Source organism: Tigriopus californicus, chromosome 6 (genome assembly GCF_007210705.1).
Source record: "Tigriopus californicus strain San Diego chromosome 6, Tcal_SD_v2.1, whole genome shotgun sequence".
In the NCBI taxonomy this organism is placed as follows: domain Eukaryota; kingdom Metazoa; phylum Arthropoda; class Copepoda; order Harpacticoida; family Harpacticidae; genus Tigriopus; species Tigriopus californicus.
In genome coordinates, this window is record NC_081445.1 from 7,988,072 (window position 1) to 8,051,716 (window position 63,645).

Here is a 63,645-nt window from a genome sequence, read left to right on the forward strand (position 1 = left end):
TGAAAGGTAATAAATAGACGAATTATAATCTTTCATTTTAATAGTACTGGGGATTACATTCCCTGTAGCGGTTAGAAAAGCCCGTGAAAAACTAAACCAAAAAAAAATCGCCAGGCAGATCGCGTTTGGACCAATAACAGTGGAGACCTCCCAATAACACCAACTGTCAAGTTTCCATTGAAAATTCAAGTTTGGGCCGTTATCAGCCATTGGGCGGTTTCCGAACTACATTTTATGTACAAAAAACAGTCTGTGATTGCAGAGTATTATGTTGATTAAATATTGTCCAAGTCATTATTGTCACCTTTGTCAAGCACTTGGTAAAATGGTTCCATTCTTGAACGAAAACTGTTGCTTGATCCTTCAAGAGGGATTTTCCAACAAGACGCCCCTCTAGCGCACACTTCGGGGAAGGCCCAAAACTGGACCTTGAAAATGACGATTTTCGGTCAGTTTGAATTTCCCTTTGTACTTTGACAGTTATTGCTCTGATTGCTCCCTCGACTTTGCTTAGCAATTTCAACCAATGACAAACCTTGTTTACATTTTGCTCCATTTTTGTGACGTAAGGCCACTGAATCCCAATTCAAGCGTAGGGTTGAAATCGTTGAAATGCATCAAGTGTGATGTCTTCATCTGCCTGTACCACTTTGAAACCTACCATAGGACGGGATGGGTGATACTGCTGCCACCAAGTTGATAAACATTGTGATTGATAATGTATCTCTTGTTATATTGATCGCTCTTAAGTAGAGTATAGATTTTTGAATCATATGTTCCGTTTCGCTTTCGACCCAATTACTTTATTCATAAGGTTTTTATTACTATTTTAGCCCGTAGCCATTGAGAAATATCTGATTTACTCTATTTCTAGAGGGATTGAGAGATAGTGAAGACATAAATGCAAACATACTTGGCAATTACGCTAATCATTGTTATTGCAAATCCAACTTATATCACCAAGCTTCAGGTGGTCCATTTCTTTTGAAACACGCAACGTTTAAAAAAAATCTATGGATTTGTGATTGAGTGTATTCCATCTTGATATTCTTGGAGATGCGATTGTAATTGAATCAAATTTTCTTGTCTTGAGGTTGTAATTGTAAATAATTGAATTTGTATCGAAGAAGTGACCCGTTTCTGGCAGCATGATATTACATTTAAACAACTGTTGGCTAGTCCTTTCCAATTGTCATGTTAAGCGAAGGACACTTGAATTCGAAAGATAAGTTTACAAAAAGATCCATGTGAAAGGATCTTAAACGGACTTCAAGCACTTCAAATGACAAATTGCTAGGAGGCGGAGATATGAAGAGGCTAGCCGCTCAATTCTCTTGATAAACTTGCTTTAAGTTTCACTAGAAGATTCCAGGAATGACATTTGTTCACATCTTCACGGTTCATAAAAGCATTTAGCAACCAGTCAAAATTTTGCAAACTTCACATTGCAAATTTTTCGCCAAAACCAACCTTAATGTCCTTGGCCCGAAATCCCTTCAAAGTATTAGTGCCACGCATCTTTGTCCACTGATATCACGTTTTAGTGAACCATTTTCTGCCTCTGTCCATTTTTACCACTCATTCTTTTACCTTTTTGTTTCTGATTATACAGTCTCGTTGATACGGTTTACGCATTGCCTTGGCCAAGAGTTGCAGTAAAAATGATCATAACACTGCATTTTAATTTACTCAAGCCAAAAACTCAAAATATGCATTAAAAATATGCAATATATGCGGATAACTCCGTTTTATGACATAAAATGGATAATGCATATTTTGACCGTCTCTAGTCATCACAGTACAAGGTCATGGCTATTTCTTAACTGATTTAGACCCGGTTGCTGTCGAGTCCGGAATCGCTTGGAAAAAGACTCGAATCCGTCCAATTTCTCTTCTAGGCGAAAACAAGGGTCTTTTTGGCTGGACTTGAGTCCACCATAGGACTCTCGGCTTTAGCGGGACTAAGTCGGGATTCATCATCATAAATTTCCATTGGATTTCTTGAGACCACGAGCGTTACTCTAACATGAACTGACCGTCTAAGAAACCAGCATTTGCCAGTTTAACCTTTTTTAGTTCAGCGAGAACAAAAATGTGTTTTTTTGCTGGACTTGAGCTCTTTAAAGGACTCGTGCTTGCCTCGGCAAATCCGGCACTCGATATAAAAAATGGAGGACTAGTAATATTTTCCCGGCTCAGATTGATCCCGGTGTACGCTAGAGGACTCGCCTAATTCCTTTCTACGCAGAGAATGAAAATCTCCCATCGCTTGAGGTTTCACAGCGCCCTCTACCAAGTTTCGTAACTTTGACAACATATACATGAAATCATTGATTCTCGAGACATCTCGCCATGACCGTGACCAATGTCGCCAGCCGATCGGACAATGGATGCCAATCTCGTGTCCGGCTTTCATATCGCCAACATGTCAGTCGGCTATTTCAATTAAAAGCCGAGCAAGAGCCTTCGTCGTCATCTTCCACTCTGCCCAAGGTCTTGGTAGGCGGGGGTACCGGCTTTGTAGGCGGAGTTCTTTGTCAAAGCCTCAGACAAAAAGGCTATTCAGTCACAGTGATATCGAGGTATAATTTAGATAAAAGATCCTTTAAGAATTTAGTTGATCGGTTCCGGCTTTGGTTCCAGATCTGAAGGAGCATCCCGATTGACTTGGGATGAATTGAAGGCCCAAGGACTGCCTGAGAATACCAAGGCTGTCGTGAATCTGGCCGGACAGAACATTTTGGCCACTTTCACCTTCTGGACGGAATCATTTCAACGATTGGTAAGGCACTGTCTCAGATGATAGGGAGAGAATTTTGGTGGAGTGTTTTGGAGCGACACTGATTGAACCCGCGAAATATGGATGAGCATGATGAAATGAAGTCTTATGCTTACAATTTCACCAATAGAGGGATCTATAACAAGGGCAACGCTGGCAAAAACAATTTTGAATTTGTTTGACTTTCATGTATTTCGAGTTCTCTTGCAAGAAAACAGCAAATTAATTTGCAACAACATATGGCCATAAGTAAAAGACGCGGAGACACTTATCTGAGAGGGCGCACAAATATGAATTCTACTCGAATAACTAATTGCCAAGGCAGATTTGATTTGTCGTTTTGATCTAGACTAAACAACGTTACATACACAGAGATACCCCAAGCATTGAAAACATATGTATGGGTTGGTAAAAAGAGTACTATTGGTCAGTAATGGAAACTAAAGAAAAATCTTTGTCCAAATATTCATGATACGCATTCAAGCAGAAGATTCCAAATTTAAGGAAGCTTTCGATCTCATTCTAACCTATTTGAGAAAAAAGTCCTGTAGCCTAATTGTTTTTGGAGTGCTTTACCTAGCTTCATCGCAAAATAGTATAAATATTATTCATCAATGCGTGCACTACAAAAAGCCCTGTTGCTTTCTTGTTTTCGGAGCGTCGACACTAAAAAGCATTGATCCTGTTTATCGATAAGTGCATCTACATCAATGCTCTCTCGACCCATGAATCTGACCCTTTGATGAGTAAAACCAATCTCTATTTCATAGGTCAGAGACAGTCGGATTCAAACTTCCTTGGCTATTGCCGAGGCCATCCAAAAATCTCCCAAACACAAACGCCCGGACGTCTTTGTCCAAATCACAGGAGTGGGTTACTATCAATTCGGCACCACCGAGGCTCAAGATGAATACACCCCGGGTGTTAATAAGGATTTCTTTGCCCGATTGGTCGCAGATTGGGAAGCTGCTGCCAAGGTGAGTGCATTTTAGATAGGAGAACTAAAAAGATGGCGGAATGCCGATGTTGCCAATGGCGATTTGCAGTTTGCACTTTTGAAGCCCTTCCTAGCGATTATGGTTATGACGTTCGTTTGCCAACGATATTTTCCCTTTCGGCGAAAGCAGTTTTGCACTTCAGTTTTTGCACGGAAATGCAACCTGAATAAACTATCATCCCTTGTATTTTCCGGATTCTGATTCCATGACCAGCTTCCATCGGATTGTGATGATGTCCGACAAGTATACATTCGATCTGGAGTGGTTCTTGGACGTCAAGGTGGGATGGTTCAGCAACTGTTTTGGCCTTTCTTCTTCGGGGTTGGAGGCCGAACTGGAAGTGGAGATCAGGTCTTTCCATGGATTCACGTCAAGGACTTAGTTGGAGTCATCGAACACTGCATCGAAAATCCCAAAGTCAAAGGAGTCCTGAATGGTGAGTGATTTGAGATACTGGGATTTTGCAAAAAAGCTGGTTTTGTGATAGTTTGATGAAGCATGTTATTTTCCATCTTTTTTATCGCAGATACTACTTCAAATATATTAATAACCACGAGAGTGTCGGAGCTAGATCTATCTCGACCCTATTCTCTTTGCAAACAATATTCATCAAGTTTTAAAAGCCGGAAGTTTTTTGTGCACGAATTATTACCTCTTTAAAAAATCTTAAGGACCACATGGATAACAAAATTTGTTCTTTCCTAAAATCGCTGAATGCTCAAGGTTTCTTAACTAGTACGTGTAGTACGTGTCTGTGATTCATCCAAAGGCTGTTTGTCGAAAGAGTTCTAATAAGATGTTATTGAAGAAGTCCCATGCTGAGGATTCGTCTTTTCAATTGATTGGCCCTTTTGGGGCCAAACTTTGGTAGTCTCTAGCACATACCCTACAACCAACCATCCATCCCCTACTAACTACCTAGAACGAACCAGGGGTTTCAGATTGGAAGACACACCCGTAGCGAATCAATACATAACGGTTTAAAGCCAATCTTATCCACATTTTGCATCGATTGATCCAAATTCCTTTCCCCTGAGATTCCTGCCAGTTTCTAAGAAGCAATCAGTCAACACATGAACATGGCTTTTTTTTCTATACAAGATACCATTTAATCGAAGCAATGCTGCATTTGTTAATGTACAAGTCTATTGCAGTATCCAAGTATTCCATCTGGATGGTATAGATTAATAATATTTATTATTTTTCAAAGAACCACTCAAGGCAGCAGATGGGAGTGTAGGAATTTTGGTAGGAGTGAGATGGATAAAGCAGACTATTATGAGATATTGTAAAATATGTTTTTTACTTTATATTTAAAAAGTTACGAATGGTTTTTGAGAAGGGATATATGGGTACATATAAACAGAATGAATATTAATGTATTATTGGGAGCGAGTGGGAGTGAGATGAGGCGAGCATGATTGAATCATTATATAGGCAAACAACAGCCCATTTTTGGCGGATGCTCGGGGTAGCTCATTCCAATATTTGACGGAATAGAAAAATGAGTTTAGACCCAGATTTGAAGGGATGAAAGGAAATCTGAGAAGACCCACAATCAACCCCACGCGACGAACGTTAGACCCTGTCCTTGGCATACTTCAACCTTGAGGTTTTCGGTCTAAGCTCCTTCCATCCACAAAATTATTCATGAGTGACAATCAAGGCTAGCTTTTTCCTGCTATTATATTCTGCCAGAGAAACCAGACTCAGGGATGTTAGGCGCCTTTGGTAGTTCGCCGTACTATTCGAAAGTATTGGGCGAGTGAAACCACGTTGTTTTGACTCATTCTTTATAGAGGCTTCATAAACGTTTTCGAATGATGGCTCACATGAGTCTTGTAACGCTTTGTCATTATCTCGTGTTTTCTGGTTTTGAAATGTCACTGTCTAAATCATCCCCATCATACTACTGGACTTTGCCGTACATGTAGCACTGTGAGCTACAAATGACAGTTTTATACCAATGGACTGGCCCACCAAACTCATTTCCTTGAAACTTAGTAGTGAAACTTAGCTTAGTAGTGTTGATGAGGAAGCCTTGCTAAAATCAAGATATGTAGATCTTGGGGTTCCATTTTTTCTTGCATTCTAGTTCATTTCATTTAGATTATCTGTATAAACACTATAAACGATCGGACCGATTCCTATTTTACTGCAATAAACCTTAACACTGTCACGAAAGGAGTGAAAACAATGACCATATGTTGTTTATTCTATGGTTAAGAAGGGGTAAACTCTATCTTCGTTGCAAATTTATAGAACAAATGTAACCAAATCTGAATAGTGCTCTCAATTTTTTCCTTAGTTATTTGGAGGTCTTCGTATTTTTTTACGGCTTTGTCTATTAAGAAAATTCCTGGATGGAGGAAAGATTCCCCCTGAAGGGAAAACAAAAACTTGAGTTTGCAATTTGCAATTTGCTTCCTTTGTAAGACTCTTCCCAAAATAACTCGGTTTGTTTACTTTGTTTCAGGTGTGGCTCCAGAGGTGATCACGAACCTGGACTTTGCTCAGGCTTTTGCTGGGGCCTTGAATCGTCCGTGTTTCTTTCCCACCCCTGGATTTCTTATGAAAATGGTATTCGGATCAGAAAGAGCCTCCATGATCCTCGGAAGTATGAAGGTGGTGCCCACACGCACGATTGAAACCGGTTACGTGTTCAAGTACGGAACCATCCGAGAAGCAGCCAAAGAGTTCAGCGTTGTTTCCCATTCCGGATGAGGAGTTTTTTACTGTCCATGTTGAGCTATGGAGTACATATGTTGTAGGGAATCATCAGACAAATAATACCAATATGCACACCACCTGGTTTCTTTTGGAGATTGTTGAAAAGTCTCAAAAAAGTTGGTCTTTATTCTTGTCGCCTTCCCTTGTTCCCCTGAAGGTGAAATACCGGGTGTGGCCAAAGTTTTGCTCGGAAAGACTAAAACACCAAAGCCCATGCATACTCTCTAAGATTTGGGGTTGTATAGATTTGCGCAATATTTTTTACTGCAACAGGATGCATGGTTAAGAATATGGATCATGTTCCATCAACTTCCAGGCATAACCAGGCTGTGTCAAAATGAAATAAAACACTTTCTGATTCATCATGAGTCCTAAACTATTGGTTTGAACGTGACTCTCAGAGTTTCAGTAAGACCCTGCATTATCCTGATTGGCGGACTTCTAGAGATATGGACTTCAAACGGAAGAGAAGACTTCGAACCATCCAAACCATTCATTTTATTCAAGTATACTTTTGATATAATCACAAGATCTGGCAAATGATTTCATTTCTGACTTAGGTCACTCACAAGAGGTAGTTAGTATTATGTAGCAATAACCCCCTTACGATGCACGAAATATGTTTCACGTTCTGCACTTCAGAGGGCGCTTTGTCATTCAGCCTCTACCAAATAAAAGGCCGATTGGGCCAATTCCTTTTTATTGAATTATAACGCGTTTGTGTTGTTTTTGGTTAATTCTATCAAAATCTTATTTACAATTAGCGCTCCGGGTCACATTATGTCCGGAAAAGAAATTGCGTTCAAGGCAAGGCAAGAGCAGTTTATTTAGCAATCTGCCGTGCCTCTTCCCGTTGTCTTTGGGTCGTGTGACGCTACAAATAGGGCCCCCTTATGAATGAATAAAATTTGAATCTTCGCCGTTCTCAGTCAGCTACTTAAGGTTTTAAAGGTGCACCTTTGACGCAATCAACTTCACAGTGAAATGCTTTGATAGTGACTTGCCTCTAATTGAAACGATCTAGATTCCTTCCTTTATAAATATACCATGATATCATGAAGAGAGACTCAGGCTTAATCTGACCCGAAGCAAGCCAATTTGGTCTAGAAACTACTGATGGGATCAAACAAATAATCACCGGAGGTGGCATGTGGCATTACTGGATGAATATCACAAACCTCTAAGTTAGTCATGAAAAGTAACACTGAATTTTCTTCCATCAAACCAGGGTTACCTTTTTGGTCAAACCTGACCTTTTAGAGTACGTTGGAAGCGGCTGGTGCCTTGCATTTTCGGAGCTTCCGGGCGATTCTGATTTTGAAAATTATTTCATCTCATTAGTAATGATGGGTTTCGATCCGGAAAATCAGCTATTTAGCTTGAAGAACCTCTGGTAGCGCTCCCATTCCAACAAAACAGTGCAGAGAAATGAAGACCCAAGATCAGGAACGAGTTTTAAAACAGCCCTGGTTCCGAGACTTAGAACGACAGGGTCGTGTTTTGCCACTCATTTAAGGAGTGTTTATTTTGACATTGTACTCTCTTTAGCTTGCGATGGGAGCCCTAAGTGAGGTCCTTTAAGCTAAAAAGTTGACCTTCCGGATCGAAAGACTTCACTACCCATCACTACTAGAGACCCGTTCAGTTATTATGTATAATACTCCATAGAAAGAAAAGAGGTCCGTCTCAGTTCTTAATCAAACTTGTTTGAGCAGGAATTTATTTAAGAGGATGTCGTATGAAAAAGGATTGTGAGACGTTTTCTGACAAAACAAGCGAGAATGTGTGCAAATTGGATGAGCCTCCTCATCCATGGCTCACTTCCCCCGTAATGGTCATCGAAGTCCGGGGTTGCTGGTACCACGAAGGTTTGGCTCGCAACTCGTCCACCTGATGGAGGTTGATATGGCGATATTCCAAGCGATTTGAGCTCTCGGTTTCGAGTTTGCCTTCGCCCACCTGAAATGAAGGCAGAGAAAAACGTGTTTGCTTCAAGAGGAGTGAGTGCCATTTGTTATTCCCTCACATGATATACGACATGAATGGTACATGTGTATCATTACACATGATAATATGTTTTGCGTTTGTTTCGTGTATACCTTATCCCGACTTTGTTGTTTGCAAAGGGGGGTTTGGGGAATCTTAAGTACTTTTTGCAATGTCGAACTAATAGGGTCTGGTCAAATCCATATAAATAGAGGTGCACCTAACCTTAGAAGACTTAGTCAATAATGAATTATAGCTACCCCTAATCTCAAGCATACTTGTTCTCTAAGGGGAACTGCTTAGAACATTCGTTTTGCATCCTTACCCTCTCTTTCTTGACTCTTTGATATTCAATATTCCTAGAAAAGCATGTATAGAAAAGGTAGTTTGGGAATTATCCCGATACAGAAAAGAAGCAGGGGAAAAGTCTAGTAATGAATTTAAAATGTAAACTCTCGTGTTGTTGTAAGTCAAGTTGGCCGAGCGGTCTAAGGCGCCAGATTTAAGCTCTGGTACACGTAAGTGTGCGTGGGTTCGAACCCCACACTTGACATGTGTAATTTTTGTCGGTAAGTCGCAGTGATTGAATTGCACGCATGATAGACACAAGATTGATTTCAAATTAATCTGATATTAAAGATCCAGTGAGTTTATGATCTCCGGTTAAGGGCCTGCTCAAATATCTAGACATTTCATTACATTTGTCTCTGTCACATCAACAAAATATAGAACGTTTTTGTAACAACACAAAGTAGCTCAGATAAGTATGTAAAATAACTTACAGTACATTAAAACGTATCACGGTCAAAAAGTAATTTTACTACTACTTGTATGAATCGACATGAAATTTCGGCAGATACTTAATCATTACACTTTTTGAATTTTTGAATTGCATGACACACTTAAGGAGTGTTTTACTTTTTTCAAGTTATTGCCAAGACATAGGGCTTGTCAAGTGAGAGTCAAATCAAAGACAACATGCCCAGCCAAACCGCACTGTGTATGCATTGAATTTTGACATTTTTTTCATTTTTCCTGTTTGTCTAAGCAAATATTAAAGCGGTATTGAGCCAATTTGATAGTGCGGTCACCGATTACACCAACTATGTTCATTTTGTTGGGTTTTGTCGCACAGCTCCCTCAATATCACTTGATTATTAAAAAATCAATGGGCGGATGGTATGAGTCGACTGTGACGTTTGTCTTAGTTATCCCCCCCCCAAAAAAAAATCAAGGTGCCGGAACACATTTTTTCTTGAATTTCCTTTACCAGACCTCCCTTCAAAAGAAATGATGCTAAGATTTGAAGCACCCATCAAATTGATGATAGTCTCTAGTTTCTAAAACACTTTAGAACGAGTTACTTGGCTTTTGGAATTCGCTAGTTTTGAACGTTTTAATTATAAAACAAGCATTTGAATTACACCAAAATTTGCTTTGTCCGAGTTAAAGTGTCTCCCAGAGATGTACATCAAAACAGCAAAGGTAATTTGGGGCAAGACCAGGCAAGGCCGCTGTCGAAACCGAGAGTTCAGTCTATCTATGATACTCAATATATCTAACGAAACCGTCGCAATCTATGAAAAGAATCCCAAACCAACCAATCACAGATCTCTCTTCCTATGCAATTGCACGCTATTCGAAGTAAAGACAACTTCCGTTTCCAGTTAGGCATTCGGGAGAGGAATCTTACCAAGCGTACACGCAAGTTATTTCTCTCCGGTAATTATACTCTATCTTAGATCATCTGAAGGTATTAGGTACACTGATAGAATAGGGGTAATCGTCACAACCGCCTTAGGAACATGCCTTCGAAATCTGATCTAAAGATTCCTCTGGGCATGATTTGTGGAAACGAATATTGTATGCCTCGAAATAAGGTCACCCGCAATTTAGATATCCAGTGTCCTGTAGGTTATTGTTTCTATTTCTTCCATAACAAACATTCCAATCATTGCTTTGGGAAGGTGGTAGAAATTTAGATGGGTAATTTAAGTTTGAACATAAATTGATTACTCCACCAACAAAATAACTCCTAGACGGTATTTTATAACTCAGCTATGATTTAGTGTGGAGATCACATCTCTTCAGTTTGGATTAGGTCCCTATTTTGAGAGTTGCGTGAGGGCTGTGTGTTTGTGTTTTGGTTCTAGTTCTAATTTTGAAAACAATCCGTTAAGAGTTTCAACTGTTTACCCAAATGCTTGCTTGATGTTTTTGTCGGAGAGACTGTGCAACAATATTGGAATACTCTATTTACAACATCCTTGGGAACACTGGTCCATTTTAGATGCACTCTTTTTTTTGGCGATTTTTGATATACGCACATCATTCGCAGAATCACTGAAGAAACGCCCTAAAGAATATCAGGCAAGGCTCGAAATTCGTCGTTCAACGGCTCTTTGAAAGGCCCGTATGAGCGCCAGATTCACATTTGTTCAAAACCCAATATGACAGACAAAAGCAATATCACTAGCATGCTCTCCTATAAAAACTGATTTGCGGCTGTTTGTGTGAAGTTGTCTTCGCCATTCGTTTAAATAAGGCGCGCATTCTGGCACCAAGGGAGTCGTGTTGATTCCTCCTGCTCTTGACTATGCTTGACAAGTGCTAAGCTAAATTTTATCCTCATAAAAATAATAATAACTTTGTTGGACAAGGCTCAATTTTAGTGGAATGTAGCTAAATTATAGGAATTGGTTTGGCATTTTCAGGACACCTTCGTAGCCTCTCATGGTATGAAAATGCTTGAGCTTTCCACTCCAAATCATTAAGCACTCTATGGCTTGACAATGGCACGTTCATCTCAGAAAGCAAACGTAGAGTTGAGCACACTATATATGTATTCAGGGCATTAGTAACGAACTTACGGTAATTCGTTCCTTTTTTTCGAAAAAGGAAGTATAATGCCACTATACTTTAAAACTGTGTATTTGTAACGACCCGAAAACTAAAAGAATTACTCGTTATTCGTTCCTTTTTCAGCTTCCTGCAGAATAGCCGTCAATTTTTCGTTTATCTCGTAACGGCTGAGGAACCATTAGGCTCAGCAGAAATTGCCATTTTTTACTATTTCCATCAACCATATTATGAACAATGAGAGTCAGGGTTGAACTTGATGAAAGATGATTTTTCAATCATGTTTTTCGCGACATTGTTGCAAACCTTCAACAATCATTACCCCATCTAGGGTCCCAATCTTGACTCCTCAAAGCATTATGATCCAATTACATTTTGAACAATTGTGTCAAGATTAAATGCCAATGCTCATTATTGAAAAATGTTGGCACGAAATCTTCCAATGATACAAGTTAGGACTGCTTGAGGCAATAAGCGCAATTTATTGAGAGGGGGCAAAAACCATAAAATGTTGGTCGTCTATGTTTTAGAAAAAGTAACGAGTAACTCCAATTCTTTTTTTCAAGTAAAGGTTGTGTAACGAATTACTATTTTTTACCAAAGTTATTGTAACTGTAATTCGTTCCTTTTTTTGAGGAACAACTAATGCCCTGCATGTAGTGAATGATTGTCTATAATGGTCCTCGTTGTCTGTAAGGTATCTGTTGGCGTTATTCAATGTAAAGTGCAGACTTAGCCTAATTTTTTCTCGAATGAGGTTCACAGCCTTGTACTTTTGATGTTTCAAGCATTTGATAGTAAGTTTAAACACTCCTAATGTTTTTGCATCTCTTTGTAAATTTTGGTGAAAAGTTCAAAAGTTGGTTATTTAAATCAGCGTAAAAAAGCCAAGTGACAAGTTCTAAAGTGCAAAAACTAAGGTCTAACATCCTTTTGATGGGTGTTTCAACTCTTAGCATCATATCTTTTGAACGGCGGTCTTGTATTTCCAAATTGTGCAGAGCACTGTTGGTTTGAGTCAAGCTTTTGAGGCCCGGTTCCACAACTGAAGCAAAGTTGTGGACTATAGATGCTCTAGGCATAGATACGCGAGGTTGAGTATAAGTCATCAAATTCGACCGATCTGATTGGCTGCCAAATGTCAACGAACATGGGCTTTCTTTGGAAACCTTCCCGACAGGGAATCAGTTGCTTCTAAAAAGAGGTCGCGCGTTTGCATAGCATAAAAGGGCAAAGCTTTGAATGATTTATGACAAATCTGATCCACCATGGATTTAACCAACTCATTCCACAGGGTTAAGAGTGTCTTTTGTCACGACAATGGTATTAGTGTGGTATTTTTCAATAAAATGTAGTTGACATACTGATCTTTTGCATGCTGCCAGTCTCAAGTTGGACTAGGGGGCCTAAAGCACTTGAAAAAGGAAAGTGCAACCATATTTAACAAAGTACATCCATACTAGTTTCTTGATAGACTCAGGAAGCTCATATACTATAATGTTGATCTGAATAATCTAATAAAATATTATAGCCATCTAATTTTATGAAAAAAAGGTTTAGAAAGGATATATAGAATGTAACAAAATAGTAGTAACAATCTAACATGCCATATCCATGAATCAGCGTGTCTTCAATTAAAACTTTGTAGTGTCCTTAAAGAAAATATTCAATGATCCTTGTCATGATAGAACTCTTTCTTATACAGCGCATCAGTGGAAAATCTGTTTGGAATTTTTTTGTTCTACTGATCGTTTACATTTTTGAAGTGGAACCACTTGTCAAACCTTGCGCGTCTCTGAATCCAGGGTCCCTATTCTGGACTAGAAAGTGGCGTCATTTTAACAAAACCTTACTTCTTATGATCGTCCCCAAAGTCACTACGACCCCTAAAGCCACAAGTAATTCGGGCACGGACCAACCTTCATGTTATCCCGGTGCATCGAGGTCCTGACCCGTTCTGGTTTAACCCCCGTTGAATTGGCCACATGGTTGTCCCGCTTTCGGTTTCCAAAATCTTGTTTCCCATCGCCTAGCGACAAATTATCCCGGTAGCCTTGTACCCTTTTGGGCCTTGCCGATTGCGTGAAAGCCACCAGATCATTTTTGGACGAATGCTTGGCATGGGCCAAAGACTTGTCCAACTGAATTTGGCCTTGCGGCCCTTGGGCTCTTGCTGTTCGAGTATATTTGAAGCGCTGTTGATCGTCCTGAGTGGATTTCCTTTGAAAATCACCCTCCAATTTGAGGTGGTCCGAGGGTTTGGCAATGCCTTCTCTTGCGAATGTTTGATGAGTTAACTGGTTGATATTGTTCACTCGATTCAACTCCATATCACCTTCTAAGGCCAAGAGGCCTTGGGGACCCCGTTGCCGGGCTTGGCGTTGATATGTGTAGCTTTGGTGATGAATTTCATTGGACGGTGTCATTTCTTGGGTTCCCCCCAAGACAATGGTGTCCCTAGGTCGGAATTGATGTCTCCTGGGCACGATCTGCGCCGAGCTTGGCCCGGGATTGAGGCCTTGCTGGCGGTCCATCTCCATTTCGCCGAAACTAACGCCATCGCCTAAAATAATGCAAAGATAGTGAAACGGAATCTTAAGTTGAGCTTGATTCCTTTCAATGCCACAAAGTCCCTACAAATGAGCAAAAGAGTAGTGGTACTCAAATCAAATCCTTCAAAGTCTCGCCGTGCACGGGACAAAGCAAAGGCTTGCTGGGGTACCGTATTGGAAGAGCAGCCGCCTTCAAAGCTGCGCATTCTGGTTCGATCCCAGGGAAGCCGAGTTCAAGCTTCTTTGTGGTAATTGATTACAGCATGACTTGCTGCTTAAACAGCTTAAATGGGCGAACCTGCGGTCATTCCACAGGGTGAGGTAATAATTATTGTTGGCTCTGATGATGAAGCGGGAATATCCCCCATTGGGACATTCATCGTTCAGATGGCAGGTCGAGTAAGAGAGCTGCCATCTGTGTAACAAACAAAACAAAACAACAACAAACGGGACAAAGCAAGAACGTTATATAATATTAAAAATCCATGTAAATGAGGAACTGAGATACGGTTTTGAGCTCTTTCCAAGGGATCATTAATTTCAAAATCCACTATTCAAAGGTCTGGTGTCTAAGAAGCAAACCCTTTTATCAAGGCACGGTTTCATTTGCTTTTGCATTATACCTCCCCCGGTTAGAACAGTAGTTATTCAATGGAGAAAAAAAGTTAAAATACGATTGATTAAATCCTTGGGCTTCTCAACTATAAATAGTTAAAGACCAAAGAACCATAGCGATGTGCTGAGCTCCCAGAGATCATATAAGTAAGCTCCTTTGTAAATCTGTTTAGTTTTGGACATTTTTCTAAACCTGCTTTGGTAAAGCAGTGCTCAATTAAAATCTACAGGGCATGTGAAGCAAAGGAAATTCAACACTGATTTTCAGCATTTTGAGGAGGGAGAAATAAGACAAACATTGTAGCCAACCTGTACTGGCACTCGCTCTTGAATCAATTGAATGTTCAATTATCCAGTGAGTTGTGTTACAAAACTCAAAAATGTGTCTTTTTTGTGCAGTTCAGTCATTGCGCTAAACTCTTGGTTATGGTACAATTATACGAGACAAAATTTATCACATAAATTCGACGAAGAAGCTATTCACAGCTCACAGCCCAACCCTCTTGTCGTTTACACTGTCCAAGCAGTTTTAATAGAAATTTATTTTTGTTCTCAATGAAGTGTTTAGTGTCTCTAAACACTGGCAAAAGAAAAGAAAGGAGTGCAAGAACTAGTGAAAAATGACTTTGTGCTAGAATAAAGTAATGATTTTAATCAACAGCAATGATTTTAATCAAAAGTAATATATTGCATTCGTTGTCACCTTATGGATTTGAATTGTACCAATTAGATGAGTTGAGTGGGCCTTGGATCGGTGGAAACAATGATCCAATACAAATTAGCATTTAAGAAGGTATGAACCTAATTCAAAATCGAGTCGAGTCGAAATAAATACCATATATTTGATATTAGATCACTGCAGGTGAGTCATTACCTCCCTTTTTCGAACGGTTCAATTTGACGGAAATAACGCGAAAAATGGATCTCATACCTATGTGGAGTCAGTTTTCGCTCCTCGCCTATCAGGGCGAACAAAATTTGGCTTTTTACAATTCTTCTTGATGAATTCATCGTTTTCATTTGGTGCTGAAATTCCCATTTCAGTTTTCTAATCGAACTGTATTTTGTTTTTAAGTAGTTGATTGACAAATCTGACCACAAAGAAAAGAGCTAACTTGCTCTGTTACTCATTGAAATTTCCTCGGTTTGGTACGCTCGATTTTGCTTGGAGCCATTCTTCCGACGAAGCGACAAAGTCTCTTACAGATCGCAGAAAACTGTAAGACTGTGAGGCTCGAATTGTGCTGTTAGCCGCAGCTTTATCGACTCATTGCGTGAAAATCTGTGTTGAGTAACTGAAGCATTCTGTAGCACAATACTGTTTGCTTCAATAAACCGGGAAACTGAATTAAATGACAAATTCTGTCTATGCCAGGCACACGTTGGCTGTAATGTTTGTCTACCTCATAATGCTCAATATCAGGGTTGCCGCACTACATTTTTCTTGGATTTCCTTTGCTTCACATGCCCTCTTGACTTGTCAAACTCCAGTTTGCTCAAGAATTTCGTAATTCCTTGAACTCTGTCTCACAGAACCATGTTCCGACGAATTCTTTTTCTCGTACTTTTACTGTGTCGAACATTCACCCATTCTCCTTCACAACTTACAGAGGTTTCGTGAGGCGTTAGCCATCATACTGTGAAATTCTTGAGCAACCCAAAACTCGACAGGTCAATATGCTTGACTGGAATGCTTCTGTAACAACACTGAGTGTTGCCTTTAAATGGTAATTAACTTGATGAATCAAAGTTTGGAGAGACTTTATGAGTTTTAACCATCGTAATTTTTGGAGCCATTATGGCGCAGCCTTGCCTGCTATTGACTATTATATTCCAGGTACGTAATTTACATGTTCATCTCGCTATAGTGATGCTACATAGATTTTGCTTCTAAAATAGTTCTTTGATAGTTGATTTCTATTCGACTAAGACCTGACTGTGATTTAATAGAACTTTGGAGTCTCATAATAACCCTAGTTGATCAAAAATGAGGGTAAAATTTGGGTTGAAATAATAAATAGTTCGATTTTGTGTGTTAAATGGCTTAGATTTTGCATAAACAGCATGGAGAAAGCTAACAGTGCTACTTGTTATTGATTTTGAGATTCCATTTAGCTAACTACATTCAGATAATCGTGAGGTAATCCTTCAATAAAAGCACGTAGCGCCATCTAGCACATTAAGAGTCTGGTGTTCTCTAACAATTGGTCAAGAAACCAAAACTCCACACCAATTCTGACAGACTGAGTAAGCTGTTGTTTCATGGCAAAGTTTGGATGAGAAACCAATCAGTTGCAAAGGAAATTGTTCACACTTATCCAACATACAGAGTTACTGCATAGCCCTATTCACATTCACACATCACCTACATAACTATGTAGAATTTCCGATTTTTGCCAACTTTGGATGCTTAGCACTCTTTCAATTGGGTAGTTGGTAGGGTACTGGCAGCGACAGGAACAAGTCAGGGATTATTTGGCCGTCAGAGGTCGCCTAGGTAGAGAGTACCTAAAAACCCAGAATGACCCAATGATCAGCTTACAAAAATTCCGGACTTGGGAATTGTTTAAAAAAAACAGTTTTAGTTTGAGGTACAAGAAGCTAGATTACCAATTCAAAAACCCTGGGTCTTAAACAGGCTACAACGGGCGCAAGAAGGCAAGTTAGTTTGGAAATTTTGCTTCTAAAACTTGCCAAATCTAAGGGTCTTATTCCCTTAAACTGGTCAACCTGAAAAAACCGCTAACAAATAGATTTAAGTTATTAATGTGCTCGTGAAGTTTCCATCAATATCAGGTCTTGGAGAGCTTCAATGCAATGCAAGAGAAGGAGAGTAAGACATGTTTAGGTGCCCGTTCTAACCCAAACTCCTTTTCTACGCCATGCAGCATTGTGCTTTGTTGGAAAATCTCTTCCCTGGCTCACCCTGGTGTCAAACTTCAGAACGTGATCTCGACTTCTGCCTTCTCTTCTTACATCCCAAAATGGTGTGATTACAAGAGTTGTAAACACCGAAAATTATTTCTTTCTAGTTTTTTTTTCTGGTAATTCAAGGAAATTTGGAGCTTAGGGGCAATTTTGGCAGATATTCCCAAATGTCAAAACATTACAATGACTTAAAATTTGAATGGGTATTTTGTTATAATATATTCTGAATAGGGAAGGTCAGGACTAACATTTTTGTTACTTCATAGTTTACATCTCCTCAATTACATGCAGTTTGCCTAAAAGACCTGACTCACGGCGAAGCTGTTAAGCTATTGGTTGGCTAGTACTCTCCCTTTGAATTGAGTACGTGGCAACAAATTTCTCAACAATCCACTTAATGGTTTCGACCCTAACTTTTGCCAATTGAGAGCACAGTGATTCTCTGCCCTTGATACGTAGGACAAATATATCCATAAAAACCACGCACACCCTCGGAAAGCCCTGAGATTCAGCTTTCCAATGGTATAAATTGCAAAATCGTGCAACATATGTACATATAGATAATTTTTCCAAAAACCGATAGGTGGAAGAAATTCGGACAGTTTTTTCCCCTATTTTTGGATCAAAAACTTTTTTAAAATTCACTCATACCAACTTAGCCATCGGAAATAAAAGCTTTCAATATGTGATAAATCATGTGACGACTGGAACTCAAAAAGATGCCTGAATTAAGTAAATATTTTTAATAAAGTAAAGGCTTTTCAAAGCCATCTGTTCTTATTTCAAGGTAATGCAAAAGTTGCCCTGAATCATCTGATTGAACTCTCTTGGCGTATCAAAACATTCACAATAGAGCTTCGAATTATATAAGAGGCTGCCACCTTGCGGGAAATATGTTCAAAATAGCAGATTATGCTCTGCAGTAAAAGGCCAGCTCTAGTACTGTTTTCGACTGGCTACCATACTTTACTTGAGCTTCAAAATGGTTTGGAAATAGTTACACATTGAAGATGTTTATCCATACATCGAATGTCAACTTGAAACCACTTCACAAAGAGCTCTCATATTGAAGTTTGGACAAAATTAAAATGCAGACTTCATGATCTAAGATATCACACCCTGGCCTGTAAATGATGGAAAAGAGAATGTGTGTCTGTGATCTACTTGCGAGGCAGAATTTGCTTTGGGCCCATCTAGCCAGAGAGGTGAAATCTCTTCAACATGACAAGAAGAATGCGTGCGGGGGTGGGTGGGGGCTGTCCTTTAGGAACACCGTACTAGTGTGATCAATCTGCCCGTGACGCCAGTTTTCAAACCAGTGCTGCCAAGTTTCATCCCAGTTTGACTCTTTCAGGTAGAGTGAAGTCGCATTTTCTGACACCAAAAATCAATCTGAGATCAGTGTTGGCAGTGTTGGTATGAAGGTTTGCAGAGTAGGCAGATAGGGAGATTGATTTAGGTGTGACTTTCTTAGACTTTTGATGGTTATTCACGAGCATTCGGTCAAGTCAGGTAAAAAAGAATGTTGCAGGCAGCTGAAAGTAAAGTCAATGAACCACTTCCGACTGCCATCTCAAGACTAAACTAACCCAGATAACGGGGGAGACAACGTGGTGCCCGTGCTGCCTCTCTGTCTCAGCCTACCCAATCCATCAAACAGCCTGATAGTGCTGGTTAAAGTGGCTTGGTCCCCTTGCTAGATCCAGAGCTGGGGTGCTGGGTTGCCCTGGGTGACCATTTTAAGACAAGTACAAATCGGCATGGATGAAAGCTCAAGGACAATGGACTTTTTGGCCTTTTATAGCAACATCTGCTGTTTTGAGGTCTAGACCCGCTAGATGACGATTTAGAAAGTCAATACACGTTAAGCATGGGAGCAATGTATATCAAAGAAGGTGCGGCCCTAAAATGGAGCCATGGAGACCAAAACACCTGGTTTGACATCATGTGTGTGTCCCTAAGGGATCCTTCAACCTTAACGTATTGCCTCCTACCACAAATGAAACTTTTTACCCCATTTGAAAACCTTGCCTTTGATCCCAATCTCGTTGAGCCTCTTCAAAAAGGCCAAGATATAGTTTAGAAAAAGCCTTTACTCTACAAAGATCCCAGAAACTTAAAGTACCCTATAAGGAAAACCTTTCAGTAATATACCGGGTCCAATTCTCTTCCTGTAAATTGAAGAAGTAATGAGAATTAGCTTAATTAGATAACGAAATTTTTTAAGCTTACAGCATTTCCCTATTCCTTGACACCTTCAAATGTATTGATTTGCCAAGAGAGCTCAACCATGTAATTCAGGGATACTATTCACATTTACTTGAAATCAGAACATAAGGCTTTAAAAAGCTCAAATAAACTTCATTTCAATAGGGTATTTTTTTAGTTGCAGTTTGCCCATGATTTTTAAAAACACGTTGTCAAGATATCTCGGTTAAACAATGTTACTAAAAGGTGTTTTTTTTTTTTTGCTTACCGAGTTCTTGCTGATTAAAAGTTGGGATTACTTGTTCATTCTCATCGTCCTCATCCTGGAGAGGGAAACGTCAAAAAGTAATGCCTCGAATGGGAATTACAATGATTGCAATCTGACGAGGATTTCTCACCTCCCCGGGGTTTGTCAATCCCAGATTTCGGATGAACTGGCTCTGATCTTCGTACTTGTAATTGGACAAGGATGAGTGGGATCTGCGCGGTTGAGTTCCCTCATTTTCCCCACTTTCATAAAGGAATACATCTGCTGATGTAGAGGTACCATACGTATCCAAGTCCAAAGGCATCGTTGGAATATCTGGAGGTTGTCCACCCAATCCTGAAGTTGGGAAATGGGTGGAAACGAGGTTCTCAGACATGAAAGTGATTGACTTGGATCGGAAAGAGAGTAACCGTGTACAATGTCTCGTATATAATATTCCGTGGAAGTACGGCAAAGCCAATGTTTTTGCGTACTACAGTAAGCGAGGGTTAACGAACATTGCCATACTTAGACTCCTTTCTCTGCTTGCTATCTATCCTTTACCAGATTTTTCCCACAAAACAAAATTTTCCACACACCAAGGCCTTATTGGCAAACGCACACAAAATGGCCTCTCTCAAGGAGGCCCCCAAGTCTGCAAAATCAAGGCTTAATGGAACCTAGAATGGATCAATCCAAACAAGTGTTTGAACCATCGAAGTTTGATGTTCCAGACTTGACGCTAAGAATCTGAAAATATTGGCCATCTCCAAATCGTACTGATTGAAAATATTGACATTGTTTGTCGCGATGGATATTCCTCGCTAAAATGTTTCATGTCGAGTGAGATACTGTTTGTGTTCTCAAATATGCATTGGCAAGGTTATTTTGAGACAGTCGTTCGACTACTTGAGGATCAAATAAGAGCTTACCGTAAGGAAGTACATTTGGAACAACAGCTTTTTGCTAAGTGGAGTACACACTATTGTCTAGAGCCTAAATTAGAATCCAATTATGAACGAAGAATTACCATGAATCTCCCTGAAAGATTTATTTTTTTGTTTTTTTTCGTGATCAAGTTGTTAAAAGGGAACTGGGCTTTGGAAATGTACTCCATATTTGGGAATTCCTTGCCGATGGTTAGAAGGCCATTCAACATTATCATTCATCTGCGAGAATTCTCGAGGGTTTCTTTACAATTTTGTACGTTCTTTTCTTATACCTATATGCTCAAAACAAAATCTCAACAGGGTTGGTTGAAGTGTTTTTTTTCGTGACTAGATAGCCAATTGAGACCAAGGAGCATACCTTCAGAACTGTAATAATGGCATGGTCTCTAGATGGCCTTGGATTACAAGATCGCTTTACTTCTTCTAAGGCCTTGAAAGTAGGGTTCACAGTCTATTAACTATTGACACATATTATTCTTGTAACCCTTGAAGGTTAATAGCAACCTTTTGGATGCCAATTTAAAGTTTGGTGGTCATCCATTTCTGCTCTTTAGTCATCTTGGGACTGGCAAAACGTGGAAAGACATGAAAGATAATACAAAAAGTTATTGAAATGTCTGAATATCTACTTTTACGAAAATGGCCATCTGCCCACTTACTGAGACTCACTGAGTCTCAAGACTAGATTAATAGAAAGTTCCAGAACCTTTTTAAGCTTCAGCTTTCCTCACCAAGCAATACTGGTGTACTAAAAGATACCAGAGTAAATTCAGTATCGGAAAGACGAGCTTGTACCTTTGAGGATTTGATCTTATCGAAAATGAGAAAGGCAAACAATTAGCATCGAATACATTACTATGCATTGTTCGTTGTGTTCTAAGTATTTGTTCCAAGTGTGCTTCCTAACGATAACCTTTCCTGAAAATTTCAGTTTTCTCTTAGAACTCCAGGATTGCCGACTTTTAAGCCGGAATAAAGAGTGGCATTCGCCAAAAACTTGCAATTTCACAATATGTTTAATATATATCAATTTTGAAAAAGCAAAAGAATATATGATATGGGAGCGCCTATGTGGAACATAAATCTATAGATTATATTTCACTAGCTTTGGATTTGCCTAAAAAATGATGTTTAAAGATCAACAATTTTTCAACCATTCCAATAAAAAGTCGGAGAGTTGATTACTGTACAACACATTTCAAAATGAAACATCACTCACTTTGCTTGATAACGTCTGCAAATCTTATTAAACATTTAATTATCGTAAAGCACTCTTAATTTGCCTGCGAAATGTTGTGCAAGTTTCAGATTTTCCTTATTACGAACTCCATTTCGTCCGCCATCAATGCTAGAACACCAACGATAATGATAATGACGTCTAATTTGAAGCAAATAAACGAATAATAAGAATCCAAAACATCCCTTGAAATCTTCTCAAGTATGAAATAGCCAATACGTATATAGGGTTTTGCTTCGTCCCAGCTCTAAACCGCGTACTATAGAACCCAAATTCCAAAGCTATAAATGTATCCGTAATCCTCCACCCCACTCACAAAAAATCATGACTAATGAGCCTTGCTCTTCTGGATCAAGACCAGATGAATGGACTTACCAAAATCTTCCGGTCTCTCGGTATATCCATCAAATTGGGTGTCAATCCCGGTCGAGTTCCATTCAAGCGGAACATACTCATCTTGGTTCCCCGTGCTTGCTCTTCGCCTTTCCACTGACTGACCTCCAAAGGTGGAATGAGGCCTTGACGAGTACGTGGTCTTGTAGTTGGGTTCATCGGCCCCATCATCCCAATGTATTGACTGAGAGTGTGATCTACCAGACATGGTCTTTTTTGTACCCTGAGCCTTCCTTCGCACTTTGTTTTGACGTTTCGATCCGTTTTGAGTTGACCACTTATCTAAGGCTCGCATAGGCACTAGCGAAGGCTTTCTCACTAGTAAGGCGTAGGTAATTATTGGTTTTTGGTTGCCATGAGAATGTGGCTTTCTACTTCGGGTCTCATTCTCAAGTCATTGGTTTTGGGACTTTATTAAGCTACTCGAGTCTGCACAGGAAGTCTGGTTCATCAAGGTTTTCAGGGGGTTTTCATATAACTGTGCGAACAAAGTAGGGCATTCGTCTACTCATGGACCACTGGAATATGGACTGGGATGCTTGAATCAAGAATTGGCATTTCGGAATCGTGTCAACGTATCGCGTTCTTTTTCATATGAGACTGGTCCCAGGCTGTTACTACAACTTCCTTCAATTTTCACCTCAATCACACGACTGGATCGAAAGTTATAGCCTCTCAAAGGTCATTACCACGGCTCAAGAAAAAAATATTTTTGAGGGACAAATAATCACTAAAGATTTCTTTTTTGAAAGCGCCAAATAATTTATTTTCACAGGAAAAACATCCCACAAACGCAAAGATATGAGCCTGTTTAAAGGCAAAAAAGCCACATAAAAGACAACATGAAACCAATTTTGCAAAAGTATAAAGCAGTGAAATATAATTCATCATTTCAAAATCTTTGAAATCAAAAGGCCTTGAAGTTGTCTCCAAATTAATATCCTAAACCATGCAGGTCTTTAGATCAAATTTCGTTCCTCTGGGTGCTATATATTTCAGACCTTGGCTGAAATGTAAATACTTTTATATATGCTCTTTTGGATGCAAAGTATTGGGATTCTAGTTACATTTTTTTAGGAAAAGCTTGAGCATTTGCCAAAAAGGTCAGCAGGAAAAATGTGAGAATTAGAGAACTACTACAGTACTTTATTGTGACCAACCAAGAAGATTGGGACAATGCTGAATTCAAAGAAGGTGCAAAACGTATGTTATACAATACATCTACAAAAGTATTCATGAGCTTTTTCCTCAACAGGTTTTAGAGTCAACAGAAGTGAATGTGAAGGTTTACAGTTTTGAGCCCTCCAAAAAAGAATCCAGGCTAGTCAAAACAATCAAGTATTTGCTTCTCTTGTGGGATCTTTCAATGTTCCATTTGCCCCCCGCCCCCTTTGCAATGGTTTTTAGTCAAAATTTGATGTTCCGTGAACAATTTTTGGCCCGATAAAAACATCCAAAAAGTATAATTTTAAATTGAAATTTATTTTTTTTCCTCCAAGCCCTGGTCATTACATAACTCTTCACAGAATGAATAGGCTAGCCCTCTCCTGGTCATTGATTACCAACAAGGAGCTAAATCATTCTATCTATGTCTTCTTATTTACTGTGCTGTGAGAGGTAAAATTTTTTGATCCAGTCATTCGATTGACATGAAATTGGAGCGAACTGAGACCCCTTTGATTTAAAGAGAAATGCAATTCGTTCACTTGGTTCCAATACAGTATATTAATTCTAAGCTCTAGCATCCCAATCCACATTTCAGTGGTTCATAGCCAACTTAATCCATTTCAGCACTTAGTATAGAAAATGTGGATATTTGGCCTCCCCACGCTTTAGACCAAGTCAACTTCAGCCTATTAATCAATCAAACCGGAAAATTCCGGTTACTATGAATGCGATTGGACGAAACATGAAGGAAAATATGAAGGGAGAAAGTGGTGTAGGTAAGTAGCACGACTTTTTATTGAATGAGTAACGTTATTATAGGATTGAGGACCATTGTTGCTCTTAAAACTATCTGGAAATGAAAAGGCATACCTTGGTAAACCAGAATTAGTTGCTGAAGATTTTGGGTCCTCTTTTGCTTTGTTTACGACTCAGTACGAAAAGATTAATTTTTGTTTGTTTTTTTGGACAAATGAGGGGGCTAGCCAGGCATTAAAATATGTCAATTTTAATCAACAATTTTAATTTTTGCATTTGCATTTTTGCATTTTTGCATTTTGCATTTTGCATTTTAATCAACAACTCATCACAAGGATTCAAATTCCTCATCAAATTTCTACTGCAACACCCAAACACTATTTGACATTTTGTTCAGTTCACAAGTTCTTGTAGAAGAACTTTGACCTTATTGTTTGAATGGGTCTAGCCCAGAATAAAAGCTTATATGCGCAAAGAAATGCAAAGAATGAAATTTGTTCGAAACATCATCTTGATGAAAGTTTGAATTATACTTTGTTAGTCGTTGTTATGGAATCGTTTAGATAAAAGAGTCATTTATCAATCTGGAATTAGGAGACTTAGCTCAGTTTTTAATGAAAAAATAAGGCCATAAGGTGAAGCCGAACGCTAAGCAATTGTTTTTGTCCCTTGGCAGCTTCGGATGGGCTTCTACAATCTCATCTTGCAACCTAAGAATAGGAATGAATCTCAATTTTGATATTTGTGGTTAGGGATCATTGCTAATAGGCAGTTTGTGGAAATGCAACAGTACAAGCGTACATACTTTACTCGTATCGTAAGGTTCAAGAGACTACGTAAATAGTTTCAAATGTCAAGTGGATCTTGGCATTGTTTTTGAGGTTTCTCGCTCGAATTCAAGAGTTGTGCCCACCACGATGAGCAAGACTTCCTCTCTAATGGCGTACAAACTACTGACAAAGAGATTCACTAATTGGATTTTAAAAAAACCCTTCAAGGTCTCTCAAATCCCAGAATGATAATCAACTCTTTTAAGTGAACCAGCATAAGCCCACTATGCTCCTACAAAATGAGACATGTCGGACTCTTAATAAACCATATACGTAGGTGTACACCCTATAAAGTTCCAAAACAATTGATTTCCATAACGTGATAGTAGTGATAGGGGCCCATATGTCTAACATCAGACAGCGCAAACGAAATGGGGAAGAGGTATGGTAGATTGGTAAATAAGATACTCATAACAGGGCTGGGAGAATTATTTTTAAATTTTAAGATAATTCTAAATTTTTTGGAGGTTTTGTCAGCAAATTTCTTTTTCTCGGAACCTTTAATTTTGATGAAAAAATGCATGTGTGTGTGAGGGTGGGGTGGCAGTAGGTGGGGTGGGTTTGAATGGATTGGAGGGCTCAAAAGGGTAAACCTTGACATTCACTACAATTGATTCTGAATTCTGGTTGAGGAAAAAGCTCATGGACACTTCTGAAGATGCATTTTAAAAGAACCCTTTCAACAAAGACGTGGCAAACTTCGCAAAGTCCCTGCCTATTTAATCAACAAAAGTGTAAATTATGCTTATACTGAAATACATACATACCTCTCGCACCTCCTTTAAATACTGCATAAGAATAACTTTAGAAACTTTTTAGCCCAGGTCTTTTCACCCTGAGAGATAGCTAAAATAAAGCATCCAGAGAAACTAAAATCACTAACAATTTTTCCGACCCGTACTAATTACACATAAGATTTTGATTGAATTATCCAACAACAACTTGAATACATGATTATTCGGTAAAGAGAAATTGGCCCAATATTATGCCCAAAATATGGGCAAACGCAAATCATTTTTCGTGTAGCATAGGAAACTTATCAGAAATTTTTCTTACTAACTCGTCAAATCAATTCAGCACTTCGCACGAATGAGATGAATAGAGAAACATTTACCATATATACTCTAAGAACGTTTCTACACATGAGGATGGGAAAGCCTTGGAGCGATTAGGGCCTTTCTCACTTCCCTTGGGTCGTGACTCTGTACGTTTGATTCCAGGTCTTGTAGCATTTACGTACGTGATGACACTTTTTTATAGTTGTGCTCAAGATCGGCAATCAGACGTGACGTTTTGAAAAATATAGCTATGGGAGGGTAACACAAGTTTTTATTATCACTATATTAGCCACTGGTCACTCCATTGAGCCCATTGACAAAAGAGCAATTGGGAAGGACTCGAAATGGAACTTTTCCAGACATATCCCCCCCCTCAACAGACGAGAGGAAACCCTCAATATGCTCAAATACTTGATATGATGCTCGAGTAAACGTTTTTCATTACTGTCTTCAAACTGAACGCTGAATTTTCCGTCATTTTCCTCCCAAACAGTGCCAAAACGTGGAAGCATAAATAATCTCGAAATTAGTTTTTGTTGTTGTTGAAGTCCTAAATTTAACGTCTTCTTTACTCTCAGCTAACGAAAGTTAAAGAATCCTGTTACAAAGGGGCGAGTTGTGGAAACATGTTCATGTAAACCTGAGTCAAATACGTTGTAAATGTACCAATTAATCGCAATTGCGATTGCATTGGTTTGATACACTCAATTACAACTCAATCATTGTTTTCTTTTCAATTTTGTTCAATTGCAATTACTAATTAATCACGCTATGACCTTTCAGTTTAGAAGTACTGGGGATTACATTCCTTGCCGCGGAAAAAAAAACAAAAAAAAAGATTCAGTTACTTTTAATTACATAGTTTATTTTTTTTTTCTCGCCACATGTCATTAGTGACTGCTTTATGAAAAATGGAAATTTTATGAGGCTTTGGCGACGCTCCATGTATAGCTAAAAAGGATTTCCTTATACTTGCGTGGTAAGCAAATTGTCTATATCTAGCTTTATTAGAAGGTCCATTGCTATACATCATGCACATTGAATTTAGCAAGTACTTCAAAAATTTGGGCGCCAAAAGACGAACCATAGAATATCTCATTTGCATTATGAAAAACATTAATTACAAATTGCATGAAAATGTCATCATAACAACAATTACATCACAGGTCTACTTCTGGAACACGTGAGGTCGTGAAACATATTTCACTTTCGTAAAAGGACGCTGCACTTCAGTTGAGTCAGATGGGAAAGTGTTTTTGCATTGGCCTTCCTAGTTTGACATTTAGATTTCTGAAAGGCCAATGTTTTGGCTCGTATGAGAGCTGTGAGTTCCAGTATTTGAAATGAGCTCCTCTCCTACCTTCCTGCTTAGTCCTGTAGAATCGATCAATTTATATATTGCTTCAATTTGACATTTGAAAGATTCAGGGGCTTGATCATCACCTACGGACACGAGCCCCTCATCCCAATAAATGGTTTAGATAAACCTTAATTTTGATCACGAACATCAAGCATTAGACTTGCACATCAACAAACAAAACCAAAATACAAGGGAAATCAGTGTTCACATGAAATTCAGAAAAAAAGAGTAAAATTTTGTCTATTTTGTGAACATATAAAAAAAACAGGAAATCTTCATTTTGTATTGAAAGATATCTGTGTTAAAAATGCCCTTTTCAGTCACCTCCAAATTGACTTACGCGTTCCTCAGTATATTTGACTTACTGAAGAGTATGTTATATTTCAAATTTATCTATCGTTAATATGGTAAGCCACGCTCTCTTGTTTTTAGACATGCTAAGATTCACTTGATTTGAAGAAAGAAGACTCTTTCCAAGGCTCTGCAGGCTGGATTTGGAATCGTCTCACATTCCACGGTTGACTCCTTCGCTATTGGTCCACTTCGAAATGGAACGACTCCCGGTCTGGTTCTCCCTTAATAGCTCGATTAGCATCTTCCAATTGCGTGCGGAATGATTCTATAATAGGATCTCCATCTCGTCCATTTGACTCTCTAGCATCGTGGCCTTCGAAAGATCCAGCGTCAAAATCTATAGAAAGATAAGGGACAGTTTTAGTGCGGAATGGCCCTGGTCTTGTCTTTCATGGCAAATTTCGATTGCGAAGAAGTTTATATTGAAATTACATGTTATGGCATCTTTATTTCCGTACTCAAAAAACATTTGATTATCCTTCTTTTGGATTTCTTTATTTGTTCTTGGAATAATAGAAGTCCCAGCAATTCAAGATGGAAAATTGCCGATTACCATTGAACTCTAAACCACAGTCAAATTAAAGCTAGCGGACCTGGACAGCCTTTCAATAGATGGTTGAAATGGAATTGGCCTTGAACAATTTTGTAAGTTGGTCTGAAAACCTGAAACTTGATCAATGCCTAGGCCTACCTATTTCCGACGGAAATTGAGTAACTCTGGCCGACACCTGAGCATACGATCTAAAAGATGCGTTGGGCTCATGGCGTCCAGAGGATAGGGTGGGGCTACAAAGGTTTGATAGGAGAGAAAGGGTAACAAAGTGATGTCTCGTCCTCCGTGTGCTTCTGAGATGTTTCTTTTTGCATCTAAATTTGCCTCACTGATCTTTTAAACATCAATGGATTGATACATCTACCCCTTGTTTTGGAGTAATATTTCGCATTGATTTTGTGGGTGAGCCACAACCTTTCCCAGCCTTTTTGTATCTGCGTCGTTGATGAACATCGCAAATCTTGAGAGCATTATTAAAGTCAAATAATGGCTGGATGTGACCCACCCAAGCTACCAATGCTTCCATGGTTATAGGGATATTGAAGGAGCAGCTGCATGACGATGTAAGCACACATTTTGGGTCAATGGGACAATTTTCAAAACAGATGAGATACTAAAAAAAAATCAAGACACAAATCTCAATATTAGGCAAAAATAGTTCTAAGATTAAAAAAAAAACCTATTATAAAAGTAGAACATTTTAAAATAGGAAAAAAATGTTTTTCCTATCTTGAAATTATGAATTTTAAGTCCAGAAATAGCTTTTTCGGCTTAAGAGCATTTTTAAGCATTTTAATGAGTAAAACTGTGACATTTCATTAAATTGAAAAGCTATATGACCCATGACATTAATGAATGAATGAATTGAAACTGTAATTTAATCCCTTGACAAAGAACTATAAAGCCACAAATGTACATGTGACCTCTCAATATTTGGTGATGACGTCATCTTCCTTTCTTGCTTCAGTGTCCTAATTGAAAGGAGGAATATTTGAAAAGTAGGAATCAAACATAGTAATATCCTGATGAAAAAATGAAATATGGAGAAACTGTTCAACTCGGAACCTTCCATCACTTGGTATAAGAGTATCTTTCCATGGCAACCTGAGGAATAATAACTGACCTACCAACAATTGAATCAAGTGTAGGGATATAAAAGCTCGTACAGAAGGATACAAAAGCCCACAAATTCTTGAAATTCCGATTATTTTAGAATATTGTCGAGTTCAATGGTATTCTTGAACTTTCACCAAAAGATGGCCCCTTATGAAGGAGAAACTTTGGTTAAAAACTAGAGCGTTCTGAATTTGCTTTCAGGTACATGCTTTTATAATTGAACAACTATTTCTCATTTGATGCCAAAAATTGGGCTGTAAAATTGAGCCAGTCACTAGAATGGTATGAAAAAAGGCAAAAAGGCCACTTAGAAGTGACAAAATGATTACAGTACCTTAACTGATTGTACAGTAGTGTCATCTAACTGGTGAAAGGTCTTGTGTTCTAATACAAGCACGACATTCCATTCGACTTTGACGTATATGTCTTTCTTAACTTTTCATACTTTTCCAACTGAACAGAGGGTCCTACAGCACATTTTATTTTCCTCTTGGAGTTAGCAGCATTGGATGAGAAGGTCTTTGGATTCTTCCGTAACTCTTGGACCACTCTCTTCTCCTTCTTCAAGTGATCAATTCAATAGAGGGCTTAATTTCGTCTTTGAACAAATCCATTAAATCGTATTCTAGAAATTTCATGAATAGATGGAGCCATAACAAGGGCAAACATTCACAAGAAGAGAGCGTTAATTATTTTGAATTTGACCTCACAACGACACTTTGATCGGTTGGTTTGTGACCAGAACGGAGGAAAGCTGCAATGGTTTCACGCCAAACACTCACGGCTGCAGTTTTGGTGTTATGAACCATTTTGAAATCCGAGCTTTCGAAACAGGCACTCTAGTGTCATCTTCCTAACCTCACTCAGACACGCACATACGGAACCCTGTGGCGGAAAATTGCATGATACCGAAAGCTCGTTTTTAAGAATCCGATCAATCTTACTGGGACACCCGGTACATATTTTGCTAGATTTGCCGTTAAGTGTGTTTTAGGTGGCCTTGTATCACTGTTTTGATCGAGAGCTGACTTTTTTCATTTTTTACTGATTTCGAAAAGTCTTGAGAGCATGCTTGAAAGTTACCTAACAGAATTTTAAGCAACGTGCCTCAGTTCCATTCTAACTTGCTGTAAATCAAAATGCGCTCCCAAATAGGCCAAACAGCTTTTCAAGGCCACTTACATTTTCAACAATAGGATTAAATTCAGCAAATAGCGTTTGAACTCTTGGTATAATTTTGGGGAAGCTTCGAGCCCTACTTCAAAATCAAGTGGATGATTTCAATTTGAAGAAACAAAAAACTTTTCCCCCATTCTTTTCCTAAGTCAGCGTTAAGGGAGCTCAGATAAAATCTACTGCATGTTTATCTGGCATTTTCATATCTACGCACAGTTGCATAGAATTTCAATTAAAGGCCTAAATCGAGCTCTTAAATGTTTTTGCCAATGCAAGAAGATACAACAAGGACAAGCGTTATTGAAATTAGAGGATATTAATTGGAACTCGATGTGTACCATGGGCTAATTTGCAGTCCCATTTAACATGACTTGAACCATTTAAAATTTCAATGAGTTTGGGAGTTAAAAATTCACACTGATTGAACACATACTAGGGCTTAATGATTCCTTAGAGTGATTCACGCCATTTTTCACCGCTAGGGGCTGCTCAAGCGCTCGGATTTACTATAAAGCTGACAACCAAAGAAAAGTCAAGACAGGAATGGTCAAGGTTGGATTTCAATTAAATTGGAACCAATTTACCAAAGCTGTGCTACAGACGGTTAGTTAGATTTTGAAAACAGCCACTGGAGATTCTTACAATTTAGTTTGCACATCTTGGATTAGAATCTTTTCATTGAAGGACCTGATTTGAACAAATTAACTCTACAAATTTAAGCGTAAAGTTGAGTTTTTGTCCAGGTCTTTAGTGAATCTCGTCCAATTTTTCGTTCTTTTCTTATTGGTTTTTCAATGATCAGACCAGTAAAACCATTAGTTTTCTGGAATCCACAAAAGTATTGGAAGGTAATTAGAAGGAGCCGATTGAGAGTGCTCTAGTATATCGTGTTCTCAGTAGAATTGCCAACGAGAAACCTCCTTACGTATCCATCAAGCCATTTCTAAGATCAAAATAAGTGTTGGCACCGTTATAGGAACTTTTTAAAATCAAGATTCTAAGTGGATGAATTCTTTTTTCGGCAGGCTTCTATTTTGAGATCAAGTAACATCCAGACGCATCTTAATACCTCTAGCATGATGTAACTTAACAAGTGATAAAAAATGATTTTTGCGTTCAAAAACAATAGGCTCCAGTCATAAGGTATAAATATCATAAATATATTCAAAACATTTTCACCTTAACAATAAGTGGCTGTTTTTCTGAACCCCCTTGGTATCCTGATTTAAAAAAGTGCTCACATGTGTGCCAAAATCTATTTTTAACCAAGTAATAGTTGTCAAGACACGCGTTCACTTAACGTATGACGTTTAGTTAAACTCGAGTGCATTTGAACCCAATTTCAAGTACCATTTTGTTGTGGTTGCTCTTCGTTGATTTGACCATCTTCTTCTAGGTTCTCATCGTCATGGTTCCCGAAGCCAAAATCCGAGTTGAAGTTGGAGTTGGACTCCAATGAGTGGTCCTCTTGAGCTTCATTGGGCCTAGATGGTTCACTCAGATCCTGGTCTTGTTCTAGGGAATGGGAGTCCGATTGGACCATATGCACGCACAAAGTGGAACACAACGTGAAGGCCAGAAGGCACGATGGGAAAAACGAGAACATTCTGAACTCGAGGCTAAAGATTCACTAAGACAAAGCTCGATGAGAACGGCTTCTTTCCCATCATAGTTTCAAGAAATCATACGTTTTGGAGGAAATCTAAGACGGTTCTGAGAGTTATGGCCCTCTAGATTATCTCAGGGATCATCTTTCTTAGGTCCAAGGACATTCAAAGATTGCCTTCCTGCCATTAGCTGCCGACTAAGAATTTTCATTGCTCTTGATGACACGTGAGATTAGAATCTTAAAGACTCTTTTCATGTGAATGGATCGATTGGGTGGTACGACACATTTGATATGAAATTTGGATAAACGTTATTCTCCACCGATTAGTTGGCGGTGCTCATTTTTTAATTTGTGGCAAAATGTTAAAAGGTTTAGATAGAGACTTTAAGGTTTATCAATATCGTGTTAGTTTAGGTTGGTTTCTGTTAGGTAAGGTTAGTTTAGGTAAAGTTCAAAAAAGTAGCACCACCAACCAATCAGTGGGGAATAACGTTTACCTGAAATTTGCCCATATTTGAAGTCACATGTTCACTGCAGTTGACAAATTATAGTGTGGCTCATAAAAGCGCCAAATGTACTTTAAAACACATTTGTATGGGTGGGTACACTTATCAAAGTTTGTTCCTCTTTTATGCCTTCGATTTTTGTTGATTTTTTCAACTATTTTTTCGATAGGGCAAACTGCCCTACAATTCAAAGAAGATTGAACCTAGCCTTTATTAGTGATAGTAGTTCAAAGTTATACAACTTGCTTACTGATCTCGATACCTCAAATTACTGTTAAAAACAACATCATAAGTGCGTTATTTCGTCACAAAACAGGATATTGAAAGAATTCGGAAAGCAAAGATGTGCCAAAAAGCTGTCTCTTCCCTTTTTGTGTTCGTTTCTTTTTTATGTTAACGATGTGCTATTAAACATTTGCCATTTTCAGACGAAATGTCAGCGAAAAGTGATTCTGATTCTAATTGTACGACACGGCGTATTCTTTTTCCGATTTCATTTTGATTTTATCCATTTCTGTAAATTGTAGTCAAATTCCCAATTCAATTGCTCTTTTGTGTCTAACCTTAGCAACGGATTTCAGTTCTGGGAAATGGTTTCTCGCATTCAAACTACGGTGTATCAATTATGTCCTGTAAAACATAACAGTGTTTACATGTTTGGTTTGTTCTTCATGTTCTGAAAAAGGTCTTCTAAGAATAACAATCTAAATTCTTGTACCCGCTCTAAAAACAAGTTTATAACACATGCCAAAGGTCATGGTTATTAGTCTTCATTTCCTGAGCTTTTTAGGAGTCCCAAATCGTGGAGAGGGGCTTTTAAATGCGCGTACAATCTTTAACGACGAACAAAATAAGTCTTGATTATTTCTGATTGGGAAATCAAAAGAGTAAAAATACCATCTACCAATAAGTACAAATCGCCATTCCATTCGTATATGGAGAAACATCATATTTGAAGTACTGATGGGGACCAAATAAATAATCACGGGAGGTTGTCTTGGATCAAATCAAATAATAAATTCAAGACTGTCAAAAAACTTGGAAAGTAATAACACCAGCCGATTCCATTGTAATGTAAAAAGTTCAGTTTGAGCAAAAGGGAACCCTGGTTTGACGTTAGAATTTCCTTTTTTTAATGAAAAAAGCGTTGAAATGTTTATTCGCCGTGAATCATCGAGCTGAAGGAACCACCAATAATAGGAAGATAGGTATGAGCTTTATATAATCGCGAAAGGGCAGCTTCCACAATGCATGGTTTAGGGAAATGGTTTTGATCCTGGTTGTCGTTGGAAATGGTCGCAGTAACCGTCACCAAATGTACTGGTCTAGTACAGAAAATGCCGAAACTATTGAAATCACACACCTTAAAAAGTGATCGACAAAACCTGACACGTTGTCCTAGCCTGGTCAATCAAATTGTCTTGTAGATTTCTTTGTACTGTGTCAATGCTTGTCGTTGTCGAAGATATTGGATGGATTCAAGTCGATCATTTTGGCAAACCTTTCCAGAAAACGACTGTTTGCTGACCAGAAATGTCGAACAAGACTAAAAAGATCTTAAATGCATAATGATCTTAGTGCATATACCACCATAATTTCCAGCAGAGAACAACAATTTTGAAACAATCAATATATCTTAAGATACATTTTAAACGACTTAAAATATTTTCTAGTGATTTAACAAAAGATGCGTCCCAATTAAAGTTTTCATGTGTTTCCTTTTTTTAAATTGATGTCCATTGGAAAGGGCACTTTAGATTGTATTGGAATTTTAAACTATTAAGCAATATTTTTCTTCTCTGAGAAATAAATTTCGATCATGGCCTAACGTGTAAAGATATTAGAAAAGAGAGACAATATTCTCAATGGTTTTCTATCCAATTTCGGGCCTTAGTTCACACATTTAGAACCAACGAGGTTTATATGGTTGATGTCATACAAGGTTTGGTTACTAATGGTCCTTGTTTCTTAAAAGAAAAAACAAGACACAGTAGGTAAAACCGTTGGGTTTCAGACAGATATGGCCGCTTATGATTGCATATTCTATGCCAGTTGAAGATTACGCCTTTCATCCCAATTTATGCTGTGATTGGCTCTATTGAGTCTGAAAAATGGTTCCCCATGGTTGGTCCTAATTTTCCCTTTTACTAGTACGTATTTATGTAGTTCCACAGGTATTCACACAATGGCACAGAAATCCGTTCCAGTTGGTTATCAAATCATATCGCGAAGAGCACAGGGCCAAAAATGAAATGGGGAGTTGCATTTCCTCCCAATGTCCTTGGTGATAGCTCATGTTTTGGAGTATTTTCGATTGCACATTTACCATCACTTTTGGGGCTTTTTTCTAAAGCTTGCACCTTTGATTGAAGCCCGAAAATTGGCTTCAAATATTTTCAATATTAATGATACATTTATAAAAAAAGAACAAACCTGGATGAATTTCCACACCACTCTCCATTGCTCCAAAATAGTACAATAATGTCATTCAGCCATTTATAGCTTGGCTGGACTAGGTTAGATCTTTTTCTTAAAAAATAAAGACAACAGAAATGGCAATATACACAATGTCCGAACAGGTTAGGCTTCCTCAAAATCACACTAATATCAAGTGGAAAGAATTTCTTTGTCAGCATGTAGTTGATACAGCCTTAGGGACTTGATTGGTAGTAGCGATGGGGAAAACCGAAATTGATCGAAATTCTGCCACTTTTTGCCACAAGTAGCAGAAAATGGCTGAAATTGTTGGAAAGTTGTCAAAAATGGCCGCCGGTGTTTAGAATGGCCGATCTTGATTCTAAAAGATGTCAAAGACAAGAAGGATCATATGGGTTGGATCAGTTTTTCGAATGTCCTTTGCTGAAAAGGATATTGATATAGCATTGACTGAAATGGAAAATGTTCCTCAAATATTGATATTTATACTGTTTGATGGTTGATTGAATTGATAACAGTATCCATAGACCACTTGCAGTATCCAAGGCCTAGGCACAACAATTGATGTTTTTTTCATGGTCATCAAAATGGTTATTGAGTACGATATAGCTTTTTTAAATGCCATTGTCGTCATTTTGGCTGTAAAAGTTTAGGTCAAATGGCATCCCTGACTCAAATCGATTGCGGTGGCAAAATTCAAACTCCATCACACTCCAATGACGTTTTGTGGTTGTATCTCACATTCGATGCAAAATACCCATCCCAACGTGTCAAAACTACATACATGTAGGCTTAGAAATTAATGGCAGGGATCGTAAATACTAGAAAAGTATGATTTAGAATGATACAAAGAATTCTATTTTCTGCCATTTTTTGCCACTTATTTTGGACCAATTTCTCCCATATTCTGCCACCACTTTCTACCAGGTGCTAGAAAACGGCTTTTAATAATTTCTCATCCCCGGTTGGTAGAGTGTCTGCTTTCCGTTATGCTGCCCTTGGTTCGATCTTTAGCCCTTAGCTAGCCGATTCTAAGCCTCTTTGTGGTATTACAACATGAGTTGCTATGGGCGTACCTGAGGTCATTCCCGGGGATGGCCAAAACAAAAGAACTTGCGTCAAGGCCTGTCCGAATGTCGGACATTTAGGCAAGCGCTGGTACCAGCAAACAAACTTGCCTGCCAATGCCAGTGATGCAAAATTGGCGTTTCGAACTGGTTTTAACGAAGCTGACCGTTCCTCATATAGTAATGTTAAAGAAGGGTCAGCTTCTCAAAAACATGTTTGAAGCTCCAAACTTGCATCGCTGACACTGGTACCAGCAAACAAACGAACCTGCCAGAGCCTGCCTAAACGTCCCCATAGCAACGCGTAGACAGCCGAAATTTGTGAGTTCATGAAAGATTCTCGTCTCGTAGACAATGCAGCAAAAACAAAGTATCTCATGTTTGGGACACCAATTGAAGAACCATTACCAGTAAAGGATTATTTCAAAGAAAAATCAAATGCTCAAGTGGTTCTGGGTTTAACGTTCAGCTAAAATCGTTATCTTGGAAGTGCCATTTAAATAATTGGCTTCAAATGAGAATTGAGATTTTACGTCGTCTAGCTTGGAAGCTTCCAAAATCATTTTTGGCGTGGAAAATCAGATTTATATGGGCTACGAGTCATTAGTAGATGGCCTTGCCATGAATGATGCAGTGTTGAAGAAGTGAAGGTCTCGTCATAAAGGCTGCCCTGTATCTACCACCAAGCAAGTACGTGGACTATCAGGAGCTTTCAAATGAAACAAATGAGGCCTTCATAGAGGTCAAGTCAATGAACTGCGTAAGGTAGTTCGGTTAGCTTGGCATTGTGGAAAAGACTGGCAAAAGCATCCACTTACAACTGGTAGAATGGAGGGTAATGTAGAAGAAAGGAACATATGTCAAAGAGCACCAGGAACCTCCCCTCTCCAAGTAATAAAAAAATCAATTATTAGTACTGATGGGATCAAATAAATAATCACGGGAGGTTGCGACTAGGGCTACTAATTTACATTTTAGTGGCGTGTGGCATCACTAGTGGAATATTGGCAACCCGTCAGTTAGTCACCATTAGGGACCCTCTCTAGTCACAATAAGTAACCCTGATTTTTTTTTCAGTCGAACCAGGGTTGCCATGACGTTACTTTGGAACGAGTGATGTAGAATGTAGTGATGTCTTGGAAAAGGACTCGTTTTGAGAAATTATAAGAAAACATTGATTTGTTTCCAAATACTCACCCTAGTTCTTATCTCCAGAAGCTTCCCAGGGAAAACTTCGAGACTGACACTTTTTGGGTTTTTACGGGCTTTTCTACTCGCTGCAGGGAATATAATCCCCAACACCAATTAGATAAAAGAAATTAGATAAACTTCGACTAATTTCTATGACATTTGGTCCAGCAACTAATTTAAGTTGGCAGAGCGAGCTAGTACTTGAATGTATGCGGTTGATCTGGAATGTTAGTTGGAAATTTGTCTAAGCCTGACTTGAACGAAGCAAATGTACGTATTCCTTACGAATGCTAGAGGGCAGCACTGCGAACAAAGAACGAGCCCGAGAAAGAAGAGAAGTGGACTTCATTGTTCAAACTAGTCTGGATTCTGACACATTAGAGTATATTACATAAGTGACGTGCCTTTTATGTAAGATATATGACTTAAGTTTTCATATATTTAAAAAAAATGACTCTGAGATGCTCCAAACTCAAACAGGCCAAATTGTCGCGAAATGCGATTTCTAAATGACCATGGAAGTGTTAAACGAAACACATTTGCATTATTTCGGAAAATAGAAAATTAAGTAGTTCATGAAAGTTCAAAAGTGCACATTCTCAAAGTTTTCAAGAATTGATGCGAGACATTTATTAATGACATCAAACTTGGGTATTCCTCTCATTGGTTTCCCTCTCATGATTTTGCAAATACGTTCAATTACTGGTTTTATTGGAAAGAAATTCGAGGATATTTTCATTTGTTCCTCCAATTGCATAGATCAACTACAGTCGGTCTTTCTTTTTGAATGTGATTTAAAAACTTCCACATGCTGGGATGCTCGCAATCAGGAAATTTGGGGCCAGACCTCTCCAGTTTTTTGCTCTAGCCAGGTTCTGACGAACACGATCATGCTGATTCCAATTGCAAATGGGAAATCTTGGGCCATATAACTCTTCCTCTCCTCCGTCTCCTTCGTTTATCCATGTACCTGCCTTTGAAGTAATCTAAAAAGGTCTCTTATTTCCGGATGAAATGTCTCCGAACCGAGTCTAAATGCTTGAACAACATGGCACAAGGCTCCTTATATGCGCACTCTTAATGTCATGTTTTCATCATTCAAGAAAAGGATTTTGTAACCTCAAATCTCCAACTTTACAATGAATGGAGTGCAATCAAGTGAAGCATGCAGAACACCAAATTGCAGCTAGATAACCGAGGACACAACTGCTTTGTACAAACCAAACTCAAAACCTTGTACCAAATCCTTGGTATCTTCACTTTAGTGGGTTCTGATATCCTGGTGAATGTAGGTTTGCTCGGTTTTGTTGGGAAGAAGTCCGAAACGTAACGAGATACTTGCTCACACTGCAAAGATCAAAACCATTTGGTAGGACAAATGAGGCGTGTCCCGAATCGTTCCATCACAAAAAATGTGATCTGTCCGACGCAGAAGTGTTTTCTTGAAATGACACATAAAACGACGCATTCTTGGCTTCGTTGGATCACTTTCCATTGTGTCCACAAAAAGAATCGGAAGAAGCCTTGGTATAAATCACAGAAATGGCAAATATCGAATCTTTCAAGTGGTTAATTGGGTCAGAATAAATATTGGCACATTATGGGCATTTCTTAAAATCTGGATGCCAAGGGAATCAAACAAATATGAATCGCGAGTTACTTTCTTGATGAAACAGGTAAATGATATCCCCTAAACTCACTTAGAGACCATCATAATCACGTTCATGCTACAGGTATATTCTTTGCGGGGCTTGGAAATCTTGCTTTTCAATTTGACAACTATTGATCCATTATTTGTTAAATATCTCGATTTCGAAATGGTTAAAAAATGATAAAATTACTTACTTGCAACGTCAGTCCGCCCAAACAAAACGGGAAGGCGCACGGTAGATTGCTAAATAAAGCACTCATGTCATGAACGCGATTTCTTTTCCTGACATTATGTAACCTGTGTCTAAATTGTGTACGTAGAAATAGAAATTCACGCCTGAAAAGGTTTTCTCCAATATTGAACCTTTCAAATAACGTTTAGCCACATTCCATTCTCGACAGGATTTTTTGGTCTCGTTGGAAACAAAATTTATTTCTCGTCTCCACAACTTCATTTCTCATTTGGAAGCGGCTCGTTCAAATCTAGCAAACAAGATATTCAGCCATACCTGCCAGATTTCGTTGGAGCAAATGCGTGTTTGTGCTTTTGAATCCTAGACTCATTTTCACCATCTACTAGGGTCGCTTTTCATTATTTACTCTACATGCAGTTATGCACATATTTTTCCTTCGATATTGCAGTAATCACACGATAAGAATTGAGACTTGGACCTCCACATGAACTTTGAAGGCTGAGAGAAAAAAAATCAATTTTCCCATTTAGTTACCCTTTTTATCGTTTAAAGCCCTTCTCATCAGATGACGCTTTTTCCAACCACCCTCTCGAACAAGGCTGTGCCAAAACATTACACTACCGTCCGAAAGCTTCTTCGAGATTTTGTACAAAGGTTTCCATTTTGGGGGATCAAGGGGATTAGTAAAGATGTACAAATAAGCGCATAGTAAAAACAATAAATGATTGATTGGTATGTGTCTCACAACTTACGACAAATGATATGAAGAAGATAAAAATGGTATCCTTGCTCATATTGACACTTGTTAACAAGATGACCAACCAGTTTGTAGCAACATTTTACGTGCGATAATTCATCTTGAAAACGTCAATTGTTGGTTTTCGGATACGATCGGGAAGAGGCAGTGGGACTAGGTTGTCACTTGTGGATATTTGACAACAAAAAGACAGAGCTGGAAATTCAATATGTGCGGACATTGTCATTCTTAAGATCGAAGTTAGGGATGTTCATGACAATCAATTTATTCAATAATGTTATTGCACTTTTTGTCATTTAAGTAGCATAATGCGAATAAATCACATTTAGAGCCCATTTGCATCAACTCTGGGCTAGAGCTAAAAAACCTTCTTGGCAATACATACAAAGAATAGATCTCCAGCCAAAGTCAACAAATTTCTTATGTACTGTCAGTAAACCACCAAGAGTATTTCAAAACAATCCAAATTGCCCCCACGATAGATTTCACGGGAGATCTTCATTTCTTTGTTTGCAACATCATTTATCAAAAGAAGGTACAGGTGTTTGAATTTAAAAATTTCCAGTTCCTCTGATGCAAAATTAGTCCCCCCTTGGAAAATTGAAATTTACGAAGATGCCAAATCCCTTTAGAAAGCCACTTTGAAGCTACAGATGTCGCAGCTTTGTCTTGTCTTGAGTGTGAGGGAACGAACAAAAGACAACAAAGATCAGTGAGGATCATTCGATTGAATCAGGACCAAACGAGGGGTGGATCTGATAATTTGTTGTCGACAAATACATTCTGTGAGGCGCAAAATGCAATGGGTGTTGTTCTTAGCGCGTTAATTTTTGGTTGAAAAGCGATGTTAGCTCCCAGTTTAAAACCTTTCCCAAATACCCTCCCTACCAAAGCCTCATTCAAAATATTGTGCAAAGCAATGCCAAGTTATTTGTAGGAAAAAAAGGACGAAATGCAGTATAAACTTGGAGGAGAAGAGGTCTCCATGATCTCTGTTTTGGCGGTCAGCAGTTGTGTATTTTTTTAGCATTGGATCGCAAATAATTAATCAGATGTGAGTGAAAAGAACTTATATGCAAAAATTAAGAATGATTGGGGGCTTTAGGTGGCCAGCTACTGCCAATTGATGTCTGCCATTGTCTTTGTACTAGAGCAAGTCATTCACAGTAAAATGGACGATTGTGGGGCTGCGGGTTCGCAAATCGGAGCAATGACTGTAGTACGTCCTTATTTGGCCTCAGTTCAGCAAAAGTCACGCAATCATTTGAAAATTCACACCTAGGCTTAAACCACAGAGATAGCAAGGCAAGGACCAAGGAGAGGACGGTGCGAGCAAGTCAGACAGACCCGTTTTTAGAGAGGAAGAGTGACTGTACGATTACTTATTGTAGAGGCGCTGTCCTCAATCGCCTAGACTTGTATTGTCCAATGTAGGGCTCTCTAGTAGAAGAGTGCGAGCATGAAAAGCGACCTCTGACGGGCGCAGCCTTCAAGGTCCATGAAGCCGTCGCCAAAAAGTCGGCGGCGGGATAAGAGCACGCATTGTCACCTAAAAGTGGTACAGGTTCATTTGTTACAAACGATAGCTTCTTGGATCTTGAAAGCTGCGCCCGTCAGAGGTCGCTTTTGATGATCGTACTCTTCTACTAGAGACCCGTAGTCCCATGGATACCAATTCAGCTACATCATAACACCACAACACACTTGTTTTCACCCTTCTTTCTTTCATGTTTGATGTTCAAATGGTCATACGCAAATATGATCACAAAAATGCTCATTGACATTCAAAAGGTCGCCTTCGTAAAGGATTAGGTAGCAGTCCTTCAGGAAAATCAAAAGTTCGAAAGAATGAACAAAAGTTGATTTGTAATATGTTTAAAGTACTTACTATAAACCTGTGACTTCGCCTCACCCTTATTGGACCCCTCCGCGAACACCATTTTTATAGGGATATCATTGCAAATTCTCCTATCTAAGGTTTTCAATTAAGATTAGTAATTTTCTTCTGCCTTTTTCCGCCGTCGAGATTTTAGATCAATTTTTGCAAGTAGGCTTTAAATTGTTCACAGTTCTACCAAAAACATCTCATCTCTTTGAAAGTTCACACCTAAGTTCAAAACTATCATACGCAAAGTTCCTTAAATAAATAGGCTCAATGGCCTGATCTGAAATTGGCGAGAAACACACTTCTGCTATTCATCAGATGCTTTTAACAACAAAACGAAGAGAAGAAAGCTTTTTTATTATTTTCATTTGAGAAATCACACAGATAGATGATGTATGTTGAGGAAAAATACATGAAAATATACGTCTTTTGTAAGTATGGAGCAATACCATTGAGATCAACATCCAATATAACATTTCAATTCAAATGGAGTCATCATACGACATTTAATTGACAATAAATATATAAAGAACATCCAAACGACATCTCATCCTTTCTTGAGTAACATCAACGAATGTAGGTGGGCGTAACATGCTCAATCTATTTCGCTTAATGAACCAAACGAAACAAACACGCTGAAATTTTAGAGGTATTTTGAATCGCAAAACAATGACCCGAGTCGCCCGTGTTAATCTGAACCAAAAATAGTTCAAAATTGACGGGATAATATTTTGTATAGCAAATTGATTCTTGGGTGTAAGTAAAAAGAAGGAATGAGTTTCAGCACTCTTTTTTGTAATTAAGATGCCTCCTCACGTGTATGCTTATTTTGGTATAAGTATTGAAATATTTTTACAAATTACCAAAAGTCGAAAAAAGGACAAAATTGAAACGATTTGAGCAAAACTTTTGTGTAAAGAAAAAAAGAAATTACTCTTTGATACTCCTGTCATATTTTATGACTTGTTGAGACTCAAAGTCTGTTGAAAAAGATTTCAGTCCATTAGAAGATCTCCAAAAAAATGGTAAATATCTTGCGATTCATTTCAAAGACTCATAACAACCCTATTTGGAGGTTGACAGCAAGGTTTTTTTCTTTCAGATAATTCCAAAGTCAAAAGATATAGTGTCATTGATAAAAATCCCCACTTCCTACTTATTATTGGACCGTTCTTTCACCACATATCTGGTGATTTGATTAAATTTTGGACCAACAAATCAGTATCTTTATCCGAAGGTAAAAACTAATCAATTAACCATTTGCTTCAATTGGCAATTGTGCCCACCTATGACCGTGACAATCAATGCAGAAAATCGAGGCTCACTTCACATGGAGCCCATTTTTTTCTCTCTTGGCTCTCCATGTTCCACAATTGGTTGGATCCGCCTCATTTCCCATTGCAGAACACTGCCTTGAACTCTTCTCTGAATTTGGAGCTGAGACTGCAATAGATTAGGATATTTGTGGCCGCATTCAACACAAGAAGCACGTGGCTGACATGAATGGCGATCAGAGACCACGCGGGAAAGCCCCGGAAGCCGTGTGAGCGACACTCATTGGCATGCTTCAGAGTGAACAACTCGTGAATATCCAAGCATATCCTGGGTGCATGACAACATAGAAAGACGAGGATGAACCCCATGAAAACAATGGCAAGATTGTCTTCCACTCTCCGACGACGCTCATTATGCTTGGAAATCCTCTTGAGAAAGTTTCGGCGTTTGGCCTTTTTGGGCGGGGACGAGATCTGAATGACTTCCAAATTAATTTGAGAGTTTCCACCTGAAACGAAAGATTGACGTTGTGAGTCAAAGCAATCTTCAAAGTGTGCCTGAATCTCCTCTGAGACTGACAGAGTAGTAATTAAATTGCTTTGACAAATGATGTGAGTACGTAGGAAACCTGACGGAAAATATTTTGGGTCACATTGGGATTCCGGAAACCTGGGTTTCAATGCTTGTGCTTCTTCAACAAACAAAGCTCATCATGAGATGGCTCCTACGCTCCCTTTTATACCCGGTAATGGATGGCTTCATGAGTAATAAATAAATCGAAAAGAATGAAATGCCTTGGTGCTGGGTAGCATAAGCATTGAAGCTTGATAAAATACGGAGAAAAACGATATTTCCCACAAATCTTGTTTGAATGCCACTTATGAAAATACCTTTGATAGCGTCATTAGCCCTTGCTTTTAGTGTTGTACTCTAAAGCGTGCCGTTTGTAACGTCATGACGCTTTTTAGTTTTGACCACTTTGACTTGGCGAGATAAAAAGTTTTGCAAAAACGAATACATTATCCTGGCATGATATTGGTATATGAGGAACAAGATGAACAACATCACACGGAGCTGAATTATTAACACGTTGTGAAAAATGCAATAACGTAAGTTATGGAAGTGTTTTCCCTCGTTCAAGAAGCTATCCATCACCTAAATCTACCCACTTATGTACCCGCACAATCACCGTTGGCTATCCTAAGAAAAAAAGTTTAAAATCTAAAAACCAAGTTTTTACCCTTTTCGGCCAAATTTTGGACAAGTTACCAAAAACGTCGTTTTTGGGGAAAAAATCCTTTTTTTTTTGTACCTTTTTGGCATTTCTCATGCTCACTTGTTAGCAAAAACTTGAAGTATTTTTATAAATGTGAGCAACTTTTTGATGAGATAAAAAATGGTCACTTCACACCAAATCCAAAACTGACTTAATTGACAAAAAACCTTACGATATCTAAATTCTTGTATATTTTACAAAAACACGCCTCTGTTTTATTGTTGTGATTTGTTTTCAACAAATATAACAGGGGCATTTTGTGGCAAAAAACGATGAAATTTGTAACTAAGTAGGGGTGAAATAGATGATATCATAATTCATATTCAAGAGCTAGCTAAGCGTGCTCCTAAATCACATGGAGTAGGGTTTTGAAAATTAAAGTTTTATAATGTTTTTAGATATGTAAGGTTTTTAAGTGGGCTAGAATTCCATAAAGCAATAAAATCAAAGTTGTTCCCTATGACTTTTTGAGGTAGAAAAATGTCAATATGTGTTTGAGAATTTCTCTGGAAACTTCATAGGGCTTTTTGAACACCGTGGTTGGGTGCCTTGATTTTGTAACAAATAAAAAGTGCAAGAAAGAGGCTAAAAGCGGCTAAAAATGCCTTTTCCCCCTTGTAACAATTTGCTTTGCATTATTGCACCTTTTTTGCATATTTGCACCGTTTTTGTACACTTTCACAACTTTTTTTCGTGTTTTCTCAACTTTTTTCCCATTATCTCCAATTTAAAAAAAATATTTCGACTAAAAAGGCCACTTTTATTTCGAGGTCTAATGATTAGGCTGTACAAGAGAGACTGGAAGTCGACTTTGACTTGGAGAATAACCACAATTTGCGAGAATAACAATAATCTTGAAGAGTAACTTAGACTTTTTCCATGCAACTGAGATCGATCTGACACTATAGGGGGTACAGGTAGTTAGCAATTTGCCTCCAGAGTCTTGATCACAGTCTACTAAAAAATACAAAGACTACAAATATGTCTGTACACAAGTGCCCTCTTCAGGTTAATAACCAGAGGCCTTAAGATAGATAGGTGTTCCAATTTTAAACTCATGTACTACGTAGGTGGTCTCCGCCTTTGAAGGTTATCAAGGTATTGTACTGATGGGGATCAAACAAAAAATCACCGGAGGTTGCAACTAGGGCTACCAATTTACAATTTCAATGGCATACGGCATTACTAGCGGAATATCGAAAACCCGTTAGTTAATCACAAAAAGTAACCCTGAATTTTCTTCGATCAAACCAGGGTCAGCTTTTTGGTCAAGCCTAATATTCTATGATGCGTTAGAAACGGCCAGTGCTTTGACTTTGCTAGCTCTCTGGCGATCCTGATTTTGACAATTTATTTGATCCCATCACTAGTATTCCGCCAACGGCTTGGGTCAAGAGAACTACATTTTCATATCACAATGGAAAATAAAGGCTAGCATTCTTTAGCCTTAGCTAGTTAGGGACGGAACACTTACACCCGCCTAATTTGTAAAGTTCATCACGAAAAGCTTGACCTTTAATCAAGGGCGGCATTTTGTTGACTCCAACCACGGCTTACTAAAACTGTCCTTCCGGATCTGCGACTCTCAACAACTCATTTCTGGTAGCCGGATTGTGCAGTAATGAAAATTGGTTAACTTCCACTTTTCTTTACTTGTGTCTCCACATAGACGTGGTGGTAGCTTTCCTAGTAGGAAACCTTGCAGTTCTAAAAGATAAAAATGTTAAATGCATGTCCCCTCTAACGGAATTGGGCACAGATTCATTAGCTCGTACATTGTGTTCGCCGCCATAAGCTCAAACAATCAAGGGCTTGAGGGTTCCAATCAGACGAAGGATTTTACATTACCCTAAATAGGGGCAATCTGAAAGAAAAAGATAAATGAACCAGTTGAAGGCCAAAAGCTCTAAATTGGGCTCTCAAACGGAAAACGCAAATTATTTCTCATTTCTTTTTTCATGACCTGCTTTAAATTATTCCCACTTATTAACGGTCCCACGCGAATTACAACTCATTTAGCCACTCAAATTGACAACATATTCACTAACTCAAAAAACAACTCAAAATGCGGCATTCTGCTTTCCGATATATCTGACCACCCTGGCACTTTTACCGCGTTGGGTAAAGAAATGAAATGAAAAGTGAACCCCTGCAAAAGTGGCGAAACAGCACTTGCCCGTAGAATGTTGACAAATTTCGCAAGGCATTGCTATATACCCACTGGAACTTACCAACACAGGACCCTGCACTCGCCTTCCTCGACTTTCAAACTAAAGTAACTCAGGCATTTTTTACGTTTTGTCCAATGTCATCTTTTAATAAAACTCACGGACACAAAAGTGAAACCCTTGGATGACGAAAGGTCTTCTAAAATCAGGCATTAAAAAACAAAGGCTTTTTACCAAGTTCCAAAGACAGCCTTCCACTGAGAGCAAACAGACCTTTTCAAAATACTCGAACCTCTGCCTATACAAAACTTATCAGAGCGGCAAAAGCAAAGCATTGGCAAGACTATTTTGACACAAATATTCATAACATGGGGAAAGTATGGCAAGGTCCAAAGAGACTACTTGTCATTAACAAAACTCGCGACGACTTCCCTTCAGAAAGCAAAACAGACTAAGATTACAACTGAAAAGTCAAAAATTGCATTGTCTTTCAACAACTATTTCTCAAAAGTTGGCGAAATGGCAAGCATTTATCATGTGAACAAAGTAAACCAGCCGAGACCTCTACAACTTATAAAAAGCCGACCAAGTAGTCAAAGAAATTACTACTTTAGAGTTGCGACTAGGTTCTTAGTTCTGCGCATCTTTGCAAACTTACCAAACAAGTCTAGCTCGAGCTTTGATGGATTATCAAATTTTACTGTAAAACAGGTGAGAGACGCGATTGCAGATCCACTGACTCACTTGATTAACTTGTCGCTAATTACCGGCTATGTAGCTCAAAACTGGAAAATTGGAAAAATACTCCCAATGTTCAAAGGAGAGATATGTCCAATTACAGACCAATTTGTATCCATCCCACCCTATCGAAAGTGGTGGAAAAAGTAGTATGCAAACAAATATTTGCTCCTTTCGATAAAAACCATATGATCTCTAGCCAATTTGGTTTCCGCCTCGCCCATTCGACTACTCATGCTGTGCACAATTTCCTGCAAAATATTTTCAAACGTTGTAGTGACAGCAAATTTTCTTTGTCAGTTTTTATTGACCTAAGAAAAGCTTTCGACACTGCTGACCATGCAATTCTCTTAGTAAAGCTGGGACATTACGGATTTAGTTAAAATGTTACCCAATGGGTCCGAAATTATTTGACGATTAGGAAACAGAGGGTGGAGCTCGGCAACCACGTTTTCCATTTTACTCCTGTGGCCTGCGGAGTGCCCCAAGGAAGCATCTTGGGACCGCTTCTACTTTTGATTTATGTAAATGACCTTCCAAATGTGACACATTTTAAAACCACCATGTACGCGGATGATACCACTCTTCAACATTTCGTTAACGATCTCGAAGCTATGCAAGAGAAATGTACGGTATGGTTTGGTGATCTGGTTGAATGGTTCGAAGTAAACAAACTCTCGATCAATCAAGAAAAGACTAAACTCCTACTATTTGATGGTCGTCACAAAAAGGGGTCTGCAGATTTCCATTTCATAAGCAAGGGGAGGCAAATTGAACAAATTGGGATGGGGCTCAAAGAAACCGCGATAAAGTTCCTAGGTGTATATTTAGATGAAAAACTGTCGTGGAAAAGCCATGTGCTAGAGGTCGAAAAACGAATTAGACAAACCCTATTTGCACTATTTATGGCAAAAGACGCCCTTCCACAAAATCTACGGCTGGTTCCAATAAGCGCTCTGGAAAAAAGCAAGATGGATTATTACATTGAACTTTATAGCCATAGCTCAGCATTGAATAGCCTATTGACTTTGCAAAAGTCGTCAGATGGATTGTTAGAGCAAAGACGAAAGCACATACCCATGCATATTTTAAAAAACTAAACGTATTACATATTAAGGATCTAGCATTAGTTGCACAATTGAAATATGCTTACGCGTATCATTGCTTGAAGGAATTGACGCCTAAAATTATCAATACTTTTTCATACAAAGCACGAAGGGGAGGAGAAAATTTATTGTCAGTAACCTTCCATTTGCTCGCAAAACTTGGCTGGAAAAGCTACCAGACTACTCTCTCGCGCAGCCATGGAACGAATTTCAAAGGAGAAATCATATTAAGTTCGACCTGCTGTTGAATTCGAAATGATGGATAAGCCGTGTTAAAGATCTAGTCATCAGCTCATACTCAACGGTTTGTACGATTAAAGAATGTTTCTCGTGTAAAGGATCCGGGTTTTCCTAGTTTGTGACCGGTCCTCGTCTGACCAGCCTCTAAGACCAATGCCAGTACCTCAAGCCGTAAGACGAACCCAATAACGTTCTCTGTCTCATCCATGATCCCTTGAAAACAAGCCGTCACGGCTTACATGGATCTATGATCTCGTATCATTTAATTTCAAAACACTCTTACTGAAATACTAATATTCTAGACCGAAATACATACATACATACATTTAGTAACGTTTTGAAACCACCGACCAAATAATAATGTCTGTGTCGAAGACACTTGTCGACTATATACACACAAGTAAACGTTCCCATAATTTATTCAGGGCAGTTCTGTTGCAAATTACAATTACGTAATTGTATTCTAAAGAAGTGTTCTGAAAAAAAGTAATATATCAATCGAATGTAATTTAATTGCAATATGAAAGTAAGTATAATTAATTGCTTTTCAAAAAGAAGTAATGGTAATTAATAACATTTAAAAATGAACTCATTGTAACTAATTGCATTTGAAATGAATGCATTTTTAATTTTAATCAATCAAATTTAATATGCAAAGGAACCATGGTAGCAGTGTGATCTAATGTACCCAATAGAGGCACGACATAGTTCCGCAGAGGGCATAGGTTCAAATATCGCCTTCGGAAGAAAAACTAACTGACACGGCTTCTACAGAATATATGAGCAGCATTGAATGAGGTTTAGTCATAGATGAAAGTTTTGCATTCCAGATGTTCAAGAGACTTTGTCAGATGCAATTATGGAAGCTGTGTCAGGAATTTTGAAGTCGCCTCATTACAAGCAAAGCTCGTTGTCTGAACACGTGCTTCATGTTGGCATGTCACACGAAGTTCATGTATCAATGTAGAGTGGGTCTTCACCTCTTAGTACGAGCCGTCTGACATAGAAAGTTAGGCGAGACATGTTTCCCATCGAGAGCTAAGGTTTTGAGCCCATCGAAGGCTAAAAAGCCCTCCCTGTAAGGCTTTTTCATAGAAAAGAAAAAGGAGTACCAAAGTAAGACTAAAAATCCAAAGTGATCGACCAACGACCTTGATTCAGACTCGTGAGAAGGCAGGGCCATATTTCAAAACCCATTTTGATACAATTTATGTACTTCGTTTGCGTCCGTAATGGGAGCCCTGACAAAATCCCTTTTGGCCTAAAGCTAACCTTCTGACTTGAAGCAGATTAGTAGAAGAAGAACTCTAGGCGCAGAAACGCCTTTTACACACAAACAGAGAGATTATTATATGAACATGATTCGGTAGCTCGGCACAAGAGCTCTGTTGTGCCAACAACGACATACAATTTGGCAAAAACTTAGCCATATCGCTAACGGTGTTTGTTATATCATTCACGTTTTGGGAGGATTTGAACATGTTGAAAGAAAATTTGCTTCCCTCTAATATTCGTAGGGAATACGTAGGCCTTGTTGATCCGGTAGCATCTTTCAAGTCAGACTTGGACAAATTTTTAGATTGCATTCCTGATCAACCCTACATTCAAGGACTAGCTCGGTCTGCCAACTCAAATTCGTTGGTAGACCAAATATCATATAAAGATTGAAAGGTAATAAATAGACGAATTATAACCTTTCATTTTAATAGTCCTGGGGATAATATTCCCTGTAGTGGTTAGATAAGCCCATGGAAAACCAAACCAAACCAAAAAAAAGTATAGCTATTACTTGCAACTACCTCCTCGTGCATCATTTGAGGCAGGCCGCTCAATTCATAAGAAAGCATGTCTTAAGGGGTCGTTTCAGTTTGTTTTATGAAGAGCAAAAATGGTTTGTTGTGTTTCCGTTTCATGATGGGTATTAACTTTGCAGTCAAAAAAGTTATTGGTTCATTGGTTCCTTTAATTAGCAAGTCTATTTTCATATTCACGTAACAAACGTGGCCATTGTTCATGTGGCTTCATGAACCCCTGAAATATGAACGGTGACGTTCAGAATAGAAATCAAAAACTCTGGTTCAAGTCAGCCCATTGCGTTCTCCTTCTAACGAGACGGGTTCATTACATACAATTACGTATTTCAATTATGGCTCAGTCAATCAATCAATTGAGTCAAAAATTGTGCCCTGTCAAAATGCAGTAAATGTAAAAAGGCACAGACTGAATGAGCCAGCCTTCTTCTGATAATTAATTAAAATTCATTCATTCTGTGTGGAGTTACATTGTGAGCTTGAAGCGGCTAAATCAAAATTTATGCCATCTTAAACGAGCAGAAAAATGACCTGGGACATGGAGACCTTTATGACTGGAGAGGACAGCTTTTTGAAACTTCCCTAGATGACGTTTCGGCATAGCTTTACCTCCTAATTGGGTACATGAACAAAAAGATAGAATTGAATTAGCACTCTTGTAAGTTTTTTTTGTCTTGAAGCGTCCTAGTAAAGGCAAGGCAGTCCGTTAAAAAAATTAACATCAAATTAGGTATTCCGTTTTATGTTGCACAACCAGGAGCTGATGTTATAAAACTTGCGGTGTAATAATACGATATCCTTTTGGATTGTCTAACCTTTCATTCGGCAATGCCAATTGCGACCCAGTACTGCAGAGCTTAATTTCTATTTGGTGTATTCTTTCTAATAAAGGGCTTTGTGACCTGTCCTGAACTTATCAATGTTGTTTTACAATTCAAGTACTTGCAATCTGCAGATTGATGGCACTTTTATTCCATCAACTTGACTCGCAAACTTCGTCGAATCGGCCATTTCTTTATGTCTTCAGAAAATCAATCTGCCTCTGATTCTGTGCATGTTACACCCGGTGTCTCAAAAAGATTTCCCCCATTTTTCAAACATGGCTTTCGGTATTAATCAGCCTTGTAACATCGTGTCTCCATATATCAAAAGAGAGCTATGACTTTCGACTTCAAATCTAACCCAGTTTTTTTCTGTGACTGTGACTTATATTTTGCTGTCAAAAACAAAACCCGTGAAAGAGTGGTGCCTTACTCCCAAACTCGTGGAACATGCCGGGCGAAAAGTTTGAGCCCGCTATTATTCAGCATCAGCCCATAAATCGGGTTCAAACACGCCTAAAATCTGGATAAAATGTCAATGGAACCAAACCAAGTGGTTGACCAAGCAGTGCGACCCCAGCCCTCAAGGGCGCCGCAACAGCAGTTAAGTGGCAGACTTCCTTAAAACCTGTGAGTTATCTGCAACAGGTTGCCGCATCTATGAGATCAATTCAGACAACGGTTGCCTTTATCTGTCAGGATTTGGGATGGACAGACACCCAGGGCACGTACAGTGCCCCTATTGAGGGAAAACCGCTTTTCGATTCCCAACCGTACTGTCACGGCGCCCTGGCCCACACATCAGCTACAAATTCGGATTTTTTTACAGAATCTGGAACATTAGCCTCTCCTCAAGCCCTGAACTGGCGCCCTTACACTACAGAATTTGGCTGCGTATTGACCTACTGCCTTGCTAGGTCTGCACCAAGTGTTTAAAAGGGATGGTCCGCACTTTACATCAAGCCTGGAGGTCTTCGTGCTAAACGTCTGTCGGGGTTTAGCTCACGCCTAAAGCGCTTTGCTACTGCCAAAGGGGCTCATGATGAATAAAACTTATCATTGAGTAAGCCAAGGGAACAACATAAGAAAATAAAATCCAATTTTGACTATGAAACACAAAAGTTATGCCAAGTACAAGATAGAAAGCTCATATCGTGTCAATCTTTTTGGGACACACGGTATATTGGTCACCAAACTGACCATTGGACAAAATGTTTCAGAACTTAGGTCCTTGGTCAAGAGATGGCGTCATCCTTTCACATGTAGTTTCCCGTATTCAAAGCTAAAATCCTGAAGCGCCATCGAGAAGATCGAATATATGATCCTCTTTGATACTGTGCACACTTTGAAATTTATGTGCTCGCTTTGTGAAACGATAACTTTGGTGTCGTTTTTTTATCAAGAAGGGTGCATTTTGAACTGCAAACTGTTTATTTGCATCACATCAGACCTAGGAAATGATCTTTACACATGGAAAAGTGGCCTTACCATCAACTTCCGAGTGATCAAAATCTGATCCGGACGTATTCTCCATTTCCTCCGGAGGTTCACCCGGGTTTCGGTTATGCTGTACACACTCCTTGGCCCTCAGTTGGTTAGCGGTCATAAGGATGGATGATTGCCCGCTGCCTGGACTGCCCGTCTTCGAAGGATTATTTTGGTAAAGCACAACAGTTGTGTCCCGAGGGAACCTCGAAGCAGCAGTGTTATTGATTCGTCGTAATTGCCTTTCACGCACATCCTAAAATGTAATCCACACATTGATTCTTTCACCATCTGCCTGAGTTCCATCTCAAAGTAGGAGTAGTTGATCCTCGCAGGGATCAAGAGAAAAAGGTTGTGGGTGGTACAATTTGTAGTTATAGTATGTAGTTTACTCTGCGATTGACAAGCCCTTGATGGACGTGTACCCACGTGACTAACGATAACACTTAAACCTTGAAGTTTTCCAGCTACATATATGGCAAAACAGGTCACGTTGATCATGAGAGCCTCTGATAGTTCCTCAGGGAGCCATTTTTATTTTTTAAAAAGGCGGCTAATCAATATGTTTAAGAAAGCTTTATAACTATGATTGCAAAATTCGACATCTTCATCATATCTTTCCCGAAGTGTAGGTCAATTTCAGTAAGGGATAAATTTTAATAGCCATTTTTCTGATTCGAGATTTTTCAGAAGCGTCCAAAGGTTACAAGATTCAAATTTTGATGTTCAAGAATTTTCTTGCATCTCTACTGTTTGCAAGTTTTTCTACTATTGCTAACTTTTTTTTTCTACGAGGTTCCGCGATATTTGTGAGTCTTATTGCCATTCTGTAACCTATTTTTTTCATAAATTCACGTCAAGTTTTAGTTATAACAAAAGTTAACCGATCTTTTAGCCGACAAAAAAAAACATTTTAACATGTGAAATTAACAGATATTTTAACCGTAGAAAACCTGCTTTAAGATGTAAAATTAAACTCTGACTTCACCGTGAACTTTTTTCTCTATAAAACAAGACTGTGAAGATTCTGTGGACTCACTGACTATTTGATAGGTCAAGTGTACCAACTACTGTAGGTTCGTGCGTAGGCAAGTGATGTCTGATTCTTTCAGTCACCCTATTGAAAAACATAGTCGAATGTACGGCAAATGAGGTTTTAGTCAATATCAGAGGGTTGCCAGACTCATATCAAACACATACATATAAGGGGAAGCATTTTTTTCTACGAAAAGGTTTTCACCCGCTAATCCCAATTTCGTTTATTGAGTTTTCCACACATTATTTTCAATAGGTACCGGTACACAAATGAAAACCAAAGGCTGAATTATTTAGGGTGGCTTTTTCGAACCGCACTGGAAGTGTCATTTGCGCTTATGTTTTATAAAGCACATGGGTAACGGTTTTAAGCATTAGCTATACCCCCTTCATTATGTGTTTCTTCTGGACTTCATCTAATGATAGTTATTTGGGTATGTTTTTGAAAAAGTGATAACACGATGCTTAAATTCAAGCATGAAGTATTTGATGACATGCATGACAAAGACTATCGGACATTAAGAAAGTTCATGCCAACACATAATTAGCGGTTGAGCTCCATGTAAGACAAGATAGGCCTTAGTAACATTCTACTTAAGGTGTAATAATAGGGATTCGACGTGTGTATTTTTTTCTCCAAAAAGCCAGATGTTGGTGAATGTGACTGAAGGTAAATGATCAAAATAATCAACGGTGGAAAGGGCAATAGGGTATCATTTCGGAAAGATCTCGTCAGATCCAAGGTCTATGAATGACAAGGAGAAAGAAATAAGTCCGAAGCTGCATTCAAATGCTCAGCAAAAAAAAAAATATCATAACTGCGTACTAGTGATGATTTCTGAACCAAAGTGCTCGTGGAACAATTCTAGAAATCATTTTCATTTTTTGCACTATCATTTTTTTCTACAATACAAAAAATATCAGTCATCTTCAGGATCATCCCCAAATTGGGAATAGGACGCAGCCTGATTTGAATAAAGTAATGCCTACGATGCCATGTAGGAACTTTCCTCTTAATAACCTGACTTTCCACCATCTGCTCGGATGACACTTGACAGGTTCGAGGTCTTGGATAGACATCTGAAGGTGGCTAGGGGCAGCCGTCAAAGGCTGGTTGTTTGCAGTGACCATCGAATGTCCAAAAAGCCCAACATAGAAGCTCTAAGCTAAAGACAAAAGGGAACTGATTGCCAATTATTAAAATGAAATTCCCTGTAAGTCATGGTGCGTGATAATTTATAAAATATTTGGTTGTGTAAACTGTTTGAATTTACCGCTCTAGAGCAGCCTTGAATGTAAGGCTGGTCTGGGTGCGTTAACAAAAGAGAATTTCAAGACCCTCACTACATATCTTTTTGTTTAAGGGATTGAATTTATGGCGCATTTCACATGAAATGCCACACTTGGATCAAATTTTGGAAATTAATAGCACAAAGCTTCTTAACAGTTTCTAGAATGCAATTGATTTTAGAAGTATTATCCATCAACTGTCTTTCAACACCCATTGAGTCTGATAATTGAAGCAATAGGGAACCCGATTCAGTCGAAAGTCGGTAATTCTTTTTTCCGCTGACAATTTGTTGAACAGCTTTTGGTAATCCGTTTGGATGCCTCAAGGGTATGTGATTTCTAATTATTCCTAATCAGGAACGAGTCTGTCATTTCACCTTTACAAAGGGAGTACATTCTCGTTGCTCTTAGAGTCCGTATTTTTATCCGCATCAACAAGTTATGGAACCATTTAGCAACAGTGTTTCCGTAGAGCCATTACAACCATGCCCAAAGCGTTAGCAATAGCGATTAAGCATGTGTTCAATCGTGTATGTACATACAAGACCATAGCGAGCTCCGTTGGGAGGCATGGCACGCCATCTCACCTTGAAGATGTTCCAATTAAAGAACACCAATTTGAGAAAGGGAACGATCCCGATGACGATCAAACGTGACCAATTGGAGTAGGCGGAGAAAATGGGATTGGTTCTCAACTCAGTCACTTGCAAGAATGGCTTGCTCTGAGTGGTGTTGGTGAGGGTATTGGTCACATTCTGATAGGCCACTTCTGACTCCAGGAACTTGGTCAAATTGAACGCCACCGAGAAGAAAATGACGGGGATCACATACTTGAGAAGCCGACGCTGCATTGCACCCAAGTCATTCATGGCCTGGAAAGGAGCAATAATAAAGAGATGGTTAGCGGTACCTCCAAAGGGTCAGTCTCATCTCATTCAAAAGAATTGCTATATTCATTCTCTTTCTCAACGGATTCATATCATCTTTCATAATATGTCTACATTAACTCGTCTACCAGATGATGTTCCCTTAAAGTTCCCTTAAAGAGAGACGAAGTTAATCGATGGAACAGGGTAAAAGGCTCAAAAGAGGTATATTATCTTTAACCATGTTTTCTCATTTTTAATATGTGCTCTACGATTGACTATTTGAATGAATGATTTGAGAAAAGAATTAAAGTGATAGTTCATAATAGATGCTCAAGACGGTCAAAAAATTAGGATCTAAATATCCAAGTTCGCATAAAAGTATCAAGTTCAAAACACAATAGAGTCTTTGTAAAACAAAGACGATGTAAACTCAAAAAGGTTTCGCACTTATCTTATAGATGACAGACATTCTGGATCGCGTCAAGACACTATCGTGTCCGGTTTCAATCAATTGGAGGCCAAAATTTGGGGATTTCCAGACTGTGTGGATCGGGAACCGAAGAAAAGTGGAACTGTACGTAACTGGATGTCGGTGATAAGATCCTGTTTGCGCCTGACAAACTGTCACACTTGGCTAGTGAAGTTTGTGCCAAGTCCCAGGGGCGAGGTCTCTCGCTTCATGTTAAAGTTTGGGTATGTTTTCCCTCTCATTGTTGCGAAATAATCTCTTATTTCATTTTCTATCTTATAAAAAATACCGGCTTGTCTCAAACTTTGGGCTACAGGAACATCTTGATAGCTTTCCCGCGATCGAGCTGAGCCATGGATATCTAGATTTTTGTGGATGGCGGGGAGCGACCCTTCGTTGGCTGAATAGAACATAGGTTGGTTTCCGAGGAATTGATCAAAAACCGGTTTATCTGTTTACTTGTTTAGCCGACAAAGCCCGAGATTATGTCATCACTGTATGACGAGGTAAAAGATGTGGAAAACCCATCAGAAAGGCTTTACTGTACGGATCGTATGTTTCGATGATGGTGTTTCAAAAGGTACATTTCCTTTAGAGCCTTGGAAAAAAGCCAATCTATGTAGTAGTTCGAGAATTGGTCGAAGGATGAAGAAGTGCTTCCAGATTTAGTAGCTATGAGAATGGTTCATTTAGTTGCGCAAGTAACAATTTCTCATGGCGTTAACTAATGGCTGGCTTATATTTTGTGCGCTTGAGGGAAAAGCGGTGGGAAACGTTTCAAGGAATTTTTACTGTCGCTTGATAAATATACAGTATATAGCACGCTGACAAGTAAACAGCAATAGAATGACGACTTGAACGAGCAATAAGCATCAATGATAAATTTAGACACTGAAAAGGTTTTTTTTAAAAGCACTTGTTGAGTTCGGTCGGGTTTGATTCTTTTGCCCCTCAAACATTTGACAAAATTGATAAAGAAGTGGGAAAAATGGTTCGTATTAAGTTTTATTGTTTTCGTCCTTTTTGAGGATTTCCTTACTGCAATTGGAAATGAAATAAATCTCCAACAACTCAAGATGCACGCTTTCAGTTTTCATTTAACTTCGTAATTATATTATATCTTATCCAGCAACGAATTAGTGTGGGTAGATTTGGTTTTAAATTTAGGACTGAACAATATTTTGTTAGAACATTTATCCAAGTCTGATTTAAGACCTGTTGCAGAATCAAAGTCATCATGCAGTATTCTCTACGAATATTAGAGGCAAGCAAATACAATTTGGCTAAAAGTGAAATTTTTGGTTAGCTATGATTATGTTTTGATGTTTTGGAAACAATGTGGTTTCCACGGAAGCCATAAGGAATGGCTGAACATTTTTTTTTTTTTTGCGTATCATTGTCGATTCCAATAAACATTTCTCAATCAAGGGCTTGCATTTTTATACTGCTTCAAAAAAGCAAAAGTGAAATATTTGACGCAATCCCAATTTGCAATTTCTTTTGACTAATGCTGTGTGCACTTTAAAGGACAAACAAACCCATGCACAGCACGTACATCTCACATGAAAGTCAAGCAATAACACAATATGTCAATGAGCCTCATTTGTAATTTTCAACAGCTCGTGCCAAAAACTGTTTGCATTCGATATACTACCACTCATAATTCCAAGAAAGAGATCTTCCCATCATCTGGCGAAGGTGGTATAATTCATAATGCACTTCATTGCCTTCATCCTCTGAGAACTGGAGGGATCTTTAAAAACCTTGACTTTTCCTCCATTTCGGAAAGTGGGATGTCACTCCGCTTCTCATTATCTAACCTAATGCTAGTCATGTTCTGGGAATCGGACGGACATGAAAGTTAAGTGGTAGAAATTTGTTTGATTCTCTTTCAAGTTAGCGTCATTCATATTGAGTTGTAATGCCTTTTAACGTCGAATGCGCTGGTTTCTACTATGCATACTGTAGTGTACTAGAAAGTTCTTAATGTGATAGGCGTATACTTAACGCCAAAATGTAATGTTCCAATATCCATCACAAACCGTAATGCATATTGACGTATGTTTACGATGCATGGGAAGGTTGTTCAAGTATTTTTATCCATGAGCAAGTTACTTGAACAAAATGTACAATCAAATTCGATTAGACCCTACCACCAACCTTCAAATCGATGAAACATATCATAGAAATGTCTTGAAACTGCTTTGCATGAAAAAGTGGAGGTGTGCGTTTTTTTGGACGGGGCCATTTCCCGAATGCTGATACGAAATTGGCATTTTAATTCAGAGAACTATAACTAACTATGATTCTTAGCTTGTCCGACAGATGGCAGGGTACAAATTTTCCTTTTCTTATTCACTTCTTGAGCGATCTTTCTCAAAGAGACTTTCAAATGCTTATGTGCTGGCTGGCTCGCTGGCTGGCAGGGCGATGCCCAACCCTTTCATCCCAAGATCTAACAATAAGAATTGAAATCAGGTGGTTCCAGGGTGCATTTCTTATGGCAATAACGGAATACAAACTCGTACTACCTGTACCTTTCAATGACAGAGTATAACCGAAAATGGAGCGAGTTCCGTCATGGAAAAATCAAATCCCGGAGAAATGCCCGTCCTCCCGGAACGTTCCATTTGGGGAAAAGGCTTTTGCTAAATGTCATACCATCTCAAGATAAAAAGTTTCCAGACCAGGCAAGAAATGCTCCCCGAGATGACCCCCATAGAAGGAGTGCATTAGAGCTGACCAGTCAATGGACGAGTTCGTTTCAAAGTTATCAGATCAGGTCCCGTTGGGATGGCCCTCTCAAAAATGTCTTTGGAAGAAGAAGCAGAAAATGAGGCGAGTTCGGAAACGGAGTGATGGCCTAACATAATTTGTAACGATGAGTGAATTGGACGATCCGAGATCAAATTTAGGAAGAAAAAAAATGAAGCATCGTGAAATGACAGATGCTGAGTGAATATCAGATCTCTTCATGAGATGGAGGAAGATGGTCTGCTGTTTTGGGAATTTTTTCTCGACCTTTTCGTCCCGGGTTGCAACTCTGTACGGTTGGTTAAAAGTTGAAAAGACATAAAAAAATAAAGGGTCTTTCTAAAAAAATCCCACAATTAAATCAAGTATAGGAGGTAAAATAAGCATTAGGTGAACTCCGTGACCTTTCAAAGTGAATCAATACTCAGATCATATATTTCATGGTACTTTTTCCGACCTTTTGAATAAATAAGAGCTTGGTAAGAATCGAAGGATCTGTTCCGAGCACCATAACCTTTGCAATTTTGTGTCCTTGCAAAGGAGCAGCTGTCAACAAAGAAATGTCAGTTCCGTCTCGATTCACTGGACCAAACAGTTTCCGATCACAAAGTAAGCAAAACAATACGTTTTTGAGCGTTTTGGGGGATCTTACATTTTTGATATAGGTACCTTGTTGCTTCAATGGTATATGAAGAGGTGCCAACCACAAACTATTTTCGGTCTGCTAACGGTTCTTTCAATTGACGTTTGCCCACGAATCGAGTTGTTGATGCCAATCAATTGTATCCAAATGGCTTTCAGGGATATCCATTCGTCTCGAGGCTTTCAAGAGCAAAGACAAGCACTTTTATCGTAGTATCTTTCATGTCTTTGAATCACGTGTATAATGCCACCGGAAAATAGAAGTCAACGATTTTACATGGTGCTTGTTGACCTTCAACGAAAATTCGAAAATTATCCAAGTTCCGTGCCAAATACACGTAGGTTTAAACGCACACCTCCACTTTTTCATGCAAAGCAGTTTCACTTTATTTTTGTTTTGCCTCCCTCTACTACTTGATAAAGAAAAATGCGATTGAAATCGTCAATTGATTGGTTATTTCCCACATCAATCCATGAATCTGTTTCCTTCAGGAGGTTGATAATGGAGCATATAGTGTACCAGTAATCGGTTCTGGGAGCCAATTTCTTGGAGATGAGCCAGATCTTACCGGATGCGTAAGAATGTTGAACGCGATATTTGGGTCTCAAGTTGCCGGCCATTGCAGTGTTCCATGGAGTCCGCTAGGACTGGAGTGGAAAGTATATTGAGTACTCTCAAGAGGACTTTTGAGCGATGCGTTGCCTCATAATAGTGCACTTGCTTGAGAAGGAAGAGTTGACCAAACACTAGTGCTGGGACGAGTCCAGATTCGAGTCCGAGTGCAATAGAGCTCTTTACTCAAATATAGAGGACTTGGCTGGACTCGAGTCTTTAAACAGGACTCAACAAAAAAAATATTATTATTTTGTCAAATTTCGCAAGACCGGTCTTCCTGCTTGACCTGACTCTAGTCTTAGCCGAGTTCAGACTCAGTGAGTCCAGTAAAAAGTAAAAATATCAGAGGGCTCGCCCCAGCACTACTAAGCACCCTCACAGCAGGCAGGCATCTGATTAGGAAGTATCGCATTGCTCAAACGTCTTCTAGCAAGGTTTTGTGGAGCATTCCTCTCCAGGCTTGACGGCCTCCATGAGTATTCTGAGCAAGTAGGGACAGTTGAGGCCGTAATCATTAGGGCAAAATGAGCAAAATGGAGTCTATATTGGAAAAAGTACTGAATCATTAAATCTCACAAACTGGTCTTTTCATAAGTAGCTTATAACTAAAAATGCTCAATTAGATGAATCCTTGTACGATTGTAATTAATAGATACTAGCTTAAGCAAGTGAAACTTAAATGAATAATAGATGATCATAAACAAGTACAACATGGATTTATCAAAAAACGAATGGAAAAACTACATTCCCGCTGAGAGAGTGCTCATTGAATTCCATCTTCATGTTCAAGAACTCGATTAGGAGGTAACGCAAAACTGAAACGTCTTCTAGCGAGGTTTCAGAAGAGCTTTCCTCTCCACTACTGCCGTACTCCATGAACAGTACAATGGAGGGTCTCCGAGAATCAGGGTGGGCATTTCATTTTTGGACACTTTTGTCCACCCCTGTCCAAAAGTGTCCAAAAGTGTCCAAAAATAAGGGTGGACAAAAGTGGACAAAAAGTGTCCATAAATGTCCAAAAATATGAACCTTTAAAACTACAAATATAAAGGATATTCTGTATGAAACCTATCCTCTACTTCAAAAATTGCTCATTGATGGTTCCAAGAGCAAGATAAGTCTTTAAAACCTTTGCCATATACCTCTAACATACCCAAAAAAGGTATTGGAAAGACAGGTTCTTAACTCTTTTTTCCTTACGTTAGATTAGAAGCAAGCAGGGAACAAAGTCTCCTCTAGTAGAATGCAGCTGTTGCAAAGGATTCATAAAACTGAAATAGCTAAACATTATATTCTGGTTAGCTGGCTTCATTTATTCAACATTATTAACTTTTTGCAAAAATGTTTTACTTAAAATCATCAGTCATTTGGGATTTCTTCTTAAAAAGTACTAATATTAAAAATTGAATTGCTAAAATCTAATAATGACATATTTTCTATACTTATGGTTTTTCTTCCATAAGTAAGTTAATTAAGACATTGTTAGGTATATTTTTAACTTTTAAAGATGCGCTTGATGTCATCTTTGTTAAAATTACCCAGCCACCAAATGCCCTGATTATAGTGTGGCTTTGACTTATTAACATTCAAAATATATGAAAGATATTTGTTTTGACTTTATAAAGCTGTATTGTATCAAGATAACGAATTTCGTTAAGTGTATATCTTGGAAATTAAAAACGTTAGTGAAAAGCTAGTTGTTACTTCATATTTATGTGTTTGAAGAAAGCTTAGATTTTATTGATTACTGATTCTATTTGCTGTTTCACATCTAGATTTGGTAAAGAAATAACATGATTTAGGGTTTAAAAGTGTTTGCTTGTCAATCCCCTTTTGCACAATTGTACTTAATTTTGGACACATTCTGCCCACTTTTGTTCACTTTTGTCCACTTTTGTCCACTTTTGTCCACTTTTGCCACTTTGGACCCTTTTGTCCACTTTTGGACACTTTTGCACTTGCACTTGGTGTCCAAAAGTCACGCTAATTCTCAAAATTGCCCACCCTGCCGAGAATGGATCACATACCGGTTTATTGTACTGTTGAGCCAACCGAGTGGTCGGTCGTCCGATATCCCAGTGTCTAGTAATTTTATGCTTCAGCCTATTACTGGGAAGTTAAAAGTCACTCAAAAACATGCTAGTTTTCTACCGTAATTAAGTAGAAACACATTTGAGATTGATCAGCCCTTATCCAATGTCAATGTTAGCGCCAGAAATAATATATATTATCACACTTTGAGCGTCAAGTGCAAAGCCAAAGACAAAATCTGATTCAGACCTCAACCTTGGTTTTTATGATGAAAATATTGAATAAACAAGAAACAACTTTTTATATTTTCACAACCTCAGCTTATGTTTGAATTCGAAATCCCGTAATAAAGCCAAGTCATTATGTAATGCCTTATAGTATAAGAACTCACAATCCTCAATTTCAAAGCCGACAAAATTAGTGGCCAAGTCTATCACCATTGCCCTCCCACCCAAAAGAAGAAAACAAAATGAAATAAATATTATATATATTATATATATCATCCCATTCGTTAAAGCCCATTGTAAATGAGGGAATATCTTTAACGTGACCTTTGAACAGCCAGATCCAAAACTAAAGTCTTGAGAATGAACGAAACTAAAATATGACGCCAGGTCTGATATATAGTCTGCATTAAATTGTTAGGGTCTTAGAACTCGGTAAGTTCAATTTCAGGGTTGAAAAACTTGCCATTATTGCTTTATTCTCTCCTCCATAGCTTGGAGGGGACTCTGTCAAAAAGTTCCTCACTGTTCTCGTCCTTGGAAGCCAATATTTCGATTGAAGTGAAAAGGAAATGTTTAGGTCACAACAAGCAAGATATAGACTTGCCTTGACAAAGAAAATCCGATCATATTGGAACAGAGAACAGA

At 38.7% G+C, this 63,645-nt stretch overlaps 4 protein-coding genes and 1 non-coding gene across 7 annotated transcripts in view; 2 read left to right on the forward strand and 3 right to left on the reverse strand.

Moving 5' to 3' along the window:
- Nucleotides 1-2,265: 2,265 nt before the first annotated feature.
- On the forward strand, nt 2,266-6,584 carry LOC131882351 (epimerase family protein SDR39U1-like). Its single transcript, XM_059229472.1, has 5 exons — nt 2,266-2,582; nt 2,644-2,782; nt 3,550-3,756; nt 3,991-4,213; nt 6,254-6,584. The coding sequence occupies exons 1-5, from the start codon at nt 2,353-2,355 to the stop codon at nt 6,499-6,501; spliced, it is 1,047 nt and encodes a 348-aa protein (XP_059085455.1). The 5' UTR covers nt 2,266-2,352; the 3' UTR covers nt 6,502-6,584.
- Nucleotides 6,585-8,192: 1,608 nt separating this feature from the next.
- Nucleotides 8,193-22,806, reverse strand: LOC131882593 (uncharacterized). Of its 2 annotated transcripts, none has more exons than XM_059229793.1 (5): nt 22,465-22,806; nt 20,054-20,311; nt 19,924-19,978; nt 13,272-13,915; nt 8,193-8,466 (listed from the first exon to the last, which is right to left on the reverse strand). In XM_059229793.1, the coding sequence occupies exons 1-5, from the start codon at nt 22,651-22,653 to the stop codon at nt 8,314-8,316; spliced, it is 1,299 nt and encodes a 432-aa protein (XP_059085776.1). In that variant the 5' UTR covers nt 22,654-22,806; the 3' UTR covers nt 8,193-8,313. The 2 variants fall into 2 exon arrangements, with proteins under 2 accessions (XP_059085776.1, XP_059085775.1); XM_059229792.1 differs by having other exon boundaries at nt 8,194-8,466; nt 20,054-20,259; nt 22,465-22,705.
- On the forward strand, nt 8,963-9,046 carry Trnal-uaa (transfer RNA leucine (anticodon UAA)). The gene has a single exon. It is a non-coding gene; the product is annotated as a tRNA-Leu (tRNA).
- Nucleotides 22,807-27,989: 5,183 nt separating the features above from the next.
- On the reverse strand, nt 27,990-32,519 carry LOC131881852 (uncharacterized). The gene is made up of 2 exons (XM_059228836.1): nt 32,203-32,519; nt 27,990-28,344 (listed from the first exon to the last, which is right to left on the reverse strand). The coding sequence occupies exons 1-2, from the start codon at nt 32,456-32,458 to the stop codon at nt 28,184-28,186; spliced, it is 417 nt and encodes a 138-aa protein (XP_059084819.1). The 5' UTR covers nt 32,459-32,519; the 3' UTR covers nt 27,990-28,183.
- A 9,968-nt stretch (nt 32,520-42,487) lies between these two features.
- The window catches only part of LOC131882498 (tyramine receptor Ser-2-like), a 23,848-nt gene continuing 2,690 nt past the window's right edge, over nt 42,488-63,645 (reverse strand). Inside the window, exons 2-5 of one of the 2 annotated variants that reach the window (XR_009373489.1) lie at nt 55,980-56,264; nt 53,071-53,323; nt 43,434-43,930; nt 42,488-42,782 (exon numbers count right to left, since the gene is read on the reverse strand). Coding sequence is in view for 1 of the 2 variants with exons in the window: in XM_059229652.1 (XP_059085635.1) it covers nt 43,536-43,930; nt 53,071-53,323; nt 55,980-56,264 (933 nt within the window). In the remaining variant the exon portion in view is untranslated. Of the gene's footprint in view, nt 43,931-53,070; nt 53,324-55,979; nt 56,265-63,645 lie in introns of both variants that reach the window. The other variant, XM_059229652.1, reaches the window with a different exon arrangement.

Bases quoted from the DNA above. Each gene is read 5' to 3' on its own strand.
- LOC131881852 (XM_059228836.1), bottom strand. From the start codon at position 32,458: ATGTTCTCGTTTTTCCCATCGTGCCTTCTGGCCTTCACGTTGTGTTCC. The intron at 28,345-32,202 runs GTACTTGAAATT...ATCTTTCTATAG, and splicing joins AGAGCAACCACAACAAAATG to ATTTTGACGCTGGATCTTTC.
- LOC131882351 (XM_059229472.1), top strand. From the start codon at position 2,353: ATGACCGTGACCAATGTCGCCAGCCGATCGGACAATGGATGCCAATCT. The intron at 3,757-3,990 runs GTGAGTGCATTT...TTCCATGACCAG, and splicing joins ATTGGGAAGCTGCTGCCAAG to CTTCCATCGGATTGTGATGA. The intron at 4,214-6,253 runs GTGAGTGATTTG...ACTTTGTTTCAG, and splicing joins AGTCAAAGGAGTCCTGAATG to GTGTGGCTCCAGAGGTGATC.
- LOC131882593 (XM_059229793.1), bottom strand. From the start codon at position 22,653: ATGATGGGGCCGATGAACCCAACTACAAGACCACGTACTCGTCAAGGC. The intron at 20,312-22,464 runs GTAAGTCCATTC...TTCCGATCCAAG, and splicing joins CGAGAGACCGGAAGATTTTG to TCAATCACTTTCATGTCTGA. The intron at 13,916-19,923 runs GTAAGCAAAAAA...GCATTATTTTAG, and splicing joins TTTTAATCAGCAAGAACTCG to GCGATGGCGTTAGTTTCGGC.